This window comes from Artibeus jamaicensis, unplaced genomic scaffold (assembly GCF_021234435.1).
Source record: "Artibeus jamaicensis isolate MK-2021 breed Jamaican fruit bat unplaced genomic scaffold, CSHL_Jam_final contig_233, whole genome shotgun sequence".
Classification (NCBI taxonomy): Eukaryota; Metazoa; Chordata; class Mammalia; order Chiroptera; family Phyllostomidae; genus Artibeus; species Artibeus jamaicensis.
The window spans coordinates 70,420,809-70,492,897 of record NW_026521486.1 but is presented as its reverse complement, the minus strand read 5'-3'; the positions used below and the strand labels follow the sequence as shown (position 1 = coordinate 70,492,897).

Below are 72,089 nucleotides of genomic sequence, written 5' to 3'. Positions count from 1 at the left end.
GTGCATGTTTGGGCATATATTTTACATCATGAACCAAAAGGGAAATTGGTTGTCTACATATAAAATGTTGAGTTGTGGTAATGGTGTGAAGAAAAAGAAAGTGGGGTTAGAGTAGTATTTATAACATTCTTTTTTTATTTAAATTTTATTGATTTTTAGAGAAACATCAATTTTGTTGTTCCCATTTATTTGTGCGCTCATTGGTTGCCTCTTGTGTGTACATTGACTGGGATCTGACCCATACCCATGGCATGTCCAGATGACACTTTAACCAACTGAACCACTGGGCCAGGGCTTCTACAACAATCTTCACTTGAAGGAACCTATTACAGAGGCCAATAATAAGTCCTATTTCATGCTGATTTCATCACAATAAGTTCTTCCCCTGTTGGGCAGAGTCAGGGCTAGAAGGTGAGTGCTGGTGTTTCCACTCATCCTTGTAAATTGTTTAGTGTGTTGAGAGCAGACCACTAGACTGCATTGCTGGGCTTGCCACCCCAGGTAGCCTGTTTACATCTGGTTACCACCTCTACCTTCTACTGCTACATGCTTGTTTAGAAGGTTTGTGTATTTTGATTTTTATTGGGAAAGGGGGCTATAATTTTGAAGTTTATTAGTTTGGATTGTTTTCTAAGGTAAAGAGGGTACAGAAGTAGGTAGAACATAACAGCACTTACTGGTTGATTATGCAGGCAATGTTTTAAATTATTTTACATGTGTAGTAACTAATTTAGTGCTTCTGGAGGTGGGTAGTATGACCATTTTAATGAGGAAATTGAGGTACATTGTAAAGAACTTACCCAGGGATACAAACTGAACAATCATGATTTCTAATGAGGATTTCGTATTGGTTTTAAAGTGATAGTTTCTTTGATTTAAATTGTTATGCTTGTACATCAGTTTGAAATTCAAAAACATATTTATTTATTTATTTTAGATTTTATTTATTTTTAGAGAGGGGGAAAGGAGAGCAATGAGGCCAAGAAACCTTGATGTGCAAAAGCTATTTTGATTAGTTGCTCTCGGCCCCCAAGTGGGGACCTGGCCTGCAACTTCAGCAAGTGCCCTGACTGGGAATTGAACCATTGGCCTTTTGGTTTGCAGGCTGGCACCCAGTCCACTGAGCCACACTAGCCAGGGCTGCAAAATGCTCTTGCTTAGGTGTCACTGTGCTCTAAGGAAAAGCTGCAGCACTTAATGGTTATATAGCTGTCTTTAATGTGTCGTATTTCACGTGAATAAACTTTTTGTTTATGCTTGTGTGTGTTTTCAGTCCAACCCATTGTTTTCTTTGCCATTGAATTAGATAATACCTTAGATAATGAGATCCTGTGAACAAAGGCTTGTGTTCACAAATGGGAGTCCATTTTGCTTGGGACTGACTGAAGTTGTGTTGGAGCCATATCAAGTACTGAGCCCCTGGACCACTGAAAATGTGAATGGAACAGTAATGCTTGAAAGACAGATTTGTTGAAGTGCATTTGGAATGAGATAAGGTCTGAAGTAAAGGGAAATCTTTTCCTTGGCATATTACTGATTCTCTTTATTATTCTTTTGCTTTAAAACATGTAGTTTGTAAGGATTGGCTGTTTAACCATGAATGAGTAATTTTCCATAAAGGAATAGTAACCATTTTGTTATATAATCTGTGGGGCAGTAGGCCGATAGGGAATGCATCTTGGTTTTTGGAGTGGTATGGACTGGGCGTGGGTTTTAGAAGTCAGATTTTAATTCCTAGTTTTTCCCACTTAACCTCTTGTGTGTATCTGAGCAAATTGCATAATGTTTTATGTGCAAATAAGAGGAAACTATGAAATAGTCCACTACAGAGTAGGCTATAAATGTTAGCTTTTTCCCTCATTGAAAGTAAGGAGAACTTAGAATCAGGTTTGCTGTAATGATGAGTTACTTGATAGCTCATGTCTGGACATGTAGCCATTATAAGATCACAAAATAATTAGTTTATGCTTTGATTCAATCACTTTGTTCTCTTTCTTCACTGTAAGGTTTTCTTTGTATTTAAGTTCTTAGGTCAAGATACGCCTTTAGTCATGATGAACCTTGTCTTTTCATTGAGATCTTCTATACATTGCATAGATGAATGAGGTAATGAGTTGAACCTTCACATTTTTATGTCTAGAAATACTTTTCCTTAAAGTCATTGACCTGATATTAATATAGAAAAAGAAACCCGATACCAGTTTTCTTTTGGTCAGGATTGTATTTCACTGACAAATTTAATACAGGCCTTTAGTTGATTTAATGTAATTACTGTGGTGTTTGGTTTAAATCTGATGTTTGTGTGCGTTGTGTGCTTTTTTTGTTGTTCACCCAGTTTTCTTTAGGTTGATGTAAAAATACATATATGTGTATATATAAATTTTTTTCCTCCTGTTTTGGAATGTATATGTCTTTTGAATCTTTTGGAGTGTTCACCCTAGAAATTACAATAAGAACATAACATTATATTATATACATGTATGCACAACATTACAATGCATACATAAGAACATTGGAATACTTGGATCCATTTCTGCTCATAACTGTCACCACTGACTTCATGTTGTGGTGGTGTAAATTTTTTGATACACTACACAGTGGTGATATTCTTTTAAAATATTTATTTATATATATATATATGGATATCTATTTGCTCCTCATTTCTTATATCTTAGACCTTCCATTTTCAGTCACTTGCCCTCTGCCTAAAGAAGGTCCTTTTAGAATTTACTACTGAGAATGTTGGAGCTAAAAGTGTTGGATGTTGTGGTTGTGTATAATATTCTGAAATCCTCCATTGTTTTCAGTATGTTGAGCACAACAGCACATTCTGTTGTCTTTTGATGTTTATTACTAAAAAGAAAAGAACTGTCTTTTGTGCCTTTGAGGTTAATCTGTCTTTTCTCTGTGTGTCTTTAAGGTGACTGTTTTAGTGTCTTGCCTTTTCACTCATATCTCAGATAAGTGTGGGTTTCTTTTTTTATTTGTCCCAATTGGGATTTGTGGGGCTATCATTTATTAGCTCTGAAAAATTCTTTGCTCTTAATTTCATCAAATATTCTTCCCATTTTATTCTTTACTCCTAAAATTTGTGTTAAATCTTCATTGGACTTTATTGTATCCTAAAATGTGTTTTAACTTTAGTATTTTCTGCCTTTTAGTTTCTGTCATATTTTGGAAGATTTCTTTTAAGCTTCCAGCTCACCAAATTCTCCAGCTGTATTTAGTCTACTATTAAACTTGTTTGTTTAATTTGATTTGGTATTTTTATTTGTAGAAGTTCTATTTAGTCCTTTGCCAAATTAGCTATATCACCTTTAATATACTACTGTTCCTTGTGGATATAGCTGCAGGCATTGTATTTTCAAACATAGTTCACATGGTTGTTTTTTTGTCTGTGTTTATAGTTATGTTTATAGCCTTCTTGACAATATTTAAGTCTTTATAGACTGGCTTCTGTTGTCCTTTTTACTCTTGGAAAATTTATGAATTATTTGAGGTCTAGGATGAAGGTACCTTTCACTTATATTTGGATATGCAGGTGCCTAGAAACCCTTGTCAGAGACCACTTTAAGCTCATAGTTTGGATTTTGAAGGGAACATAGATGAGGTTATATTGGGCTTTCGTTCAGGAGAACTGGTTTATTATCCTTGCGAATTTAGCACTTTTAGATTACTGCTTAATTTGGGAGGGTTGCCAAAAAGATTCTTCACCTTGAATAATAGGTCCATAGCTTTTGATTTCACCATACAGTAGTTCAAGTTTGAGGTTGGCAGTTGGCTACATGGCAAAAGTGACTTCCTTATCCTTATCATTTTGCTTTCTCAGGCATGATGGTTCAGAATCTGAGTGTGGAAATCTGTCTTTTTAAAAATGAACTACTTGTAATTTTATATTTATAGAGAAGTTGTAGATAATTTAGATAGTTCCCAATGACTTTTCTCTAATGTTATCATCTTAAATTACTGTGGTATATTTATTTGTCATTCTGTACATTTGTCGGAACTAAAGGAATATTTTACATGAATTTGCTTCTTAATAAGATCAATCTGGCAAATCCAACTTTTGGCCAAGATGGAGGCATAGGTAGACTCACTTCACCTCCTCACACAAAAAAAGGACAGTTAATTTAAAAACAAAAACCAACCAGAACTGCCAGAAAATCAGACTGTGTGGAAGTCTGACAATCAAGGATTTAGAGAAGAAATATTTGTCAAGATGAGTAGGAGGGGTGGAGAGGACACATGTGGTGAGGCAGCAGGAGCTGCCACCGATGGAAAGGGCAGTCCCACATTCATGTGTGGCAGATAAAAACGAGGGACAACTGGGACGCAAGCAATCCCAGTCCCAGGCCAGACTGTGCAGCCTAGGGTTCTAGCACCAGAAAAACAAAGCCTCATGACCTCTGGCTGTAAAAATCAATGGGGGTTAGGATAGCGGAAGAAACTGCTGGTCTCCCAGAAGAGTCCATTTAAAAGGCCCACAGGGTCCTAGAACTTAAGCAAACCCACCCACTATGGGAATCAGCACCAAGGCAGCAGCTAGAAGGGAGCCACTTCCTTACAGGAAATAAAAGTGACTGGAAATGGGGCTAGAGCTGAGCAAGTGGCATTGTTCCCTCTCTGACCCCTCCTAGACATATAGTGCCACAAAGTGGTGAAGTGGGTTGCACCACCCTGGTGAATGCCTAAGACTCCACCTATTACAATGTAACAGGTGTGCTGACACAGGGAGGCTGCCAAATTGAGGTAACAAAGAAATGTGGTCCAAATGAAAGAACAGATCAAAACTCCAGGAAAAGAACTAAGCGAGATGGAGATAACTGACCTATTAGATGCAGAATTCAAAAACACTGGTGATGAGGTTGCCCAGAGAAATGACTCTGTGTGGCCACCAAAATAAAGGAAGAAGTGAAGGCTATGCAAAATGAAATAAAAATATACAGGGAACCAACAGTGAAGGGAAGGAAGCCAGGATTTAAATCAGTGATTGGAACAAAAGGAAGAAACAAAAGTTCAACCAGAACAGAAAGAAGAAACAAGAATTTAAAAAAAAAATGAAGAGAGGCTTAGGAGTCTTTTGGACAACTTTAAACGTACCAACATCCAAATCATAGGGGTACCAGAATGAGAAGAGGGAAGAGCAAGAAGTTGAAAACTTACTGGAAAAAGTAATAAAAGAAAACTTCCCCAGTTTGGTGAAGGAAATAAACATACAAATCTGGAAAGCTCAGAATCCCAAACAAGTTGGACCCAAAGAGGACCAGACAGGACACATCATAATTAAATTACCCATGATTAAAGATAATGAGAGAATCTTAAAAGCAGCAAGAGAAAAGGAGATAGTTATCTACAAAGGAGTCCATAAGACTTATCAGCTGGTTTTCTCAAAAAAATTTTGCAGGCAAGAAGTATTCAAAGAGATGAAAAGCAAGGACAGCAACGAAGATTGCTCTGACTAGCGACCAGCAAAGCTATCATTTAGAATGGAGGGGCAGATAAAGTGCTTACCAGACAAGGTGAAACTAAAGGAGTTCATCAACACTAAGCCCTCATTACGTGAAATGTTAAAGGGACTTATATGAAAAAGGAGATCAAAACTATGAACAGTATAAAATGATAGCAAACTCACAGTTGTAAACAGTGGAGTCTAGGCCCTGCCTGGTGTAGCTCAGTGGATTGAGCACGGGCCTGTGAACCAAAGGATCACAGTTTGATTCCCAGTCAGGGCACATGCCTGGGTTGCAAGCCAGTTCCCAGCAGAGGCCAATTCCCAGCAGGGGACACATGAGAAGCAACCATACATTGATACTTCTCTCCCTCTATCTTTCCCTTCCCTTCTAAAGATAAATAAAATCTAAAAAATAAATAAGTAAAATTAAAAAACAACAACAATGGAGTCTAAAAAAACTAAGCAAACAACTAGAACAGAAATGGGGATCACATGGACGGTTATCAGTGGGAGGGGACAAGGGAGAGAATGGGGGAAATGGTACAGGGAGTAAGAAGCATATTGGTAGGTACAAAATAAACAGGAGGATGATAAGAATAGTATAGGAAATGGAGAAGCCAAAGGACTCATATATCTGTGGACATGATCTAAGGGGGGAATTACTAGAGGTATAGGGGTACTGGATGGAACTGGGCAAAAGGGAGAAGATGGCATAACTGTAATAGAGCATAATCAATAAAATATATTTTAAAAAGATCAATCCAATGAGGAAACTTTTTTCTAACTTTGTAGATGATTAAATAAGGCTAGACTTTTTTTCCTGAGTTAGATAGATTCTTCCAAAGTTGGTATCAACCCAAATGATACGATTTAAAAATTAGGTCTACTTTAAAAAACAAAAAAATGTGTGCAACCAAGAAATCTAATTTGCCTGGAATGGGAATCCGTGAAAAAGTAAAAATTCAATCCTTTTCTGTCTAGAATCCTGTTTAATTAAAGAATCAAAACAATTTTGTCGTAGGAGTTTGAATTTTAAATGTAATGCCACCAAGTGGACACTGAGGGTTGGCAGTGGAGAAGTAATACTCCAAATATTAGCCCTTGACTGCTAAAATCAGTATTTCTCAACATTTTAATTAACAAGCATATATTAAGCATGTTGGTATAAGAAATCATATTGTGTATCATTTTGTAAGTTAAAGACTAAGGTTTTAATTCTTAAAAGATAAAAACTTGATTTTAATGTGGGGTTCTAAGCTTGATTAAAAATTTTTTCTTTTTACTATCTGTCTTACCAGTGGCATTCAGTCATTTTTCTGACTGAATATAACACACTTTACCTTAAGTTTTGGTTTTCTAAAAACAATATTCTAAAGTTAATACTAATTTTACAGTAAGAAAGAACTTCCGATGTACTGTGATTGATTCTAACAGTATTTGGGTCTGCTAACCAAGAGTGCTAACAGTGTACCAACATATGCAGGGTAGGCTCGGGTGTGGTGGTTATCAGTGATGCGGCATGAAGAGACATGAAAGGTTTAGTTGACATAGGTTGGGAAGCAGAGCTTTATAACTGTCATTGAATACAAGTACTATTAAACCTTTTTTACAAAGATCTTCAGGGTTGGGGGCAGGCATGAGTATAGTAGGTGGCAAATTTGGGCTCTTAAACATGAATTTGATAAAAATGAATGCTGTTAAAAATGAGTGGGTTTGTTCTGTCAGGTACTAAGTAGCCTAAAAATTTAAACAAAAATTGACCATTCATGGTTGTTACAGGAATTTGAATAAAGATCCTTTGTATTGTTCCTTTTTTGTGATTCTAACGTACATTAGATTCTTTACTAACGATGCTATAATAAAAGCCCTTATGTGATAGATTCTAAATTGCTACTTAGTAACTTGCTTATTTTAACCATGAAAATCTTTGTTTTGTGGCATTTCTTAACACTGATGCTTTTATTTAATGGGAATATACATTTCTTTTGGGATAGTTTTTAACATAGTATTGATTTACAGGGTTTTGGTTTTAAGGTTTTTATTGGTTTTGAATAAATTTTAAACTTTTTTAACATTGATGTTTCTCTCCATAGATATTTGGAGTTCTTACAACATGGCAGATATTGACAAGTAAGTGGCAAATAGTTGGTTTCTTTTTCAGAGATTTGTACTGTGATGTACTTAATAGTAGTACTGGTTATGTATTATTAAAAAGTACAGTAATGACTAATGTTTAGTACCTACTATTATAGAAGTTACATATTGCATATCCAAGACAAAATATAGCATATATAATCACTCATAAGTATAGTAAGCTATTCGACAAATTCATAGGAAAGTGCTAAGCACAATAATGAATAAGATATTTGCATAACCCATTTTTACCCTATGTGTGTTTCCCAAAGATCTTTACTAACGTTGTAATGTGTCATATATACAAGATAAAAGGTGTAAAAAGTGTATAAAATGTCTATGTAGAGAGTAAAGAAGGATAGGACACTGTATACAAGCTTTTAAAGGGAGACCATTAAATTACTGTTAGAAGCCCTGTGTGCCCCTTCTCCATTGCATCTTCCACCTTTGCTCTTCAGAGGTGTAAGCACTGTCTTGGCTTTTGCTTTTTGTTCGAGTTTCACCACCTACAAGTCCTTAACATTTAATTTTGAAAGTCTGAATAGGAGTCACAAATGTAGATGTATAAAGAAAAAGGCAAAAGGGACTATCTGGGTAATAGTGTGGCTTCAGTTTTACTCCGGCTTTTCAAGGGCTTAATTTGGAGAAGTCTTTGGGCAAGGTCACACACACATCCTGGAAATAGTGTTGGTGAGGTTGGTGTCTGGCACAGTTATAATATGGATAGGTGTCTTGTAGAAATATGATCAGGAAAAATGGGATGGGCTGCGTTATTTGTTTCTTGGAATTTTACTGTAGCCTGCCAACGTAGAGGACAGTTTAGAACAGTGTTTGGGGATGGGGGAGGTATGATATGATTATTGATATAATGATAATATCATATCATTAGCTGTGAAGATTAAAAGCTACACAGCTTTTATAGGCAGCCGAGCATGGAGATGGAAGAGCAGGAAACTTTAGCTTAAGGTTAACACATTCAAGTACTATACATGTAGGAATCTGGCTAATCCTTCCATGAATGCTGTCTTGAGCATAAAAAGAGAGGAGTGGTAGTAGGCATTTTAATGATAAAAAGTATCATCACCTTGATCACATACCTCCAGTTTGGATTCTTAGCCTTAGCTAAGAAATTGTGGATCTGTTTTATTACCTTCCAGGGGTTTTGTTTTTCTTCTCTTGGGTTTGCTCTTTGTTATATCCTGTTTTCTTTTTTGGTTCTTTAGTACCTTTTTAGAAGAGTACATGGGAAGTAAATTATTTTGAGATGGCATAAGTGATAATGACATTTCTACTCTTATGCTTGATTGTATGCAGAATTCTAATTTGGGAATCATTTTTAAGAATTTTGAAGGCATTGCTCTATTGTCACCTGGCTTCCAGTCTTGCTGTGTTGAAAATTCAAGGTCTTTACTATTCTTGATCATTTGTACATGGCACTTTTTTAAACAAATGTACACATAGATCTGTTTATTTCTGGAAACTACTCTCGTTTTGGAGTTCAGAATTTTTTACTTTGTTGGGTCTGTATTTTCACCTCATGTTAACCCATTCAGGGGCAGACCCTTTGAATCTGGCCATTTGATGACTTAGTTCTGGGGAATGTTCTTGATTGTCTTACCTCTGTTTTCTTTTTCTGAATCTCCTGTTACGCTGTGTGTTGGGCTGGCTCTTCTAATTACCTTTACTATTTTCCATCTTTGTGTCTTTGCTCTTTCTAGGAAATGTTGAAGAAACTTCATCTTTCAACTCTTATATTGAGTTTCCACATTTCTACTTTTTAGTTCACCAGCTCTCCTTTGCCATCTGTTTCTGATTTTATAGCATCTTGTTCTTTCATTGATTGTAATATGTTTTCTCTGGATGTTTCTTTCTCCTATATTGTCTTATTTGCTCTTGAATTTTTATTTCTTCTGATTTGGTGTCAATATGAGAAGCCTTCTTCAAAAGGAGGTAGTAACTTGTTTGATTGCTCATGAAGATTGGGGGGAGGAGTGGGGACAGGCAGTTGCAGGATGTTTTTTAAAAGTTGCCTGGAAAATTTGGGTGTTGGGAGGGGGGATGCTTGTCCATTTAAGATTTTAATGTAAGGTCATGAAGGTGGGCATTTACTGTGAGAATTCTCAGCATCAATTGTTTTTTCTTGGCTGGTCAGATATACCTCAGTGAAGAATGGCTGTTCTGGGAGCCAAATGGGGAGGAGACAGTTAGGGAGGGGTCTCTGCTTTGAGTATTGCTGAGTGTATATTGTCATACTTTAGATAGTTGTAACTGTGATCTTCCAGTTCAGCTTCTCAGTTTAGCCCTTTCCAGAGAAGAAACTGCCATATTCTGTTATAGTGAGGGAGAGGAGCTAAGGATTTCACAGCTTTGTCAGGTTTGGCTTTGTCCTCCCTATTTTATCCATATTAAGTTTTCTATTTAAGATTCCGTGTTTCAATTGGCTCTCAGCTTTCCCTACTACTAAGATTTCAGTTCGCAGTGAAGTTGCTGTTCTTTTCTCCTTGTCCTTGGTGTGTGTCTCTTTTAGAAAGCCCCTTTATCAAAATTTTACTAGGGATTCTGTAAGGATTGAGATCAGATGACTATGTGCAGTCTATGATTTTAACCTTCTTTTCATTGTATAAATTTGGGAGGGGATAAATTGTTCCCTCTTTCATTATTTAATTTTGGATGCCTGTGAGCCTTCACAGAGGGAAGGGAAGAGGGGATTCTTGTTTTTTACAGCAGAAGTTAGTGAACTTTTCTCTGTGAAGGACCTGATTGATCTTAAACATTGTAGGCATATTGGGCCATATGTTCTTTTGCAACTACCCAACTCTGCTGTTTTAGTATGAAAGCAGCCATAGACAGTAGATAAATGAATTAACATTGCTGTATTCCAATTTTAAAAAAAAACTTTATTTACAAAAATAAGAGTGGGCTGTATTTGGCCATATAACATAGTTTGTGTAGACCCTTGTTTTAAAGCCTTAAGGTGTAAGTGTTTAATAAATGGTTGAATGAAATAGTGGAGGAAGAGCGGTTCCATGTTGTCTTTACCCTTTACTCTAGTATGCTTAAGTTTATACTGTCTGAGATATTTCAGAAATGATTATTTTGTTTTTGATAGGTAGGTTGATTTTTTTTCCTTAGTTGATTAGTTGACAGGAATGTAAATTTTGCTGGTAGAATACAGTTGACCTTTTCTGTACTTGTCCCCATGTGAAAATGAGATAGTACTTGTCCATATATGAAAATCTTTCAAATGCTGTTTATAAGCAAGTAAAGCAACCAAACCTCTAAACAAAATATTAAAATGTAAAATTGCAAAAGGAATTATATAGTGATTTATACATTGACTTAGCTATTCTTATTTCCCTTTTTATTCCTGGTCATAATTTCATGTATGGAAACTAGGTTTTTAAGATGAAATGAGAAGAATGTTATGTTACTACTTATACATCTTTTTCATTGGTGCCATCCTCCTGGCTTTGCTCTAAGCATGGAATAGTCTCGGTAACTTTTACTATTCTTTCCCATCTGTACTGTGAAGTACTGAGAAAGGAGGAAGGTCCACAAAGGTAAGGAGTACAGGCTGATACTCCTGCTCCACAGCCATCAGGGATACAGGACTCTCCTGTTTTTCCAAACTCTTTCATCCTTAGCTGGTTACTTCCATGATCTAGGTTGCCTCATGATCCAATGTGGCTGCTGGGGCTCTAGCCATGACATCCATACACTAGGGAGGAAACAAGGTCACAAAGGTCTCCCAACTGTTTGCTGTCCTATAAAGAAATCTTCTTCAAAGTTCTATGCTACTACTTTTTCTTTCGCTGCTAAAACAGTCACATAGCCACATCTAAATTAAAGGGTAGTCTGGAAATGTAGATATTTTAGATTTGTGAACTGCCTTCTTGCAAATTAGAGTACTGTTACTAAGAAAAAGCATTAGATATTGGGAGAAAGCACATACTTCCTGTAACTACATTCTCTGAATCAAAACCTGTTAAACCACATTTTTAAAGCTTGAAGAATAAATGTTGTATTTGACCATTTGCTTTAAGTGCAATTTTAAGTATTTGTACTTGCTTACATACAGAGTTAGAAAGAAAACAGTTATCTTTTGAGTTTCCTATTTCATATTTTTGAAAGAGTCATTTCAACTTAGAAAATGAAGTCTTTGTATTTTTTTATTTTTGGTAATTTTGTACATTTGAACTTGGTGTGATACTGTAATATTGTAGCAAAGAACAGTCTGAACTTGATCAAGATTTGGATGATGTTGAAGAAGTAGAAGAAGAAGAAACTGGTGAAGAAACAAAAATCAAAGGTATTTAAATTTTTCAGGATCAGTGATTACTGGCACATGTCTTCTAGAGGGTAGTAATAAGTACCATTCTCTTTTTGATCCTTGTCCGCTTTATCCACTGGCCCATGCCTCATTTCAGTAAGTCCTTGTATGTTGTAGGGGGAGGGATGGAGGCAAGATGGGCTGAAATAGTAGTAATGGAGGAAGGTATGGGTATAGTGATGCCTCAAGTCACTGTGTATACCCTTTACTACTAGAGTGACATGGCATAGCTGTGGCAAACAGTTTAGCTACCATGAGTTTTGCTTCAGTTCAGAAATGTTAAGCCTTGGATGGTGTGACTCAGTGGATTGAGCACTGGCCTGCAAAACAGAAATGTTAGAGGTGGTGGTGGGAGTTGTTTCAGTGGTGATTTTAAACAAATACCACTGGCTTAGGCTTACTTACTTGAAAATGTTTTGTATTCAACACGTAGACAATATAAAGTTGTGTGTACGCGTGTCTTTTTTAATCCATTCCCGTCAAACAACAGACATTGAGGTCCATGGTGGTGGGGAGTTACACTGTTTTAGGTTATATCCTGTAGATACGGGCCAAGAATATTAAGGTATCAGATGACTCAACTTTTAATTTTTAAACCAGAATAAGGTTGTTAAAAGACTCTAGAACTTACAGTTTTAGCTTTTATCTTGCTACATTTTCTTAAAAGATAATGGACGGTCTTTAGTGGTCAATATTGATACTCTTCTAAAGGCATGTTGGTTATCAGAATGGTACGTCATCTGATAACCAAATTAATATTAGAAGTAAATTGAACTCCAAAAATGTAATTGGGAAAATGCAATTTGGGGGAGTGTCTATTGGTGAAGAAAAGATAGCAGAACTTTTTCATAAATCTAGCTTATTTTTGGATCAAGTATAATTTTCAGGTACCATTGATAACCAAATTTTGTTTGGCTTTAGTTACAGCCTTTAACTATCACCTGTTAGCTTTCTCCATTGGGACACACCCAGGCACATTATACAAACAAACATCAAATAAACATTCAGGTCACTCATTCCACTTTCTTACCCAGGCTTTGTAACTGTCACTGTTTGCAGTTTTCTGATGTGTTGTCTGCCTTTGAAGGATTATCAAGAGGGGGGTAGTTAGGCATCTGGATGAAGCTTTGAGCTTCCCAAATTGCACAATGGCTGAAACACAAGATAGTGGGAAGAGAAAGGATACTGTTGATAGTTGTATGAATGGTCTTGAGAAATGGCATGGATTAGAGATCCTTAGGAATCTGAACTTTTCTTACATGCTGCGTTTTCTAGAATGAATTTTCTTTAGCTTGCTGCTTGTCTCTACTCATACCAGCAATCACTGGCTAGTCAGGGAAACCCCATGATTGGATTGTCCTATTAAAATAGCATAATATATTTTCATAAAATCCTTCTTTGATGCCCTTTTTTTTTTAAGCGCGTCAGCTGACTGTTCAGATGATGCAAAATCCTCAGATTCTTGCAGCCCTCCAAGAAAGACTTGATGGTCTGGTAGAAACACCAACAGGATACATTGAAAGGTACAAGTTCTTCTTTTTCATAGTCCTTACTTCTCTTTCTGTAATCAGTATTGCAGGTGTGTCTATTTTTAAGACCATCTGGGACTTAATGTATGTAATAGTGGAAAGCTAATGTTTGTTAATGTCTAGTATAGGATTATTTGGAGTTTGTTTTGCTTAAGTACCACCAATTTAGGGTTGGTCTTTTAAAGTTTATTCTCATCTCCACAGGAACTATACTGATCTTATTCATTTCTGAGATTTGTTTAGAGATTGGTTAGAAATGTACAGAATTAGAAGAAATAACAGATTTTTAATTTATTTTGTTGGTCATATGAATCATTAATAGCCCAAATATCCTATTGTGCTTATAATTTTTTTACATGGCCTTATGATTTTAAGATCCATCTGTGTTGTTGCTCTCTATATGTACTTCTATTATCTTCTGGCCTCTGGATGTTGCCTGTGTCTCATGATGTTTGTCCACCATGTTTTACTATGTTTTTTCTTTGATGGATACCTAGATCACCTCCGAGCTCAATTAGCACAAAGTTTATTGTAATGGTTGTTTTTGTACATGTTCTCTTAAGGAACTATGTAAGAATTTCCTTGTATTTACCAGTGGGATTGCTAGTTAAGAGTTCGCAAGCCTTAAGTTCTTCCCACTTGCTTTCTAGAATGCATGTGTCCAGTGCACTGTCCTTTATATTTGTATCCTTTCCAATATTTGGCATTATTCAGCTTTATAGTTTGTTGTTTTTTTAATTTTATTTTTACCAGTGGAAGAGGTGCAGTCTTACTTGTTTTTGTTTGTTTGTTTTTTGTTTTCCTGACTTTGTCATGAATTTCTCTTCATGATTGTGAGGATCTTTGGTTGCTCATTTGTAACCTTTGCCCTTTTTCCTATTGGGGTTTGCTGTCTTTTTCTTGTTTTGCAGGAGTTTTTAGGTGCGTATTCTAGGTATTAATTCCTTTTCATTTTTAGACTTTGTAAATCTGTTGTGTCATTTTTATTTACATATAGCATCCTTTGTTATACAGAAGTTATAACTTTTTATATTTGTTAATTTTTTTAACTTAATGGTTTGTTCTTTTGAAGTTAAGTCCTTCTGGTTCCTTCTCTATTTCCTATTGACTAGTTTTACTTTTTATCTTTAGATCTTTAATCTCTTTAGAGTATACCTTTGTATCAGGTGTGAATAGGCATCCATTTTTTCTTTTTCTTCTGCCTTTCTTTCTTTCTTTGTTAGTGAGCTAGTTTTTGTAACACTTCAAACAGTTCATTTTCTTTTATTTGTGGTATCACCTTAATAGTATATCACTGTCTTTATAAACACCTGTTTGTCTTTGAGCTGTGTCATTGGTTTTTGTTTTTGTTTTTTTTTTTGGTCATCACTTCTGTCATTGTCACACTGAATTACTATGCCTTTATAGTATGTTTTAATATCTGTCAGGGTGAGTTGCTTTCTTTTACTACCCCTTACCTCACACATACCCCCCGCCTGCCAGGACTGACCTAACAACCATTTATAGACCCTTATGGTATGTATGGTTAACAGGAAGTTTATCAGGGTTCTTTCAAAAGCACACTGAAGTTTTGATAGCAATTTCATTGAATAAACATAGATTAACATGGTAGAGAAAGTTGATTTTTATATCTAGAAATTTTGCTACACTTAATATAGTAATTTGTTCTGTATTTTCTCCCATGGGCAAAAGATCTTATCTGCAAATAATGGCAGTTTACCTCCAACCTTCCATATTACGCTATACTGCATATTTACTTTTCTTTCTTTATAACACTGCCAGGACTTCCAGTATTATGGTAAGCATTAGTGTTAAAATGGGCATCTTTGTCTTCTTTCTACTCTTAACCAGGAGTGAATATAAAATCCCCATTAAATAATTGTGTCTCTGTGATTTTTTATGACCTTTTTTATGTATTACTTTAGATTGTTTTTCGACTTTTTCTTTGAATTTGTTAAGTGCATTATTAAATATATATTTTTTGGAAATACATATTTTGGATATCAAACTAACCTTGCATTCCTGGAATAAACTTAATCATTATGTGTTGTTTCATCATTGAGTTGGATAGTTAATATTTTATTCAGAGTCCTTATTCATTAGTGAAATGAACATAGGAACTTAGATGTGTGCATTTGTGTATATATGTACAATAAAGCTTTCGGGGTGGTAATTGTATCCCCTGGTTTTAGACTGAAGATTTTGATTGCCTGATGAAATGTGGTTGCTTTTACTTTTTTCCTGTTTTCTGGAATCACTTGTACAAGATAGAAATTAACTATTTCTTGAACAGTTGGTAGAACTCCTTTAAAAATGGACTTGGACCGTTGGGATTTGGGAAATAGAGGTCCTGGGGAATGTTTCCCCTTCCCTCCCTCCTTCACTCCTTCCCTTTCTGCTTTCTAATTGACCTCTTCGAGTTCTCGAGCCAGTTTCGAAATGTAAGCATTTCTAAAAATACATGCATTTTACTAGTTTTAAAACTGATTACTGTATATAATTCATGATATTTTTAGGGACCCGATTATTTTTCATTTGTATTCTGTATTTTGAATCTTCACTCGTTTTGCCAGTTGCTTCAGTGTTACTGGTTTTTTAGAACCAGCTTTTGGTTTTTCATTTTCATATTTTTGTTTTTGTTGTTGTTGTTCTTAATTGCTGCTCTTTCTCTGGCTTTAATGTTATTTCCTTGTTTCTAGTTTTCTAGTTCCTCTTTCTAATTTCTTTAGTTAAATGCTTAGTAATTTGATTTTTTAAATGGTTACTTTGTATCATTTTGGCCTTAATATTCTGTTTTTATGAATGTTAAGTATGGAGATATATATGCTGAAATTAATAACCCAAGCTTAATCCTTTTGGTGTTCACATTCTCCTTATCAATTACTTTCTAATTGATACAACAGTCTGGGAAGGATAAGTTAAAAAGCTCTGTGTAATTTACCTGTTTCTCCCTGTAAATCTGTCACTTGTGGGTTGTGTTGTAAATTCTGTTATTTCTGATATTAAGATAGCTTTCTTTTGGGTTTTGTTTACCTGGTATGTCTTTTTTCACCCTTGTATCTTATTCTAATGTGTATGTTTGCTTCTTTATTAGTAATTTCAACTCTTTGCATTTCTTAAAATTGCTAATGCTTTTGGGTTCAATTGCTACTGTCTTTTCCTTATTTTTAAATTGTGTTTGTTTTTTCTTTTCTGCTTTCATTGAATAGAGTTGTCTTTTGCTGGTTCAAAGTTAATGCATTCTTTTTTTGTTGTTACTATGGTAAAGGCTCTAACCTTAATACCTAAATTAATTTTTTTTATTTTTTAAATTTACCTATATCTATATTGTTTATAAATTTACTGATTGATTTAAAAAAATTTACCAGTATCTGTATTTTTTATATGACTTCTAATACTCTTTCAGTTTCTTCAAGGGAACAGTAAAATTTATTAAGGTGTTTGAGCACCCATGCCTTATCTATAGCCTCTCTTGGATTTTTTAACTTAATTAAAAAATTATTTTTAATGATTACAATGAGTATTTGGCATACTTTCTGAAGCCTGATATACCTCATATACTTTTTATTTTGCCTTCATATCTGAATAATAGTTTGGCTATAAAATTGTAAGTTTAAAGGGCTCGGTTATCCTAAAGATTCACTTTATTACTTCTGACATATATACGGTGTTTTCTTTTGAAACCTGATGTCAGTCTGATTTCTTTTGTAGGTTATTTGCTTTCTTCATTGTGAACTCTTAGAATTTTCTTTGTCTTCTGATACATGTCTGGGAGTAGAATAGGATTTTTATATTGCTTTAACTCACTGAGATTCTCATTTCTTTAGATATTCATCTCCCCCTTTTTTTCAGCTATTGTTCAATTTCTCATTCATATCTCACAGCTTTTCTGTCTCTTATCAGGACACCTTTTAAATAAACCTCATGGACTTTTTCTTCAGTTGAGCTTTTCTTGTTTATCCTATTTGTTGGTCATTTTAGTTATTGTATCTTTCATAATATTCCTACTTTGTTTTCGATTTCTTGGTCTTGTCTCATATTGTTAGGATATTCCCTCATCTCTAAGTATATTTATTCTCTCAAAATTCTTACTAATGATGCTGCTTCAGATTTCATTCTTTCATAGAAATTGTATTCAGGTGTCTAGCTTAGGGGTACTGAACTCTAAGCGTTATTCTAATAATGAGTATTGAGGGAGGAATGAAACTCAGACTCTGGTTTGTATTGGTCCTGTGGAGTTTAAGGAGAAGGGGATGGGATGAGCTGAACGAGAGTTCCAGTTGTATCAGATGCAGTTTGCTGACGATTTTGGGCAAGTGTTTTGGCTTCTTTGGGAGGAGGCAGTCTCCTGGTTGTAATCCATTGTACCCAGATTTGAGGGGGTGAAGGAGGCAGTGCTTGTGGGTTCTGAGCCAGAGTCCAAGTAGTGACCAGCAGTCCGCTGACAGAGCAACATTAAGCTTTTTGTTTTTAATTGTTATAAATAAAACATTGATATCTTTTAGGTATTTGTTTTTTACTTTTGATTATCGTAACTAAAGTTGTGGATAGGTAAAATAATTACTTGATACACGACAATCTGTTTTTGGCAGGAAATTCTAACCTAGATTGTGAATCTGTTACACAGACTCCCTGGAGTTAGGTAAATTTTGAGTATGAGCATATTTTGGCAGGTGGGGTGGTTCATAAATAAGTGTAAGCAGTTCTTTGAGGGGCTCACAGACTAGGTGTGTATAACATTTTAAAAATCTGTGTGTCACAGTAAATGTATAATACATGAATGGTATCTCAGTAAAGCTGTTAGTTAAAAAACCCAAGTCTCTTCATCATAAAATAATACATTCTTACTTAATTTCAAATTCCAAATTAAATAGAGGCTAAAATAGAAAATAGTGGTGTAGGCTACTGTCCTTTTTTGCAATATATACATACTCCCTTTCCCCCAATACTGATGTGTACAGGTGAGATACTCGTTTTTCTTTCTTTTTTTTTTTTAAGAAAATTTAGGCTATCATTGTTGTTCTTAGAGTTAGCATTGTCATTTATGACATTTTAACTTTATAAGGTAGACTGTATTTTACAGCTGAGATGCCCTTACTGAAAACAAAACTGAACCATGAGTATGATGAAAGATCTGGGTTGATAATATGATTTACATTTTTCTATCAGTTTACTGTAAGTTCATTTACTTTAAATTAGTATATCTTGGCTTCATATAGGAAATCTATCGTTTACTTTTATGCTTCAGTTTCAGTAAGATAAAAGAAGTGTGACTTGTGTCTTACGGTGAAGCTACGTAACTGATGCTTTCTGTCCTTTCAGCTTGCCTAAGGTAGTTAAAAGACGAGTGAATGCTCTCAAAAACCTTCAGGTTAAATGTGCACAGATAGAAGCCAAGTTCTATGAGGAAGTTCATGACCTTGAAAGAAAGTATGCTGTTCTCTATCAGCCTTTATTTGATAAGGTAATGCTTTTTATTATTTCGTTTTATTTATTTAAATATCAAGAAGGTAATAAAGTTCCGGAAACAATGTAGACCTCTCAGTAAAATAGTTAATACATGTATGAATTTGGGAAGACTATCAGTAATATTTAAGTTGTGGTATACATTAGTTAAATCTATGGGTTCTTTATATATATGTATTTTATAATATTTTATTTTTTATTTTTAGAGAGGGGAAGGGAGGGAGAAAGAGAGGAAGAGAACATTGATGTGTGGTTGCCCCTTGAGCGCTCCGTTACTGGAGACCTGGCCTGCAACCTAGGCATGTACCGTGACTGGGAATTGAACTCACAACCCTTTGGTTCTCAGTACGGCACTCAACCCACTGAGCCACACCAGCCAGGGCTCTTTGGGTTCTTAATGAGAAACATAGTTTTTTGCTTGGGTGTCAGTGTTTTTATGTAACCCATTTTTTTTTTCAATCATTTTAGCGATTTGAGATTATTAATGCAATTTATGAACCTACAGAAGAAGAATGTGAATGGAAACCAGATGAGGAAGATGAAATTTCGGTTGGTACCAACTTTTAATTTAGTATGTCTTGTACCTTGGAAATAACTTTTCCTTTGAACTTGATGACATGCAGAGGATTGTTCACTTTTTTCAAGTGAAGAGATGGAGGCCTCTAAGTGAGTTGCCTACAACTAGTAATGGCAGGGCACAAGTGTCGGTGCTGTTACGTGACCCCGTTTCTCCAGAATTGCTATTTTAATGTTGGTTGATTAAGATAATACAATATTTTGTTGAAAAAACATTGATGAATGATTTAAAAACATTAGGAATTTAAAACATGGGACAAGTTTTATATTTCTTTTGGTTTTCCTGTTTACTATGTTTAAAAGTTACTATTTTATAAAAGTGGGTTTGGTATGGGTAACAGCAGTGTTTACACAATTGGACTAGAACTATTAGGACTGAACATTGTAATTACTAATTGAGGGTTTGTTGGTTTCTATACTTCACCCACTGCATTTAAATTAAGGGAATATATAGTCTAAGAGTCTAATCTAAATATTCAATAGTTACATGCTGTTATTTATCAAGGAGGAACTGCAAGAAAAGGCCAAGATTGAAGATGAGAAAAAGGATGAAGAAAAACAAGACCCCAAGGGAATCCCTGAATTTTGGTTGACTGTTTTTAAGAATGTTGACTTGCTCAGTGATATGGTTCAGGTAATATTCTAAAAAATGGCAGTTTACCTTAGAGAATAAAGCTTTGAAATTTAAATGTCTGATAACTAGTCTCGTCACTGTCGATATTTAAAGAGTGATAGCCTTCTTCGAAAGAGCTGTTATGTGTGGAGGTAGTATTGCAGCTTTGTTTAATATAACCAAATAAATTATGATTCACTTTAAAAAACTAGATAATGAAATGGTCCATTTGATAATTGCCCATTAGTCTCTATTCCTTTCTCGTGGCTTTATACCTTCTGTCTTAGATGCTTAGTGTAACGGCAGGATGTGAAAGACTCAACAGTTTCACTTGTCTTATCCAAAAGATGTTTCAGTCTGAAATTACTATTCCAAGGAACATTTGCATTTAAAAGAATGCTATAAATATCTTTAACTTCTTTATAATTGTCACTTTTTCTGGGAAACATTGCCCCTCCTAATCAGAAACATTTCTTGAGCCCCTACCATCTGTACTGTATTCTTGCCTGATACTGTGATTGTTGGAAATTAATGTCAAGAAAAAGAAACCTCAAAACAATGACTGCTTATTGAATTTCTACCTTAGCCAAGAAGGAAAGCATCAAGCAGATTGAAAGGAACAAAAGCAGCGAAGGGCAGTAGTTACAAAAGCAAACATGCTTATGTTAGACTTGGTTTTTGTATTCTTCATCCCAGTCAGTGTGGGTAATGATGTTGTCATTGCTACATAAAACTTCATTTTAAAATGTTTAACGTCCAGTAACATAACACTAATTTTAAAATGCCACCTTACTTACTTACTTATTTATTTTTAATTTGAAGGAACATGATGAGCCTATTCTGAAGCATTTGAAAGATATTAAAGTGAAGTTCTCAGATGCTGGCCAGCCTATGGTAAAAACTTTGAAATACTTTTAATTTTGTAACATTAGGTGTTTACAAATAACTAAAGGGAATTTTTTTTTTAAAGTAAGCTTTTTAAAAGATTTTTATTTACTTTAGAGGGGAAGGAAAGGAGAGAGGGAGAGGAATATCAACGTATGGTTGCCTCATGCGTACTCTGCTGGGAACTGGCCTGCAACCCAGGCTTGTTCCCTGACTGGGGATTGAACCATGGTCATTTGGTTCCCAGACCTGTACTCAATCCACTGAGCTATACCAGCCAGGGCAAATGGAAATTTTTTTAAAAGACGTGATAAGTTGAGGGGGTGGAAGAAATTCAAAATGATACTTGGTATTCTTAATTATTGGCAAAAAATAAATGTTTTGATGTTGATAACGTGATACAACATTTATTCTTTCTCCTACCTTTTAACTATTTTAAAAATACAGTCTATTCTTGATCCTGGATTAAAAAATGGACTAAAAAATAATACCAAAGGTACATAAATACAAAAATACTTTTTCTGTATTTAAAAGGCATATATCTGGGAATTACATAAAACAAGATGTTAGAAGGTCTCTACTTCCCCATTATGAGAAACCAACCAATAGCTTCTCCCAAAAACCATCAGTGATATTATGTGAAGTATGGGCAAAGTTACTGTAGTTTCTAGATTCTTACATTGGTATGTACGAGGTTGGGGTTTTTCTCTGTCAAGCTCAGGGTCTAGTGTAAGATTTACAAGTCATCTTCGTGGGGACGGAGGGAGAAAGGGGGACTTGGTCAGTTCAAGCTTTATTTACTAAAGCATCGAAAATGATGATGTAGGAATTTAATTAGCTTTTATACTTTTTTTTTTAAGAGCTTTGTTTTAGAATTTCACTTTGAACCCAATGAGTATTTCACAAATGAAGTGTTGACAAAGACATATAGGATGAGGTCAGAACCAGATGATTCTGATCCCTTTTCTTTTGATGGACCAGAAATTATGGGTTGTACAGGGTGAGTTTTAATTTTACTATATTAACAATGCTACATGTTTTTGTTTTACTTATGATTTGTGATACTGGTATTTTCTGGTGTGTGTGCTTGATACATACATACGTAGTTTATTTTCAAACAAATGTTTGAATAAAATGTTTTCTGAGAACTTAACCATTTTCCTAGAATTTTTCTTGGCTTGTGGGCTATTACAGATATTTCTCCAAAGGAAGTGCATGTTTTAATTTATTATATTGTGAATTTGTGGTAATTGTGAATATATTTATTGAAAAAAATTATTTAGAAATAAATTTTTAATACAGAACAGGCTGACAGTGAGCAGAGGGGAGAGGGGAGGGAATTTCAGGGGGAAAGGGGAAGGGTTTGCAGGAACAAGTATAAAGGACACAGGGACAAAAACTAAGGGGGGTGGGGAACACTGGGGGGGTGGGCTGGGATGGGAGTAAAAGAAAACTGTACTTGAACAACAATTAAATATATTAATAAATAAATAAATAAATAAATAAATAAATAAATAAATAAATAAATAAATAAATAAAATTTTCTCTTTACATTGCTACAGAAAACATTTGGACCAGTTTTTCCCTCTAAGATTTTAAGTTAATATACTATTTATTTAGAACAATTTTAGTTCTGCATGCAATTAAAAGTAATGTGTTCATTGTGACAGAAGTTTTTTTCCCCTTTGTTTTGGAAGGTGCCAGATAGATTGGAAAAAAGGGAAGAATGTCACTTTGAAAACCATTAAAAAGAAGCAGAAACACAAGGGACGTGGGACAGTTCGTACTGTGACCAAAACAGTTTCCAATGATTCTTTCTTTAATTTTTTTGCTCCTCCTGAAGGTAAATAGTGTTTTAGTTTGGGTATTTTTAGTTGTTTCATAGTAAGTTTTGTTTAATTTTTAACTCATTTGAATTTCTCTTCTTAATTTTGCAGTTCCTGAGAGTGGCGATCTGGTAAGCTGAATTGTTATTTATTTATTGAATTGTTTCCTGTGTGTGAAATTAAGATTGGTTTTCAAAAGTGCAGAGGGAAGTAGTTGCTCCTAGCATTTTGTCCCAAGCCTTGCAGTGCATAGAGAAGACTATGCATCTGAAAAATTCCATTTAAAATACTCCTGGTGCTTTCACTGAGAAATGCTGAAAAGCTAAGGTTTTTTGTTTTTTGTTTTTTTGGTTTTTTCCTTTTGAGACTTGGCAGATATTGCTGTGAGGGATTCAGGTTTTCAAGACTATATAGTTTCTCTCCTTATTAAAACTGAGATTCCTTCTATTTTTCCACTTGGTGTTTTCAGTAACTAATATTTTAAAAGGAAAAATTTTAGTCATATAACCAAGTTACTTATTTATATTTTACTTTTCAAGCCATAAAAAGTAAGCAATAACCTGCTCTAATTTTTATTTCCCAAAATTTCTCTGAGTATGTACACTTAATTTTTAACAATTTCTTTTTATTAAAAACCTTTAAATAACTGTTTGATAACACCACGTGTAAACTAGTTTAAAATGATGGGAAGTTAAGAGTGAAATTGAGTTTCTTCATGATTTAAACCCAACAGTCTTGCATGTACCAAATTAAATAACAGAGTTACTAAATTTTGTGCTTTCTTTTAAAAATAGGATGATGATGCTGAAGCTATCCTTGCTGCAGACTTTGAAATCGGTCACTTTTTACGTGAGCGTATAATTCCAAGATCAGTGTTGTATTTTACTGGGGAAGCTATTGAAGATGATGATGATGATGTGAGTGAATCTGAATCCTGCAGTAAAATCTTTTGGTGAGGGTATGATAGTCAGAATTGGTGAGGGGTTTAATGAATAGATGTGGTGATTTTTAGAAAGCAAGACAGAATAATGCAATTAGGATAATTACTGATTTCCTATAGATAACTTGACTGAATTGTTTTAAGTAGATCATCTTTGGGTCCATTTGTTGCTTGAAGACCGGCTAGATCAGTGAAAATTATGTTTGCTTAGTATTGTAGAACTATTATGATCTTGTCTAACCAAATAAAACATGGTAGGACTTTTTAAGTGCTTGAGATAATCATATTAGAAAGCATAGAGTTTTTATCCCTAGGGATATTACCTAATGATTAAGGTCAAATTAGGCTACCCTCAAAGGTTTGGGAATCATTGCTAAATGGCAGTATTCAAAAGAACTTTCTATGCAGTGTGTTTCACACATAAGTACAAAAAAGTAGTATTTACAGTAATAGCTGCTTGATCATACTTTATCTGCAATTGGTACTTTGCTCTGATTTTTTCAAATTATCAGATTTCTATGGCACTGGCCCGAGTGATTCCTACAGCTATTGTTCTTGTTTTAATTCATAGTCGGTCACTTCAGGGAAGGTATTTTTCCTCTTTTTAATTATTAATGGATACAGTGATGAATGTGAATAATACTGTTCTCAAAAGTTTGTTAGCTTCATCAAACTTGATTTTTTTTCCTTTTTTTAGTATGATGAAGAAGGTGAAGAAGCGGATGAGGTAATGTTTACCAAATGAGCAGATAATTCTGTTTCAAACACAGAAGGAAATTGAGTGACTTATGTATTCCTTTGCTATATAATCATTATTCTGTGATGTGGGATAAAAACATTTTTGGAAAAATTACAATTTTAGAATCTACAGCCAAACAATGTATGTATGAGGTTTCAATAAATAAATTGCAAAACTCAGAATATTTTTTTTATTTCAAATAATTCTGTTCTGCTGCAGGGTTATCAGCTCTTTGAAGAAGTCAAAAGCTGCAGTAAACTTTTTCAACGTTGGCTGCAGTAAATCTTTTCAATAAAAGCTGTCTGGATGTCTCAAGTTGTGTTGGGAAATTTTTCATATTAGAAGCTTTCAAATTAAATTGCATTGTCACCAAACTTTGTAATCATGAAATTCTGTTGACCTATAGAGTAACTTGTGTTAAATTCTCCCTACGTTATGAGCCGTTTCTTGCTACTGTGTACCTACTTCATGGATGCATTTTGAACTTTAATATAGGAAGGGGAAGAAGAAGATGAGGAAAATGATCCAGACTATGACTCAAAGGTGAGCAAAATTAGTGTTGTTTCTATTAAATTTAATCAGGATAAATAAGAGGTGGTATATCTGAATATATAAAGTTTAATTTGTATATTAAAGTCTAGTCCATTGAGTGTGTGTGTGTGTTTAATGCCACTGGCATTTCAACAGTGCACACATACTTTCAATGCTCCTCTTCTAAGAAACTTTTATTTTTGGTTCTGACTATATTTTCCAGTTTCAGGATAACTTAAGTCCTAGGATTCTATTTTAATGGCATGTTATCATGTACATTTTTAAAAATAGTGTTTTAGAAATATTTTAAATTATAGCTTACAGTTTTAGGTTGTTTCCTTCCAAAGGAAAGCTTATAAACAAAGGTCAGCTTTTAAAGCATCTGCATGCAGGAGTGCTTGCTCAGATTCTTTCAACCACCACTCTGCACCATCTCTGAGTCCCAGTCTTATTCCTGGAATTTGTCCTACCAGGATTAGTAAAGGCCTTTATCTTCCCACAAAATCCATGGTACATTTTACTAGGATTCATTTGTAACTCAGGTTTCTCTTTAGTACATTCATTCATTTGCTAAATGCTATAAAATACCCAGAAAATAACTTTAACCTAGTGAGCAGCTAAGAGGGAATAGTTAAAAATCAAATTAAATATTTTAACAGGTATGAATTACTCCTAACAGCTCAATTGTGAATGGAATGAATATTTTTTTAATAACTAATCTATAAGAAAGCAGAAATATTGGGTACTATGACTAACCTCAATGGCCTAGTTATTTAATTTAATGAGATTATGGCTCAGTATGTCTCAATTTATAGAGTTTATTCTACAGTTTAAAATTTGGATTTATTTTAGCACTTCTGTTTTCTGCTAATGCGTAAGTAAATAAATTTGCCATTGTTGCTATAACCTGTCATTAATTTGGCAAAATTTTTGACAGCAGTGAGATAATGTGAAAATTAAGGTCGTTAATTACTAATGAAAAGTTAACTGAAACAGGTAGAAAAAGATAGATTGACTTCTTGTTTTCCTTTAACAGAAGGATCAAAACCCAGCAGAGTGCAAGCAGCAGTGAAGCAGGATGTGTGTGGCCTTGAGGACAACCTGCACTGTAATAGCCTAAACACAACTGTTACTTACTTACAGCCTTATGTCTCTGTGTTTTCTTGGTAGACTCAGTACTTTTTTTTTTTTAAAGGAAAGGAATTGATATTTTAAAAACAATTTTGTTCTACCTAGCATTTTAACTTTAGTTTTCCTGCCAGGTATATTGAATGCAGAAATTCTCTCACACGTTGTCATTCATTGCTACATAGTTTGGTTCTTCTGGGGTATTTTTTATCATGTAATTATTAGATAACAGCTACAAAAATAAAACAACTATTAAATGAAACAGATTTTTTGTTTTGCCATTTTTTTTCCTTGAAGAACCAAAGTATTTTTTCAGGTGGTAGTTACATGGGTTTAAGTTTGCTTGGACTAGCTTTGCCCTTTATTACTTTGTTAGAGAAATACAGTGCCTATACTAAAACAATTTATTATTAATAAAAAAACTTGTCAAGATAAGGCTGTGGTTAAGAATTTCCAGTAAGAACACACACATTAACCTAGATTATTAATGGATTTTTATATTTTGGGTGATGTAGTTAACTGGAAAGAACCCTAACTCAGTCGTATGGTTATTGGTTACTTTATCGTAGGGAGGTGAATAAAACCTAGTGTTTTCAGAAGTTAAGCTTTATTATTTTAACTGTATTCGTAAACTTAACCTCCATTAACTAAGCATCTTTCCTTTGTGGTAGGGTCTGGTCTACCTTCTGCTTCCCTGGAAAGGATGAATTTTCATCATTTGACAAGTTCATTTCAAGTTTTATGTTGTTTGCTTGCTTGTTTTTGGTTTTGCAGCCTAAAATAAAAATGTCAAATGTAATTTTAGTTCTCACAAATAATGTCTTAATTTTGTACTAATTCAGGCATAAATAGAGCCCTAGCTTGAATTAAACATTGTACTCAGTTTACCAGCATATTGAAGAAAAGGGTGCCAACTTCGGAAGAGGTGTACTGCATCTAATAAGAAAGTGTAAAAGACAAAGACAAATGATGTAATTTTTTAAAAGAAAATTTAAGTTTTATTTCTTTTGGTTGAAACATGAGAGGGCCCCAAGCCTCTATGGTTAATTCCAATTCTTATTGTTTAAAGTATGAGCATGCTATTTACCCATGCTTTTGCTTACTATGTATTAAAATGGGTAGTACTGTTTACTTAACTACCTCATGTGTTAGGCATATTAAATTAAATTATATGAAATGTTTCTCAACCTTATTAAAGCTTAAAAATTTGGACCTGTTTGCACCACAAGTATGATATTCAGCCTTTTATTCTACCACAGTTTGATAAATAAACTAGAAAACAAAAGTTAAGTACCTTATTCTGGGATCTGGTCACACAACGTTCTTTGTGTGGCTCTTATTTTAACAAGTGGATGGATAGCCAGTTATTTGACAAGGTCCAAAGGTTGTTTTTAGTTATTTTAGTTTTGACCATATTGTAGAGATGGTACTAAAATAGAAATAAGACTGTCTGTGGGGGTGGGTGGAACGCCATTACATTTGAGGATTGTAGAGCGACATTTAAAATACCTCAGGCTAATCACTGTTAATTTTGTGTGGTGAACTTAAAGTTTAGCAGTAAGCGTGGACTAATTGGATTGTAATAGTACAACAGCTTACAGTTTCTGCTCATAATAAAACAACATTAGGCTCACTTTTAGAAGTAATAAAGCTTCCATTTTTAGAATGTTGAATGAATACATTTTGTTATTTATATAGTATTATCTGTTTCACTCCTGAGATTTTAATTAACTACTGAAAATCCTTAACCAATTGAAATAGTTTATAGAGGGAAAATGCTATGAAAACACCTTATATTTTTCTTCATTTTCAAAATGATATTGGTTGCTGTGATCAGTCACTCTGTTTTGTGTGGGGGTTTTTTTGTCTTGTTTTGTGAGGGTTTTTTGTTGGTTTTGTTTTGGGGTTTTTTTTGTTTTGTTTTGTTTTTGGGTTTTTTTTTGTACCCATACTTCAGTTGAACACAGCTGAACTTAAAAAATGTTAATCTAAAGATAGGGTCCCATTTTTAATGAGCTTAACAGTAGCAATACCAGGTTGGGTTTAATTTTTTTTCATTCCTTTAGGAAATAGCTATTGCCAAAGTGTGGGAGTAATACCATTTTGTCTCATTAGATAAGGGTGATGTGGTTTACAGAGGATTGTTCTCTTAATGAAGTTGGGGTTTCGAAGGATATCAGTGTTCATCTTTGCCATCTCTCCAGTTCCAAAATGGTTCTACTCCATTTAAGAAATTTGAAATAATGTAATTGGAAATCCTTAATAAAATTTACATTTAATTTTATAAAATGTACTGGTGATGTTTTGGGTGGTTTTTTTTTTTTAAATGAGTTTTTTTGTAAGAACAGAGAGTAGAGATGTTTAGAGTTAGATATTCTATGCTTAGGCCATGGTAGTCTGTAAATTGGCATAATTTCAGAATATGAGCAACTAACCAAACCCTCCTAAGTGGAGTTTGTCATTGGAAAACTAGAAAGGAAGGAATTACACAGTTCAACAGATTTTACTGATTTAACTATAGATATTTTTTGAGGCACTTCAGATTTTTAGTTTATAGTTTTAATGAAAGTAAAATGTATAGAATTTCTCAGAATTCTTATATCTGAAGAAGTATTAGTATTTCTGAGACAGTAATTATATGGAATTGGCGTAGAATAGTAAATACTTAAGAAAAATGGACTTTCAGTTTTTACCTCATTTAACAAGTAGATATGAATAGGAGACCTTAGCTTGAATGGAAATATTTTCATTATTTTGTGAATAGGCTAATGACACTGATTGGTATGTAAGTCCTCTAAGATAGTTGAGTTAAATTTGTATTACTGCTGCTTGTAAGACTGAATTCATGGGTTTGTTTGTGAAAACATTGTACTACGCAGAAACATTAATATTCAGGTATTTGAATGTTTGGTTTCAGGGCTTAGTTTAGGATTTGAGTCCATTGTATTTGTTGGTTAATCTTACAAAAGTTTTAGCCTTTATATTTTTGACTTTGAAGCCAAGCCAGATACTACTACTTTATTTTCATGTATTTTCACAATTTAATCCAATGTAAAATTCAAAACCTACTCAAAGAATTACACAACAAAGATGAAGGGCACTGTTTGGTTTGGGGGCCTCCACATCAGGTTCTGAATAATTTTGCCACCTATTGTAATCCACAAACCCTCAGGCAAGTAATTGATAGTAGATCCCAAAGTAGTTACATTGGGATCACACTCAGTGAAAATAGGGTGCTCCTGATAATAGTGGGGTTACTGGGTGCAAAGTAGGGGACAGAAGGGCATGTGTTACTTTAACTGTCGTAGAAGATATCTCTTGCCAAAATTTCTCTTGGTCATAGCACCTATTGCTTGTAAGTATGCTATAGTGAACCGAAAAGCTCTTAACCACTGACTAGTTCGTGAACTAGGATTCAATTAAGCCTTTGCCACTTCCAATTTGGCTTGGCAGAAACAAACCCCACAGACCTTACCCCCTTCCCATTTAAATACATTATATGGTTCAACGTATATTAATTAGAGCCTTGAAAGATTGGAAGCAATTATATAAAACTTGAAATGATTATTTCCAGTGATGATTTCTTTTAACCAGAGTTTATTTTAAATGGATAGGTTGAAGGAAGCACATGTTCTTCATCATTTAGGTTTTTTTTTAATCTTCATTGATAATTGTAAATGATTTTGTTTTTTGAAAAGACATTCATAATTTAGGTAATGTGCTGCTTAAAGCACTAAGTCTCTATTACCTGAAAATTAAATAGAGAAATTAACTTGAGATTAATTTTTAGCTGTATAATGGTGATTTTTATATTCAGGTTTAAAAATCCAGTTAACCCCATAACTTAGATAAAAGCCAAGTTCTTGGACTGGCCATTCATATTTAATGAATGTGGGAATAAAATAGTTCCCACTTGGATAGTACAGTGGTTAAAAAGCCTTTAGAGTCCATCTCCCACTTTGTTCATTTACGCTCAGTGTTGTGGTAAGTTGTGAAAGATTTGGTTGTGCTGAGAATGTACTACCTGGAGAGTACTTCATCCACAATATACACACAATGAGCAGTCAGGAAATGGGCTTTCTAACATAAAACCTAGAGTTTGTGGTTGGGATCATCCTTTAAATTGACACAGTAAATTTCAGAATTAGTTGGGGAAGGGCCGGGGTGTTGTTTTAAAGGTGAAATTGCTCCTTGCTAAGAGATGCTGTACTTGGTGTGCAGAAGAAAACAAATTAAGGCTGCATAATACACATTTTGTACGTATTTGATAATGTAAAAAAAAGTAAAATAATTTGATGCCCTTAAACTCAGTTTGAGAATTTCATTACTTTTTTAAAAGTACATGTTTTCATAACTGGTTTATTTTGCCTTTGGCTGAACCCAGAATGACTTAGGATAAAAGTAAATGAAGTCATAATTTGTCAGCCTATCCTGTATATCCCTGATACCTTCCTGGAGACCTGGACACTGGGGATGGACCGTGATGGGTGAACGATGAGAGTTTTCTGTCTTTAGGTCGAGTGATTTTCAGCTTGGATCAAGCCAGTCAATACATGCAGTATGTGTTTCAAAACTAAAGGCTGGGATCTGTTCTTTGCTGTTCAGTTGGCCTTGGTGAGTGGACCTAACCTTAAAAGCAAGTTGGACAGCAACAACTCAGCCTCTGTAACCTTACACTTGCACTGTTTTCAGCTCTGCTTGGCTGCCTTTTCATTCACTTCCTGCAATTGATCCTAGATCAAAATAGTCACCTTTTCATTGAATTACTACCCACTTTTTTTGGTTCTTCAGTTAAGAACTGGTAAGTGTATAATAAGTTTTTGCACGTGTAGATTACTTAGGATTTATCTGGACTCCTTCTAATGTACCAGCCATAGTACTGTATGGGGGGCTAAGCAACAAGGTAAGTAATTGATTCTCATTAGTTCAGTTTCCTAGGTCAACCAAGACCCTCTAAGATCCTTTGTAGTAGTCACATCTATACATAAATGAATTGCTTACATCGAGGAAATTGATTAAAATATTGTTCATAAACTCAATGGGACTATGGACAGTTTTTCATCAATAGTTGTTGCAGTTACTTAGCACTGCATAACAAAAGCACTACCAAAACTTAAAAGCATTGACAAGATTCATTTACTCTTTGGATACTTCATTTCTGTTCATTATTGGCAGTGGCCAGCTTTTAAACGAGAGCAAATGGGCTTACCTGAAGACCTCATATACAGGTAGTTGATGAAACAAGCTGGGATGTTAGAGCGCTACCAACCTAGACATTGCCTCACAGGGTGGTTGGTTTCCAAGAGTTGAGAAAGTATCCTATCCTAAGACGTCTTCACTTATGTACTCTGTTAGTTATAGTCAGCCACAACCCACAGGTTTAATTGGAGGGGGACTACATCTTGCTGGAGGACTAAGATTTTGGAAAAGTGAACTGGAATCTTGTAGTGACCACAAGTTCCTTTTTTTTTTTTGAAAATACTACTAGGTACAATAGTGTTGATACAGCAAAAGCTGCAATCGTTTTCCAAAATGACCAGAAACATCAAAAAAGTTTATATATTACATGCCCATTTGGGGAGAAAAAAATGCTGGAATCTTATCATTTGAATTTGTACAAATAATTGCTATGAGTCATAGAAGTCAAGTTTGATTAGTAAACAAACGGTATCAGATGACCATTAAGTACAGAGTTCTTACGGTTGGGTGCAGTATACGGTAAAGTCAAACCTCACTGCTACCCTGGATTTTAACTCAGTGAAACGTTTGCTTATAGCATTATAAATCTTGATTTTTTAAGTGTGTGTAATTTAAGATAGTAGAAGTTGTCCTTTATTTAATGTACGTGTTGTTTAAAGATGGTGATTTCCCCCTCTTTGTAAGGACAAGGCTACAAGTTAATATGTGTTGGTGGCAGTATATGGCCTCCACCTGTTCTGTCCACTCTGAGAGACTCCTGCACCTACTTCCTGTGCACAAGTGTTTAAATACACACTGTAAGGTAAAGATTTTAGAGACCAGAGTTATCTGCGCTTACTGTTAACAAGAAAGGCATCCATCCTCTATTTTGCTGTCTTTGGCATAAGGCTTCCATTGTTAAAGTTGTTCTGTCTGAAATGCAGCAACATGCCCGGTTTAGGCAGCAGGTGGGGCGGAAAGAGGTAAAAGAGTTCTTGTGTCCAAGCATGTTTAAAGAAGACCCTGTGATTAGTGCTTACAGCACTCAAGAGGCTGTAAATGAAGGCGTGGACTTCTAGAGCCAAAACTGAATTTGTTAGGAATTGGAGAATGAAGGTTGGGATGGCAGTCACATTGTCCACATATTGAAGAGCTTCAGGTTTACAAAAGGATGGTTTGGGCAGGGATATCCTAGAACACAGAAGTAACTGCACTTCAGAAATAAGTAGATGGGCCTTAGATAATTAAGGAATACAGCCTAAAGGATGTGTTTTGATGAGTTGGTCTCCACCCAAAACTTACATTTTGTCTTAACATGATACCTTTCCTAGAAGGATACACATGAGGTTGGGACAATGACCTAAGCAATTGTGCAAATGGGACCTCAGGAAAAAAATTCTAGTTTCTCATTACAAGAAACTAACAGTTACAAGATATTACAACATACTAACTACTCAAGTAACAATGCTTTTGTTACCTTTTATACGGGGGGTTTACTTTTTTCCGATTGGTTTAATGGCAATGTGGAATCCTGCCATAAAAAGCTGTCTTGGGTTTTTTTCTTTGATAAAATGTTCCTCTACCTTTCTGAGCCTGGCTACGCCAAAGAATATTCGTCTTTTTTTTTTCTTTTCACCCTCCACTTTTTGGCTTACAAGCCTAAGTTTCTCTACTATGTAAACTGTCATTCACAGCACCCAAGCAAGTTTATCATACCATCCATCTTCCTTTTCCTCGAACTTGGGGAAAGAAACACCTATACTTGCTGCTGCTTTTCTTTCCCTAATGTCCAGAAAAGGGTGTTGCTCACTTACTGATTTTTAAAATTTAATGACCAAATTGAAAGGTTGGTTCTCCCAGGCTATGTATAGTAATAGAAGACTGCAAAAGGAGGGCTCCTGGGAATGTAGTCCCTTAGGGGAAGACATTTGCCTAGGTGGCTATCAGCCGTTTGTCTTGAGTTGCAAACAATGAGCATTTACCTACTCTGAATCAGAGAGGACTTAGGAAAGGATATTGGGTGTTTTGGTGTTCTTGGAGGGCGGCGGCTTGTGTGCTGCTCTTTAGCTGGGGCAATGCTCAAAGTAAGATGAGGTTCGGTGCTGCCACCGTCAGTCACTGGACTATGATGCTTCTCTGCTGCCACCCTTGCAGACTCAGAAGTCAGCATCAATGCTTTTGAGTAATAGTAGTTCTCTGACATACTATTGGTTCTTAGTCTCCACGGGGCTACATTCCTTGTTCAAAGGTAATAACTGCTGAACTTAGGACAAAGCCAAACCTCTGCTCCATTTTATCTACTCATTTTTGTCACCTCACAGCTAATACTACTGTAACAAGTAAGCATCACCAGATCCCTGAATTGTTACTTGTTAACCATCTTCAATAAAATGTTTATTTGGCCTGCCTGCCTGTCCTCCCTGCTTTGAATAACAGCAATATATTTCCAGCCAGAACTAACATTTACTCTCCTTCACCTTAAATGCTGTCAGTACCGAAGCAGCAATCTCCGTCATGATCCACCATGCTAGTAAGCACAATGATGGAAACTTACCCAAGATGTTACCAATCAAATCTGAAGTGGTGAAATATGAATAGGGAGGAGTTAGCCAAAGGAATGTAACAGCGTTTGAGGTGGGCTTTGAAGAACAAAATATTACAGAGGATTTGGGAAAGTTAGATAGGCACAAGTAGTCAGGGTTTTGTGGAAGGAGAGTCCAAATTGTAAAGGCGAGTAGGACTTACTCTTGGATCAGGAGGGCTTCCGTGGCAGGGGAAGGACTCGGAATGTTCTCTACAATGGTAGGCAACAAGTTTTCTATCATTTCAGGACCAGAACTGGTAGCAACACACCATAGGATAGTGTGGATTCCAGTGGTTAGGCTATTATGACAGCATAGGTGGAAAAAAAAAAGGGAACCTGGATTAGGCTATTGGCAGAACAGAAAGGACAGCTAATTGCTTGATCTGCAAACAAGTAATAGTTTAAAAAACACTTGAGTATTAAACACATTCTGGCTTGCTCTAAACTGTTATACAAATTGGTCACTAGGGGGCATCAGTTCAACTAATAAGGCCGAAAGGAAGACTAGTAAGCTAATGCACCAGAGGAGTGGCTAGCTCAGTCAGCATTCATTTGAAGAGAGTCAATATTTAACTTTTTCAGCTTGGAGTTGGGGAAATTAGAATCTTTAAGGTGGGTTTCATTTAAAAATGGAGAGATGAGTAGTAGTCAACATGGGCATCTCTGCGCCAAAGGGTAACTTGATATTTTTGCTGGTTTGACTTTTAACTATTTTTTGAAAGATGCTTTATTTTTGCTATATCCATGTATTTAATAATCTGTCATAAATTTTTATTGTGTATTGCAAATTTGGAATTTTAAAGGTTAAAGTTTTTTTTATCTTGTAATCAAGTTATAAATGAAAGTAACTTCCTAACTTTTAAAGTTCTATTAAATATAATGCCTTTAAGCCAGGATTAATGGATTTTTAAGCAAGTATTTGACCATTTAACTGCTAAGAAAGAGAAACTGCTACCAGTTCAGTTTCATTACTCTTTCTCATCCTTTGGTTACTCTTATTAGAAACAAATAGGATGATAATTTAAATACCTGTTACAGCCACAGAAATGTAAAGTACTGTATAGGAAATGGAGTAGCCAAAGAACACGCACGCATGACCCACAGACATTTACGATGGTGTGGGAGATTGCCTGAGGGACTTGGGGGTGCTAGGTAAAGGGGGTAAAGGGAAAAATTAGGACAACTGTAATAGCATAATGAATAAAAATTTTTAAAGTAAAAAATACCAATATTCAATTGCATGTGGCTTTGAAAAAAGGTTTGCAGGACTTATTTCAGATAGCATCTACAGAATAAGTAGTATGTAAATTCACAGAGGCCTAGCATATGTGGGAGTTAATCCATTTAACTACTAGTCCACTTAAAAAATAATGCCAAATATGTAATGGTATGGCAAGTTTTGGAAGTTTTATCATGAAGTGTTACAGTTTGAAAAAATTTTGAAGTAGGATGTGTTATATAAAAGTCTCAAGAAATGTTTAAACACATTGATTTTCTTTTCATGTCAGGGCTTCTGATTACATTTAAATTTTCTACATATGCTGAGTTCCTACCATGTACCAAGAAGTGTACTAGGTGACTGGGATACATCAAAACAATGATCTTTGCCCTCTCTATGAGGGTACATTCTATAGTACCCTCAGAAATAAGCAAAGGGCATAATAAGTCAGTAGCGTGTTAGGAGGTAACACAAGCCATGGGGGAAATTAAGGAGATTTGGAGGTTTGCAACTTTTAGAATGATGAGGACAGGCTTCCTTGAGAGGACATTTGAGCAAAGACCTGAAGAAAGTGATCAGGATGACCCTGACTGCTGGGTTAAAAATAGATCATAAGACAACAAAGTTAGGAGCTTGTTGCAGTGATTCAGGAGGAGAGAGCGATGGTTTGGATCAGGGTGGTGAAGAAGAAAATAGATGAAATATACATGTAGTTTTCAGATTTAACCAGGATTTTTTGGCAATTTGTGGGTTGAGTATTAAGAGAAATGAGTAAAAGAGCTGCAAGGCAAGTGTGCTCCCAAACAACTGCTATCCAGGGTCAAGAGCACATGGGCATGCATCAATGGTTAATTAAAAGTTTGTTAAATGAAAATACATTCAGTGCTCCTATCTTGGCAAATGCACCTTCATGAGTACCTCTCATGGTTCTTAAATTCCAGTGACAGAACATTATTTGCAAGCAGAGCTGGTCCTCAGCCATGTCCCACCTCCCTTCTCTTCCTGTCCCTGGCTCTGAATTGTGTGGCTCCAGGCCTCCTGCACATTGTGTGGACATCCTGGCCTGCACGTTCAGAATTTACCCTTCTTCTATGGCAGTGCCCACACTGGTGACATAATGCATAGTCTGGAACTGTGGAAGCCATTCAGGCAGGGTATTTGGAGTTCTGAATGAGTGGACTCCAGGTAGGCATGCCATTTTGACTGATCTAAAGCCCAGGGCTCTGGGTAAGGGCCTGTCAGCTTGTTTCAAGGGCAGTATCACCTCCAAGGGTTTTGGCCTGAACCTCTGAACCTCTGTACGGATGGTATTGCCATCAACTGAGAAGGGGGCTGCAGGTGGAGATCAGGGTGAGGAGATAAGCTTGGGAGCACAGATTATTTGTTCTCTATTAGACATCCAAATAGTACTATAGAGAAGGATAAAGGGAAATTTTCAATTTATAGTAATACTGGCCTGGAATATATCAAACAAGACTGAAGGCTGTCTTCACTATAACCACTCCAAAGATGTTTAAAAAACAACACTAACTTGAAGGGATTCCACTCTTAGTGAACGAATTCCATCCAGAAAAATTTGATCCCATCATATATAAACTGATGGACTCCATCTTATCTGGAGCATTATTTTTCTTTAACTTTTTAAATTAGCAAACGCTCTGAACCCTGCTTTCTATGAATTCCCTCAGACATTTTCTCCTAGTGATCTACTCAGTGAATGTCTCCACTAGTATGTTTTTTCTTGCTGGAGTGTTAGTATCAGGTTTTGTTCTTTTTTTTTTTTTAACTTTGGTGCTCTTTGTTTTATTCTTTGGCCGCAAGCAGATATTAATTTGGAAGCCTTTGGCATACAGATGTCATTGAAAATGATGAGACTAGACAAGATCAGTAAAGGAGTGAGTATAGGTGAATAGGGATAGAGAAACAAGGACTGAGCTCAGGGAGTACTCTAAAAGACTGGGAGGAAGAAAAGGATCCTGTAGACGTGACTGAGACAGGGACCAGGGAAGTGGAAGGAAAACTCAGGGTAATGTCCTTGAAGCCAAATGAAGAACTGTATACAAGAGGAGAAAGAAAAGCATCAACTGTGCCAAATGCTACCTATGGTACAGATAGGCAACTTGGTACAGCCAGCTGTAATATATAATTTGAATTAGCTATTTCAAATTTGTTTACCAAGGCAATGATTTTGTTAGCTAGCTTTCTAAATTTTAGTAACTTTTAAGTGAGTTTTGTAGAATTTCATATGTGCAGCTGAACTTGTAGTGTGTCTTTGGAAATGGTTATTTCCTATAATTCTTTAAAAAATATATTGCATTGATTATGCTGTTACAGTTGTCCCATTCCCCCCCATTCACTCCCCTCCACCCTGCACACCCTTTCCCACCTGCATTCCCCTCTTTAGTTCTTTTTTTTTTTTAAATATTTTATTATTTATTTATCTTCAGAGGGGAAGGGGGGAAGGAGAGAGGGAGAGAAACATCAATGTATGGTTGCCTTTTGTGCGTCCCCTGCTGGGAACTGGCCTGCAGGGAACCGGCCTGCAACCCTGGTATGTGCCCTGACTGGGAATCAAACCGCGATCGCGTGGTTCGCAGGCCCGCGCTCAATCCACTGAGCTACACCAGCCAGGGCTCCCTCTTTAGTTCTTTCATGAGTTGGAATACTTCTTCTCTGTGTGGATTTATTTCATTGCCAATACGACCTTTTTTTTTGTGAGTTGGTGGTGACTGTTGAAATAAAAACTCTCATCGATCTATAAGATTCCTATAACCTGAGATCCTGATCCAATAATCAAAGCACTGTGGTCAGGAAGAACACATTGTACTTCTGAGCTGGTAACAAAGTCACCAAATCATGAAATACCCAACAGGAAATTCTGAGTTTTAAAGTCTCTAGTTAAAATAAGTGCTTTTGAAAATTGTACTTGTTCAAACATTCTGAAGTAATTCATATAGAACACATTTGTTGAATTTTGGTAAACTGCAGGTCAGATAACACTAAATATATTGAGTTTCTCCTAAGAAAAGGGCTTGGGCTTCCAGATTACATCTTATTTTTTATGCAGTCGAGCTTGTGTTGTATCATTTTTCCATATGAAATGACTTTCCCAAATACACCTGCCCTCAGGAACTCTGAATTACACACTTAAAGGAAGTATCAGTTGCAAATGAGTTGAATGGCATTCTGTTAAGAAGATGAACAGCTGGTCATGTAGACATTCTCTGGAATGCCCACTTGTCCTACAAAGGCAAGGAAAGAACGGAGATGTGAGGAATAGTGTTTGTTATTGGTATACAGAATGGTTTGTATTTTTTGCACATAAACTTACTAAAATACTCATGTAATTCTAATAATTGCCTTTTTCTTTAAATGACTGCTAATTCATTAACAACGTGAAGGTCCTGACAAGACGCCAAATACAACCCAGTGGGACTCAGGATCGTGCTGGAATTGTCCCATTTGCTAAAACATTGTTTCTTAGATTAAGATTCAGAATCCTTGTTTTAAAATTATACTTTAAGCCTGTCCTCTTAGCTCAGTGGGCAGTGTGTCAGTGTCATAATCAGAATAAAATTATACTTTGTTCTCGATTACCTTGAGATTAAGTCCGAATTTCTTATCATAGTACAAAGGATTCGACTCTTGCTCAGCTCTCCAAGGTCATCTTTCACTTCTTCCCGTATTGAGTTCTTTGTTCCAGGGGCAAGAAATTTGCAGGTGAACTAAACTCTCCTTTCGTGGCACAGGCGGCACGCAGCCTTTCTTCTTTCTTACCTTGTCCAGCTCTGACTTGTCCACACCCCTGGTTTATTTCTTCTTCGTGTGATTCTTCCTCATACCCTCAAAGTCGGTACATAGTTGGGGTCCTCTGTTTACTTAGTGGACGAATTTCCCCACCAGCACGTTTGATTTCAGGTTATGCTCTTTACTGCTTATGCTCAGAATTTCTATAGAAACTGAATGTGGGAGGAGGAGAGAGCTAGGGGCAAGTTCAGCGTTACCTTTCCCACGTCACAGATAAATAAGATTACAAACTAGAGATCTGGCCCAGTAGGCATTTTTAAATAGAGTGACCCACGGAGCCCAAACTGCCCTTTGAAGGGCTAAGGAAACTATGCCTTGAGTGGGGATTCTCTCAGCACAGGACACCCTGGATTTGTAGTTCGAGTTAATTTTCTGTTGTGAGATGTTGCAGACTCTACTGATGGATCTAGGGGGAGGCAGGAGAGCTTGTGCGAAGATAGTGCCTGCGCTCCGGGTCGAGAGAAGGTGCACCTGAAGTGGGTCACCTTCCTCTACCCCTTCCAAACGGGACAGACGGGAGCGCTATTGCCTTAACAATCGCCCTTTCCGTTCCAAGAAGACCCAGTCAAGGACCCTGAGCGCAGACGAGTGTCAAGACACCGAATCCTCGTGGCCTTTATGCACCGAGGTGTTTACACAGCATCCGGGGAGGGCACACTTCCGCGGGACTCCACGGGCCACCAGCCTCATCCCCAGCCTCCTCGCGCGCCCAGGTCAGGGCACTGGCGCTGCGGGATTCGCAAGCGCAGCGCGAGTCCCCTGGGTTGGTTCCCGAGGGCGGAGAGGGAGGGAGCGTTCGTGCACAGTCCGGTAGCAGCGCCCACCTCGCGGCCCCATCTTCATTTTCTGAGGCTGCGAGCCGACTGCCCCGCCGCCGGGGAGAGCCGGGGCGGTGGGGACAGCCACTCCGCGCCCTCTGGGCGTCAGCACTGGTCGTTGGGCAGCTAGGACATCCTCACTTATCGCCCCTGGCGGAGGAGAGAAGTTTCCAGCGCTCACATCTCCGCAGCCGTCCCCGGACGGAGCGCAGGAGGCTGTGGGCGGCGGGAGGCGGAGCGAGCGACGCTGGGGGCGGGGACGCGGCCGGCTTCGGAAAGGCCCCAAGTTAATGAGGCGTGCGCCGGCGGCGGAGCGCCTCTCGGAGTTGGGCTTTTCCCCGCGGTGCGGGCGCCAAGAGCCGCCTTTTCCGCTGGGTGTCACTCGGGGGTGGAGGGGATGGCCCATTCAAAAGCGTCGTGAGGGGGCCCGGCCAGTGCCCTTCAGTGAGCGCTCGCAAGAGGACGGCAAAGGCCCGGAGGCTCGCAGCTCCCGGACCTGGTGGCGCATCAGGACGCGGCTGCCCCTCTGCCCGGGCCCCGAGGCGCCGCCGCTCTGCTTCCTGCGTGTCAGCCTGCTCTGCGCTCTCCGGGCGGGCGGCTGCGGAAACCGCTGGGGCGAGGACGGAGCGCATCTGCTGCTGCTGCCCCCAGCCCGGGCGGCTGGAAGTGGAGAGGCCGAGCCGAGCGGCGTCTCCCCCTATGCCGGAAAGATGTTGGAAAGCAGCGGTTGCAAGGCGCTGAAAGAGGGTGTGTTGGAGAAGCGAAGCGATGGGTTGCTGCAGCTCTGGAAGAAAAAGTGCTGCATCCTCACTGAGGAGGGGCTGTTGCTCATTCCGCCCAAGCAGCTTCAACACCAACACCACCAGCCACAGCAACAGCCTGGGCAGGGGCCAGCGGAACAGTCCCAACCCGGAGGCCCTGCCGTGGCCGGCCTGGAGCCGCCGGTCAAGCTCAAGGAATTACACTTTTCCAACATGAAGACCGTGGACTGCGTAGAGCGCAAGGGCAAGTATATGTACTTCACTGTGGTGATGGCCGAGGGCAAGGAGATCGACTTTCGGTGCCCGCAGGACCAGGGCTGGAACGCCGAGATCACGCTGCAGATGGTGCAGTACAAGAATCGTCAGGCAATCCTGGCGGTCAAGTCCACGCGGCAGAAGCAGCAGCACCTTGTCCAGCAGCAGCCCCCGCAGCCACAGCTTCAGCCCCAACCCCAGCCCCAGCCCCAGCCGCAGCCCCAACCCCAGCCCCAGCCCCAGCCGCAGCCCCAACCCAAGCCTCAGCCGCTCCACCCGTATGCGCATCCACACTCTCACCCGCATCCGCACCCGCATCCGCACCCGCATCAACTACCGCACCCACACCAACAACCGCTCTCGCAGCCTCACGGCCACCGACTTCTCCGCAGCACCTCCAACTCTGCCTGAAGGGGGCAGCACCCGGGCAAGAAAAGATGACAAGGTAAGGTCCCGTCGCCTCTGGCTACCGAGGGCCACTCGAGCATTGGGGCGGATTGGGGCTTGGGGCTGTTAGGAGTAGGAAGCTTGTTCACCGGTTTGACTCTTGGGTGGAAAAAAATGAGAAGTTATAACAAGTTTCTGGGTAGGTGAAAAGAGGAGAAGCAAGCCGGAGCCAGGAGATGCCGGGCAGAGCGGGGAGGGTGGGGAACTCGGGCCAGGCTGGGGGGCCTCGCGCACTGCCACCCCGCCCACCCTGGCCCCCCCGTGTTCGGTGGTGTGCACCCGCTGGTCCTTTCGGTGTCTGAGCACTTGAGAGAGTGACCTCAGTGTCTTAACGAGCACGCTTTGTCTGACTGACTGGCCCGAAGAGAACTGGGTCTTGGAGGCATCTGAGCCACCTACTTCATTTCGTGCCCTTTCTTTCCAGGTTTTGAGGACTTGAGGAAGTGAGACGAGCACCTTTCCATTGTCTCCACTTGGATCGAAAACAAATCTCTCTGCTCCGCACCAGATCAAGTAGTTTGGACATTACCAGACTGATAACTTGGGATTCCTCTTCAGTTTTCTGCATACTCTTCTTCATCACAATGCAGGAAATGATTTCAAGTCCAGAAGGCTTTATTTATGAACCTTTGAAAGGATATTCCACTATGGTGGACCTTCTAGGAGTAATGATGTACTGTAATTTTATTTTAATGTATTTTGATTTATGATTATTTATTAGTTTTTTAAAAAATACTTGTTCTAAGACATTTCTGAATGTAGGCCATTTCCCCAAAAAGGAATTTTATTTTCAAAAACCTATTCCCTAGTAAGTTCTAATCTTGGAAAAGAAGAAAGGGCGGAGTAGGGGAAAACACTAAGAATTCATTAATTCATTATTCCTAGGGCATTTTCAGAGCGTCTGACACTTCTATTGTTATGCCAGGTGGTTGAAATTAAACTCTGTGATATAACCTTTTTTGAGATTTCTTCCCCTTAGATGTATCTGTTGTGTAGAAGTTTAAAGAAGATAAATGTTCAAAATTGTGTAATTATGAAAATCTAAATGTTTTTCTAAAAAAAAAAAATGAGTAGTAATGATGTCTAATTCGAAATACTTAAAACATAACCCAACTGATGACAAGGTGATCTTGAACGTGTGGTAGGGCTGGGTCTATTGTAGGGACAGAACCTCACTTACATTATCTGTGAAGGGTTTAATAAGGACGTTTCTTTGGTTGCTGAGTATAAATGCATTTGGTGTTTCATTTCAAAAAGCATAATGAAGGAAAAGGGAATCATTCACCTTGTTTGAGAGAACATTTTTGTGTTCTGTCCACAGTAGAGATTACCCTTCTTCAAGGACTGTGTGCACTTTACTGGAACCGCATTTTCATACTTTATTCTAGAAGCACACCCTAGAATCTTAGAGTTTAAAATGACAGTTTGTACTTATTTCAAAGGACTAAGAGTCATAACTTTTTGTTTTCTTACTGAAAATAATGTTGATCAGAGAAACCAACTGTTTTACTTTCTATTGCTCTGTGGAAAAATTGGTTATGTGTTTTGTAGTTAGGTTAACTAAACTCAGAAATTGAAAAAGAAAGGAGTGGATAAACACTGGATTTTCAGTAGGGCAACAACCCCAGTCTTGTTTTAGCAGCCACTTGTTCAAGAGGCGTTGGGCATGGGGGGATGTGCCTTTAAAGGTAAAACAAACCCTCTTCTGTGTTAAGTCAAAAGGATGGTCAACATCCACAAGGGCAGATGCTACTTGAGTTTAAAATGTGCTGTAGATGATACAAAATCCACCAGGGGCTGAAAATCACTTCCTGTCTGCACGGCTTTACTCATGGGTCCCTGTTTTCCATGATCTTTTTCACGAAATCTGGATCAGTAATTTTTCAGCATCCATATTGGGCAGGTCAGTGTTAGGCCCATGCTAAGTTAATGTAGTCAAGAAATGAAAACAGAATTTTATGTTAGAGCTACTCCTTCATCTGGAAAAGGGGTATTGGGGTCAAATTATTTTTTAGTGCAATGATGACATTTTGAGCTCATAACTAATCCAAAAAGTGGCAAGGGCCCATGAAAACTTGAGAAAATGACAAGCAGAACTTAAGTGGACTTCTCCTTCCAGTGGCTATTTAGGTTATGGTTGTGAACACATGCTGCAAAGATTTCGAAAAATCACATATGTATGTGTGTATGTAAATAGGATAGGCAGCTTAGCCAAATCTGCAGCGCTGAGGCAAGTTTGGTTCAGCTTCTTTGGAACCACCGCTGTACTTTTTAGATAATGCCTCACTGTGCTCAAGGTTTCATATGTGTAGGATATACAACCCCCATTAAGCCATGGCTTTTTTCCAGATAGAAGGATTTTTCTTTCAAATTCATTGCTATAAAAAAGGTAAAACTTACACCAAGTACTTTTAAAATTAAGGTTCTTGTAGGTTGTTAGCTTATACATAGGCTAAGTACTGGCTGGTGGAAGTTTTTTTTCCCCACAATGTCTGTGCTTCTTAGTGGGGTCACCAGAATCATGGTCCCTTGTTCTGTCTCTCCACAGTCTTGGTCTACTGCGGTATTTATGTTGAATTGACCCTGTTAGTGGGCTCTCTAGTTTGAAGGTCTCTTAGCTTTTAATTGTGAAACCTTAGAAATGAGAAAGGAGAGGAATGGGATGGTTCCTGTGTTTTGACAACTTTGAAATTATTATGGTTGAATAATTCTTCCAGAACAAGGAAACAATACACGCAACAAAATACAAATGGATATCATTTAATGTGTCAGTGGTTCTATTTTACCCATAAAAAAATGGTATACGCCACCTAAGGTATTAGAAATCCTAACCAATCACCTCCATGAAAAAAGATAAAAGCACTTCTTTCAACTCAAGAAAAAGAAGGAAAGGGCAGGTCCAACAGAAAACCCACTCCTTAAATAAACACAAAATGTAAAAAGTTGGAAAATTAAAAGGAATGTGCCACCTGAACTTTTGTCCTTGAACTTATGTTGGCACCAAGCTTTGTATACAGTGAGCTCAATTAACTATTTGTTGGGACAAATGAATGAAAGAGGAAACCATGTGTGACTTCCCAGCGCCCAGGAGGTGGTTTCTCTTGCCTCACACTGTACTTCTTTTGCCTTCCTGTCGTTCCCTGAGAACAGCTATTACTGGGAAGGGCTTCCCAGCATGACACACCTCCGTACTTTCTTAGCGGAAATCACACATCTGCATAGGCCCTGCAGGGAGTGCTGAGGTCAGAAACTAAATGGCTATAAAGGGCCCTTTCAAACATTGCCCTCATAGAGGAAGCTGGATTTCGCTCAGAGAGAAATCAAACCAACTTTATAATTTCACTTGATGTTTTTTTCACTTGGAGGTAGAAAACCCAACTTGCTGCTTAAAAGAGTTTCCCTCTTGTGTAAACACTGTTAGGAAGTCTGGTTAAGTTCAAAGGTCTCTTATTTAACTCTTTGTCTGCCCTCGTCTACCTATTTCTCTTAAAGATTTCTCATTTTAAATCTGACACTACAAATTTGTTGTTGCCAGTGTGGAAGTTCAAACACATCACTTGTTTTCTTTCTGGCTTGTCTCCAAGTGTTTACAATGTCATGTTCTATGGTAGGTTTAGAAGAGGGTCTAAGACTGGAGTGGAACTAAAAAAAATCCCCTCAAACACAGAGTTTTGTAGGTGAGGAAGGGCTTGTGAGCATTATTCTTCTCTTTTTCCTTAAACAAACTTTTTTTTGCTCTACCAATAAAATGCTCTCAGCAGAATGAACTTTCAATTTGAAAATGATAGAGCTTGGCATTGAAGCCATCAGGGATTCTTTCTAGAGAAATATTCCAATTTACCAAAAGCAAACTAAGATATACTAATTGTGAATTTGTGTTGGGTGGGTTTTTAAGAACTACTTTCTAAAACTTAGACATAATTTGAAGGGTGACTTTTTTGATCCGCATTTTATATAGCCCATTGAGATGTGCAGAGCATTGGATGACAGCAGGGTACCTGCCAAACAGAGTATAGGACCCAAAAGGGTTTTCTTTGAAAGGGCATTACTGTCCGGTGAAGGAAGCAGGACTCTGAATCTGTGGAAGCATCTCTGTAAGAAGAGCTAGAGAGGCCTGCTCGCCTGCTCCTTTCTGCTCTGAAGCTGGGTCTGCTAGGGATCAGCTGAATAGTGAGGAAGAGGATCTTAATAATAGGTGGTTCTCCCAAATTACTGTATTAATTTTGAGAAGAAAGATAAAATGATTGTTACATTGCACTGTCAGCTTTCTGCTTAGTTTCAGAATATTCGAATGCCAGCTTCTGAAAGACAAGTATCACCATGTACCAAATACTTTACTATCACATTGGTGGACTTAACGTGTGGTCATGATTTGTGTAAATATGCCTCTTAGATGATTTGGATAGCTGTGATATATTTTTCATATTTTAAAAATGCATTCCATTTCCAATAAAGTACCGACTGAGATGACCGATCTGCGGACCTTGTGAAAGCCTTGTCCCCGGGCAGGGGCACCAGCGGCCGGTGGGAGAGAGGGTTCTGGAGGGTTTCTCTCTTGTAAGGCCTGTGGCCATTCTGGGAAAAAAAAAACATAATTTTTGAGGTTGGAAATTTATTTTTAAAAACATTACCTGGGCCTCTTGAATATGGCATAAAAAATTCACTCAGATCTTTTGGTGAAATAATTACCTCATGCTAATGAATTTGAGCTGAATTTTCTACGATGCCCCAGAGCATGAGAAATGGTGTTTAGTAACTGGCGTGAAGGCAACTCCCTCTTGAGTCCCAGCAGAGCCTCCGCCAGGGGCATCGGACTCATTTTCACCGGGGGCCACGTCAGCCTCACGGGTGCCTTCAAAGGGCCGAATGTTATTGTAGGACTGTATAAATGTAACTACTCTTTAACAGTTGCCCCGGGGTAGAAATAAGGGTAAAACAAGGTGGAGAGCAGGATTTGGCCTGTGGGACTTATGTTCCCCACCTGTGGTCTAGTCCTTCTGGGTCTCTTGAGAGGGTAAAGCCTTGACTTTAAGAGAATCATTCTTAAAGCAGATATTTCTAAAGCTTCCTGTTTTATGTTGAGAGCAAAAGAGAGACTTGATCCTTTAAAGGAAAATAGCATACCTTTTAAAATCTCCATTGGCATTAAAAACCTTTAAATCTCAAAAAAAAAGCCTTTAAATCTCAAAAGGTTTAAAATAGAAAATTCAAAGGCAGTTTTTTATCCCTTAGCATAGTCTTACATTGTCAGCTTTATTACTCTACTGTTTTAGGCAATATCTTTGTTTTTTTTAAAGAAGAAATGAAATCTGAGAAGACAGATTACTGCCATTGTGAGGGGACTTCAGGGGTCCAGTGCCACGTGAGGTTTGCAGCAGGTGACAAAGCGCGGAGGGTGACAGCCAGGATCTGAGCCTGAGAGGACATGGGTTCAGGCTCCAGGTCCATCCCTCACCAGCCATGCAGATATTAAGTTACATAACCTTGTGGAAATTCAATTTTCTTCTCCATAAAATGTAGTTGATGACAGTATCTACCTTAGGGTCATTGAGAAGATTTAATAAGTTAGTACATAATATAAGAGTGCTTGGAAGTCCTGTGTTTTAGGGCACATAAAATGGCTTGGCCACACGAATATGTAATATATGGTGTTTTAAAGCTATGAGTTGTATTTTCTGAGATCTCAGCCCTTCTTTAAATGGTCAGAGCAGTATGATAGCAACATCCTTGCATTCAACTTTGAAAAAGATAAAAAAAAATGATTTATAGTGTTACTCTTTCATTTGCTTATTAATTTCCAGTCTTAGTTCATATGCTTATGCATTTTGAGTTATAATGAAATAATAAGTATTTTGATTGTTTCATCATAAACTTATTTTACACACACACACACACACACACACACACATTTTATTTCTTAATAGAGCGGAGGCACTCTGTCCGTAGGTGTGGTATTGCTGGTGGCTGTCCTGCTCTCAGTGAGTCCTTTTCTCAGAATTGTCCTCAGTCTTGTCTCAGGGAGAATCATATTGCCCTAGGACGCACCCCCTTCCTGGTAATCCACGTCCAGTGATTGGTCTGGATCCATCTGGGGCGTGGTTAAAGACCAGGCCCCTCCGTTAGGACCACTGTAAAGGGCCATCCCAGCTCCCGAGCTCCCTGCAGAACAGGCTGGGGCCTGTCTCAATAATGGGCTGGCCTTGCAGCCGTCCCTCTGCCCAGGTCTGCTTCCCTTGCTTCCTCACAGGTGAGGCTCTCAAGAACACTGCCCTCTCTCACCCTCTTCCCACCTAAACTTTCTACAATCAAAGCCCGGAGTCTCAGATCTTGTTTCTTGGAGAATTCTGTCTATGACTAGGTCGGTACGAAAAAAAAAATGTTTCTGTGGGAAGGCTGGTGGTGTTGGAAGGAGGTGATAGGACAGTGATGAAGTCTATGCTTTAGAGTATGGCTCTCAGCCTGGAACACTCGCGTCCCTCAGGAGACATTTGATAAGTTGGAGACATTTTTCATTTTCACAGCTAGTGATATAGGTCAGAGATGCTGCTAAATATCCTACAAATCACAGGACAGTCCCTTACATCAAAGAATTATTCAGCCCCAAATGTTAATAGTGCTGAGATTGAGAAATCTGATTAGAGTCAGATAAGCTTGTTCTTTTTAGCTGAGTTCTCTTGGGCACACGATTTAATCTATTTTAGCTTTGGTTTTCACGTGCCATACGCAGACAACGATGGCAACTGTCTCGTGGAGTTGTGAACTCAAAATCGGTTCATGTAAAGAGGCTCTTGCTCTTCCTGTCACAAGTAAGCATTCAATACACTGTAGCTATCACCTTTGTGATTACTATCTAAAGTCATAATTTTAATGAAAGCACAATAGCCTACTGAGTCGATATATTCATTCCTTCATCTATTGTCATCCAGTGAGTTTCTGTGTTTATGCTCTTATCAATACTGCTGCAGTAATTCATGCATACACTATATTGGAAACAGCAAGGATGGGCTTAGACTCTGCTTCTGACTCTGATTAGTCTTGTGATAGCAGGCAGTCTGTTCACTGTCTGTGAGCCTCGGTCTACTCACTTGTGAGTGGGACTGAGAGCCCCACCAGGCCCGAGGAGCTAGCGTGGGTGCACCGGGAAGCGGTGTGAAATCTGCAGGAGGGTGAGCCCCAGAGCCACTGCTCAGCCACTTCACTTCTAGTGAAGCACTGTGCAAATGAAAATACTATTATTCTCTAGAGACAATTTTAAGAGGGATTAGATATTTATATTTCCATAATACCTATACAGATATAGATATTACACATTCATATAGTACATATAATGTGTGTTTCAATTCAAATTATTTGGATTTAAGAACAGGGTATTTTTGCAACTGAAAATAACAGTAAGTAATTCCTAGTTTTTTTGTCAAACTGATGCCACATTTATATTTATATTAAAGTGGAAGGAATCCTAGGAACACAGCATTGCAATTGTCTAGCCTAATTGGCATAGGAAAACCTGAAAAATGAACTCACGGATCACATGAATCTGTCAATCAAGGTGTTCTTCCCTGCTTTGTTTCTTTCTGAAATGCCTTGTTGGAAACCCTCAGCACACAGGCACATGGACACCGTGGGGTGGGGGTTCTAGAGCCCTGGTCTTTCTCGCGTACACAGTGAGTCTGGTTATGAAAGAGAGTAGGTGGGGTCAGAGGACTTCAGAGAGCGGAGTGCACTGCTGATGCAGGCACAGCTCCTTGGTCTGAGAGTTCCCTGAATCTCACTTTATCTTTTATCTTGCGGTGATTTTTAGAACCTGAGGCCAGAGAGCTGCACTTTGCTACACCTCAAGGCAGAGTCAGAATTAACTGCTGAGACACGGTGGTTGTGGGAGTGATTGCTCCCTGCCTGGGCATTCACCTGAAGCATTTGATGTTCAGCTGGACTCTGGAAATGAAAACCTGAAAAAAGAGTCAGTTAGTCATGTTGCAGACCCTCGAACCCTGCCAAAGTCGTTCACAGCAGAGTGAGCAAACGTGAGCAATCTGGTCCTGTAAGACCAGACATCCCAAACTTCCCAAGTAACTGAAAAAAAAAAAAAAAAATGAGTATTTAGCTATTGTATAGAAAGAAACAGGAAATGACTCTTGCGGAGTTTCGAAGTTTTAATTAAGTCATGTTCCTTCACTGGCTTTCTCTCGAAGCTGACAGCTCATGTACAGTTCAGTTCCTCCTGAAGCCAACAGTTCAGTTATTTTGCAAGTATTTGGTACTTGGCTGGAGCAAATTTTACTGAGCGGCGTGGCTCACTCTGTCAGGGCTGACTCATCACCTCAAAAGAGCAGCCTGGCTTTGTGACTAATCACAGTTAAAGGAGCCAAACTGGAAAGAGTTTTAGGCATATTCTCTTTCTACTATTTAGCTGTGGAAAAAAAATGTCTACTTCTACAAAGCTTGGCTACAGTTTGTAAACATCCTGCCATTAATGATCCTTCTAAGTAATCCTCAATACGTCCATCTGTGTGTGCGCATTTATATATTCACTTTTCTTGCTAGTACCTTTCATGGCTGGTGAAGGTGAATTGGCCAGTTTTTGTTGCAGAGCCTGACATCTGAAGGGTTTGAAACAGCCCAGGGCAGAGCGGGCTTCCCCAGAGCTGTGAGCATCCTGCTTTGAGGGTTGGCCCCAGCCTGCTAAACCCCTGTTACAAAGGAGTGGTCTGTGGTTGTGCCAAGTCCCTTTGTAATGGCCTGTTGCCCTGTTTCAACACCACCACTGGAGGCAATGGCTCCAGTCTCAGTGGCAGAATAATTTATGAATTTCCTCTTTTAGTTTCTGACAGCAAAGGAGACTCTTAAGGTACCTACTAGTACCTGAGTTGTGGTTGAAGATACGAGGGTGAATCTGACCCTTGCCACAATGCCCTGGCTCACAATGGAATAATTGTAATTATTGCAAGAAATTTTAATTAAACATCGGAAGCCTATAAAAAGCACCAGGTAGCTACTAGAAGACCTGACCTGTGTTGCATGGCTGTCTCCCACGGGTGGACCCAAGTTTGTGCGTGCCTTGTGTAAAAGAGTAGGCAAAAATACTGCTCCTCTGTCTGCGTAAATGGTGAGTGTGAAACCAGAGTGCAAATGGTATTTTAGAAGTTTAGACAAAGTCTCATTCATCCCTCCTCTTTTTGCAGAGGAAGAAAATGAACCCAGGAGGGGCCAGTAAGCCACCCATGGTCACGGCCAATTAGTCAAAGACAGGATGTTAAACCTAACCCAGCCTCCTTGATTGTTAATTAGCACTCTATCCATTGAGCCACTAGTTTTACAGCTTGGGAGATAATTTATGTAAACTCAAGGTGCTGTCAGTCTGGCAAATAATCACCTGAAGCTTTCAGTCGTCACACCCTGCCCCCTGCCAAAAGGATAAATTTTATTTAAATTATGTAAGCTGCCTTAAGGGGTTTATACATATTAAAAGTAAACTTGAATTCTACAGTTTTGAAAAGTGAGTTCTCACTTAGACTTTCCAAATATCATCCATGCGGTTTCACAAAAACTTAAGTGAGCAGAAAATTCACAAATGAAAGCAGGTATGTATTTTGAAAAAAAGCATATTTTCAAATGTGGTCTTTAGAATATGTCCTTTTCAAAAATTAATTGAATTATTTATTTGGGAACTGGATTAAAAAGCTGTTTGGAATTTATTGTATCACATGACTCCTAAAATACTCATGGAATGTATCCGGTGTTACCAGCTACCCCCCACCTCAACCCCATGGTCTTGAAATTATCTCTGGAGCTGAAAAAATGTTGAAGTGATTCGAATGTTTGTACAGTTGTTGGAGGAGGTAGCTGACGGCCTTTTCTCACCTCTCTGGGTAGGTGCCGGGAGAAGTATTCCCTGAGGAAGGGGTGTGCAGTGGACGACCACGGGGTTGGAAGGTGGCCCAACTTCTTGCTTCCCCTCCAGGAAACTAGGTGAAGCTAATCCACAAAGCTCAAAATTCAATAGTAAGTATCAGTTTATAACCTCTGTGGGACATGCAATAACCACAGCTTGGAGGAGATTTCAGAACTCGTAGCTTTTCCTGAGAGGAGAGGGGAGAAAAGAGAGGGGGGTCCCTCCCTGGTAAGTACATGTACTCCAGCATCCTGGAGACAGGTTTTTCATTCAAAATTATGTATGCCCCCTGAGTGACGCCATTATTTCCTCTTACATAAAATGACCTTTTACAGGGCTTCATTCACAGCACTTGGCTCCCTCCAGAGTCACAGTGCTTGTCACAAGGCAGCGGGTCGCCTGCTTGTTCTTATGCAAGTGGTGACGGGGAGCGCTTGATAGGGGGTGAAGCTGACGGCCTCTCTCCGACAGCAGATTGTCAGCATTCTTGACCCGGGCACTCCAAGAGCCTGGGAAAACACTTTGATTTCAATGTGGCTTTAAAAAACAATCCCTGGTTGAACCAAATGAGTTCGTAGAATAGGTCCACAGAGCAGCTCTTGTGGAATTAGCTGGTTCTCACTACTCCTAAACAAATGAATGGCAAGGTCGGGGAGCTAAAGCAGGGCTCCCTCTTATTTCTATGAGTTTAACTTGACATAAAAAAACCAGTAGTCTTCCTTCAAACTTATTGCACAGGAATCAACATACAGAACGAGGATGAGAGACAAAGCATTTATGAATTAGAAATACGGGAAGAATCAGGTATGAAATATGAGTGTGGGTTAAGAGGGTGGGTAAGAGGGTTTCATACTGATAGGTGGGCTGGGAAGGCCAGGCAGGTCTAGGAAGTGAAGATCCTGTAAAAAAATATATAAAGAGAGGGGGAGGGGGAGGAAGGGAAGTATTTTTAAATTTCATTTTGAAAGGTATTTTTTAAAAGACTTTCTCAATTCAAACTTGGTTTGTTTCTAACTGGTGATCAAGAACATAATTTTTTTTAAATGGAGGTTACTTCAGAGGAAAAGAGAAATGAATAATTACGCTTTCTTCTCTCTTTTTACGACTTTGTTTATCCTCTAAATGAGTCTTTGAAAAAAATAAACCTAGGATAAAACAAAACTGTGAGCTTTCTATAGGATCAAATATCTTAAGAAACATTTTCTGTAATTTGGCTTGAGCTTGAAAAACTAACGCTCATTAGAAAATTTCTTTCTAGATCCTAAGTCTACAAAAAGTGGTGGAGGTAGCAGTAGCTCTCCCACAAGACTGATGTTAGCGACTAATTCAGGCCAGGTAGGTTTCCCTACTATGAGGCAGGCACAGCGGGAGCCCAGATGATGGCGTAGAAAGAGAGGAGTCTTAGCCTGGGGGGAGGATCAGGTGGATAAGGGACGCAGGACCTTGGAAGACACAGGAAATTGACTGGTTTGTGGCAGGGTCCAGCACAAACCTACAAAGGACTGAAGAAGATATTGTTCAGTTTGAAAACTCAGGATAACATAGTCAAAGCTTCACAAAGGCATTTTTCTAGGGAAGCGTTTTTTTGTTTGTGTGTGTTTTCTGTTCCTTCCACGTTCTTTTCTGGGAGCCACGCAGGCCCACGCACTGCTCCCAGAGTAGGCCCCAGGCGTGAGCCCGGGTACAGCAGCGCAGCACCAGCCAGGAACAGAGACTAAGCTAGTCGGATGGGGACTAGGCTTTGGCGTGGACTAAACTAGGCTTTGGCGTGGACTAAACTGGAGGATCTGGACTCCAGCCCTTCTGGGCTTGGTGATGAAAGGCTGGACATCTCCTACCGTGGGTTGGAGCAGAACCACCTGGCGTGGATGAGACACAGACACCAGGCACCTGGGACAGTCCCTTTGTATTTGCTCCAGCTTCATGCTCCGGCCTCAATGAAATGTTACCGCTACACCTCATCCTCCCACACGTGGGTCCGGGGAATGCTTTTCTCCTGACCCTGTGGACGTACCCCATTTCCATCAGCAACAAAAGTGCTTAGCCTGGTACCCAGTTCATAGTAAGTACTCAATAAAGGATAGGCCCAATAATAAATTTAATAATAATAAGATGAGACGCCTAAAGGTTGGTGATAGGGCGTGGCAGGTGGTTTTTCGGCCCAGTGCCAGGCTTTCCATGGTTTTTTGCACATTTTTTCCTGTAAAAAAGATAAAGTTTTATTAACAATACACCTTTATAAAACTGGTTGCTAACTCACAACATAAGTAACATAATACATACTTTAAAACAAGAATTAGCAAATACAAAATCTATGTAAAAATTGGTTTTATTATGAATGATTTATGAGATCTGTCCAGAAAAAGTCCAGCCATTGTTAATACAATGATAATAGTTTGCTCGATGTCAGTGTAACCTGGCAGCCAAGGAGAGTGGACTGGAATGTGCGTGTGTGAACAGTGACGACTTCACTGTACTAGTCAGTGGGGCAGCAGATGCTGTTCAGTGAGGATGTGTACTGTGTGGCTGTCTCATTCAAAATGACTGAACGAGCACAGCAACGAATCTGCATCCGATTTTGCATTAAGCTTGAACATTCCTCCACAGAAACTATTTCCATGATTCAGAAGGCTTTCACGAAAAACGCAATGAGTGCAGCGCAAATAAAAATGTGGCACAAACGCTTCAAAATGGTTGAGAATCTGTTGAAAGTGATCCCTGTTCTGAAAGGCCTGGAACAAGCGGAGCACCCGAGAATGTTGAACATGCATCGTCTGCAGTCAACAAAGACCTGAGAACTGTGTGAGGTCCCAAGGTGCCAGCTATGAAGGGGACTGAGGTGTCATTGTCCTATGTACAATGTTTCTTGTATCTTGTATCTTCTTCAGTAAATGTCTCTATTTTTCATAGTAGTCAGCTGGATACCTTCTGTATAGACCTTTGTATAAACTTGGTTCTACTTAGCAGATTTAACTAAAAAAACTTAAAATTACTTTTCCTTTAAGTAGAAGATACCCTTAGAAAATTATGTGCAGGGCACAGTGGCAGGCCTACAAACAGTAGTAAAATACATGGTCTGCTCTCAAGGAACTTTCATGGGAAGCATGGGGAAGATAAGGCATGAAACTATTGGTGTAGTACTAATCATAGAAGTTAACAGTACTAATAATAGCAGTAGCAGCAACTAAAAGGTATTGAGTACTTTCTAAATGCCAGGTCCTACAGGTTTTATATGAGTTATCTTATTGACTTATTATAAGATTGTTGATGTTGATACTTCAATCGGCATTAGATTTGACTGTATATGATAGTTGCTTCTAAATATTTCAAATACATTAAAACAAACACTTACTTTTCCTCTATGTAAGAGAAACCCAGAGGTGGGTGCCAACCCATGGGGCTGGCATGGTGTCGTTTGGACATCAATGACCCAGGCTCCTTTTGTCCTTCGCCCCTCTCCCCTTTTCTGCAGGGCTTGGATTCTTGTGGTCCAAGGTGGCTGCCAGAGTTCCAGATGCCTTACCTGAGTTCTAGACAGAAAAAAATGAGGAATTGAGGGTACAGGGAAAGGGAACACCTTTCAGATAAGTAATTCTGTTTTAGAGGAATTTCGGAACCTTGACGTGATGACTTCCACCTACATCTCATTTTCTATTCAAAGTAGCAAGGAAGACCAGACATAAACTCCTTCAGCAGATGTGTTGACGTTCCAAATAAAATCAGGATCTATTGGCCTGAGCATGGTAATTGGGAAGAGAACTAGTAGTCTCTTTCATAATTCTTACCACCCTCCAATTAGTAGATGAAAAGTTGAGGATTAGGAGTTGAAGAAATTTGCCAGCAAATGGTGGGTCCAGGGTTAGGCATCTAACTCCACTGCCTTTGACTCTCACCCCGATGCAAATTATGCCCAGGAGCTGGCATGGAAATGCAAGACAAAGCTCTCACAGAGACGGGAATGTGTGTAGAAACATTAACACAGAGTTTTTTAAAATGTATTTTCACAATTCTTACCGACACCTTAACACTTTCTTTTCAAATATGGTACTGTTGCAGTGATGTTCAATTGGTTCTTTCTCATATTTGAACAATTTAAATAGAACACAACTGATTTTTAAAACAGAGATATGTAGTTGCTTCCCATGCCCTCATGTGAGAGTCCTACTGACACAGGAGAGGTGTGAGTCAGGTCTGATGCTCCCAGAGGAATCCGGAGCTCGGAGACCAGAGTCTCCATCAATTGTTCTTGGTGCATTTATAGCAGCCAGTCCTTTTAGAAACATCATGTCCATCACCACTGATACATTTCATGACAAGATCCAAGTCAGAGAAATAAAGGAAAAAATAAATGCTTTACTTTCATGTTGAACAAGAGGAGCACCTTAGTGTTTATTCTGAGAACTTATTCTTCAGGGTCAGCAAGGAATAGTGGAAAGAATCCTGGATTCTACACTTGGCTTTGCTGCTAATGAGGTGTGTGATCTTAAGCAAATGATTTTGCCTCTCTGGACTTCAGTTTCCTCCTTTTTATTTTTTATTTTATATTTTTCTCCAGATGATTTATTTTGGGGGAAGGAATGAATTTTGAGGAGTAAAAGCATGGGGCAGAGAGATAGGGAATAGAAGATAAATACAAATGTAAGCTGTTTTGCTAATTGTGGTATAACCCCAAGTGAGTACAGAGAATGCCCTGTACAAAACAACACAGTGAAAGTTCAAGATCAAGGTGTTCCTCTAGGCAAGGCTGAAGATTTCAGTCTCTGGTATTTGGGATTTAGGCTGCAGTCTTCATTTTTGGATGCATCACTGGGTATGCAGTACAGTCCCTGCTTTTAGCGAGATTTGAACAGAAGAATGGCCACTTGGCCAAGGTAGAAGTAGAGAAAGTGGTTTCATGTGTCATGTAACTACCGAAGTTCCTCCCCATGATGTGTTGTCAAGGTAGGGTTGTACTTCTCGTCAAATTCCTTCACATAGGCCACTGCGTCCTTCTCTATGTTATGCATCTCCAAAGCCCGAGTAGCACATTTCATGCAGTCCTGTTGCACTCCTCCCACATATTAGCATTTCCCCTCCCACGTATTAACATTTCTCCTCCCACAAACACGCATTTCTGGTCAGAGTAGCAGAGGTTAGCCAACCGCAGAGATCTCCTTGGGGCGGGGCTGGCGAGGCTCAGACCCAGTGGGGAAGTGTCACTATACAAGCTGTGGTGTAATTTCTCCTTCTCTTTAAAGTAAGATATGTCTCCAATTGCTCCCTTTCAATTACAATATTTTATGAGTATTAGCTGTTCTAGATTCAGTGGACTTTCTTTGGAAAGAGTACAGGCTTTGAATTTAGAGAATCTCAGTTCAATTCAGCTCTGTCTTGCATAAGCTGTGTGACTTTGCACAATTCACCTAACTTTTTGATCTTTAGTTTTCTTATGTGTCAAATGGGAATTTAAAAATATGTCCCACAGAGCAATCGTGATGATTAAAATAAGTAATATATGTGTGAGCTCTTTGTATAGCAGTAGATAATCAATAAAGGTGATCAGTAAATGTCATTAACCTGACCTACCACTTCCTTTTAGTATTTAATGCCTAATAGGTACTTTATATCCAGATGGGAAAGAGAGAGAGTAGGACAGAGGAGGGAGAGAGAGTTTTTATGTTATTTCTCTCTGCATTTGGGATTGACGAGAAGACAAGAAAGAAGGGGTTTACAAGCTTATCTTAAAAAATGTCTCTACTTCATCTAGCAAGTGTAGACACAACACCAAAGACCTCTTTCCCTGCGGGAAAGCCTGTGCCTACTCAGGCAAAAAAGTCTAGGGAGAGCTAGTCTCAGTGTCTGCTAAGGGGCATCCCCATCTCACAGCCTCTTTATCTCAATCCACTGGAGCTGCAGACAGGAAACCATCAGCTTTCAAAACCATCCGTTTTCATTCTGTGCTCTGCTCCACCTCCTTCCTTTAGGAAAAAGAAGGCAACTACAGGAAGACATGCTGCTTTGTACAGTTTGTATTTGTTTTTATCGTTCTGACAATATGCCTTCAGCTCAACTGCCTGCAACTCCTGTCCAGTTGAAAAGCCAACTACACAATGAGAAGGACTGACCAGAGCGATGAAAGGTGCTAAATGATCCAGGTGTCTGATTCCTCTCGAAAGTTCAACTACATTCTAACATGATCTAGAATTGTTTTCTACACCATGGCCAGAACTGAAGATGGGTGCTTCTGGAAGACTTATATTGATATTAAGCCGAAAGTTTATTTAAGCTAAATCCTCTCTTACAGGAACACTCCAATGAGCAGTGTTTTACTTTAATAATAACAAAAACTTAACCGTAATAGTTACGATTGTTTTTGAGCATTTCCTTAACGACAGGTCCTTTATTTTAACAGTGCTACGAGGTAGGTATTGTTATCTCCCTTTTTCTCAGGTGAAAGGAGAAGCGTACAGAAGTTAAAGAGTCCCCAAGAGCAGAAGGCAATCAGGAAGGTCTGGGAGCCCCCTGAGGCCCTGCTCCTTCCACAGTCTCCTGGAGTTGGCAGGAATGGGGGAGACCAGGCACAGCTGGACTCAGCTTCCTCCTCATCTAGCATCCCGGCAGAGGGCAGCTGGGCAGCCAGTGTGACTTTCCAGAGAAGACTGTGGAGTCGTAGGCCACCACACAGCCTGTGGATTGTCTCCCCGGACCACCCTGCAAAGCACTCTGTGTACTTTGAGGACCTCATTTTATTTATGGAATAATGGGGTGCAGATCAAGGGGGAAAACATAAAGGCTAGTTTTATTTAGCATTTATTCAAGAAAAACACATGACTTTATAAGGAATGGAATGGGAGACTTGTCTCCCAACTGCAGTGAGAAGCATCATTTCCTAGGAAATTAATTGAGAACATCTTGTCATCCCAGAGACCCCCCACGTTGCCAAGGCTGAACCCTTGGCTTCAACCAAGGAAAACACTTGAATCATGGTGAATTCGAAGGCTTGATGGAGGACTGTTTATCCAGTGGAGTGAGGGCACCTGCCCAGAACGTGAGCAGAGAGGAGCTAAAATCTAGGCAGGCAGATGAAGACTCAAGAGAGGACCTACTCACCAGTCTGCCTTCACCCTGTTCTCACCATCCCTCCATTTTATTTATTTTCCGTAACTTATTAAAGCCCCTCTGGCCCTCTTGCTTTTCTCCTTTTTTAAAAAAGAGCATTTTAAGGGTGCGTGTGGTCTGGCAGAAGAGACTCTGCCCCGATGCCCACCTGCAGCCCTCCCTCCCTTGGCTCCCTCATTTGACTGTGTCCCAGTTCCAGATGGGTGCATCAGTGGCAATGATGTCACTGTGACGCTCTGTGGTAAGTCAGTTTCCTCCACTTGGTCATCTTCCTTGAAGATTTTTGTGTTCCAGCCTAATCCTTGGGGGCCCAGGAAGTGAAGGCAGTGCTCCCATTAGGTCAGGAAGCGAGCCGAGGCTCTGTGTGGGAGCACGGGTCCTTCCCCTCCCAGCTGGGGTTTCAGTGGCTTTGGAGACTCTGCAGAAACAGACTCTTGAAACAGAGCTGCCTTTCAAGGCTACAGTGTGGAGGCTGAGGTTAGGCTGCAGAACTCAGGGTGCTCCTTAGGTGTGAGAGGTTCCTCCTTGTCATCAGGAGCTCGTCCATCTCCCATCGGGAGGAGGCGGGGAGTTTTCAAGTGTGAGATGTCGGTGAAATGGCAGGTTGAGGTGTATGTGTGTGTGTAAGACATTTTCCTAGGAGGACCAGTTTTCTAAGGGATGTAAAAGTTATAGAGAGGGTACAGATATAAAAAGCAGGATAGAATTTTCCAGGAAACAGAGAGGGGAGAGCTTGTGAGTGTAGATACAAACCCCAGCTCTTACAAAGAGAAGATCAAGGGCAAATAGCCTTGGAGGGCACTGAGGAAGCTGTCACACTTTTGTTTAGTTCTCTCTGTGCCTTACAGAGTAGGTACTGATGTTGCCCGGCAGTGAACACCTCTCCACGAGGAGCATCCCTGTCCTTCTCCACACCACCCCCACCTTGCTCTGCCTGCAGCTGCATCTCTCCCAGGCCCTTGTACTGGACAGGCGGACACTCTGCCCACTATGTGGAAGGTGCCTTCGTCTTTGACTCCCACCCACGGTCTGTGCATCCCCCTGCCCACCCCCGCCCCACAGGATGAGCTCTCAGTGCATGTCTGACTACTTAACATGACAGTGTTCACAGGTGCTTTCTAGAAGGAGGTTCCTCGCATGGGTGCCCGGCACACGAGAGCATTGGGATTCCAGGAGTGGAGCCACTTTAACTTCCTTGGTAGTTAGTGAGCCTGCAGAGTCAGAGTGTGACAGCACTTGTCCAGCAAAGGAGCAAAGCTGCAGATGGAAATGGGGTTCAGTGGAGAAGCAGACTGACAAGTGTCTGGGAAAAGGCTTAGGCCTTGTGTGAACCTGCAAGAAGGAGCAGGCACAGGCGGTAGAAAGGGGAAAGTGGCTGATTCAGTCTGTGTTAGGAACCTAGTGTTGCTAAGAAATCCGAATGCCCCCAGACCCCCGCTCATGGAGATTACTGTAGCTTGGGCACCAAGGACAGTAGTTTTCGGTTTGAGCCCTCCACCCTTCACATTTGCCTCCTCACCTCCTTTCCTACAAGGTTTAGACAGCTCATTGGTTGCTTGGAGTCCAGTGTAAACTGAAAAAGCTAGACTCAAAAGCCTGGCTCTTAAAAGGTCCTGGAGGGACGAATTGAGATGGCTGTGACAGAGGACAGGCAGCAGCCATGGCTGAGAGTGGCTTTGACTAAAGGGTCAACACTAAGCATCTAACAAGCTGTCTAGACCTTGTAGGAAAGGAGGATGACAATGCAGACTGAAAAACCAAGACTCAACTCTGGGGTCTCAGAGAGCCCTGTTGGCCACTGAGGAGCTTCAAAAGGCTCCCCAGGGCCCAGGCTGGGTGTCATTTGAGATCCCAGCGTGCACGATATTCGAACATGTCCATCAGTGTGGGGCTCCACATGACCTGTCTCTAGCTGCCTTTCCCTTGGTGGTCCCTGATAATCAGCTCATCTTTCTTACCTCTTCCTCTGCTCTCCCAGGGAAATTGTGGCAGCGTTTCCCTGGAAGGAAATTCCCAGGAGGAAATTTGTCTCCTCTCCTCACCTGGCAGTGCTAATCCCAGTGTCCCAGGGGTCTGACTGTTAAGACCCAAGTCCCATTGCTGTTTCTTCTGGAAGGCTCAGGGGGTCCTCACACAGACAGAGAAATCCTAGTAACCTGTCCCATTTCCCAGAGCTGCCAACATAAGCATAGGGATTAGTACTCTACAGTGACATGTAATTTGAAAAGTAAGTAGCAAAATCATTCTTTACGGGTGACTTGCAGAGACTAGGCCAGACTTGTGTTTTTAAGCAAAAACAGGGACTATTTCAAAAAGGTCTCATTAAGCCCTGAGCTATTTTTGAGGTCGAGTGCTGGGAATCCTTTTGAGCAACACAAGACAGAGTCCCTTTGGGCACAATGGACCACCCCCAGAGTTACAAAGGGGATTGCAGAGGCATTCCAAAGTGAGGCTGGGAAAAACCTGACAGGAAGTATTCCCAGAACACTCTACTCCCAAAGTTCCTGTTGACTAATGACTAGGGGATAACCGTAAACAAAGCAGAAGAACTTCAAAGAATAGCGACCTATGTACAGCAGCATCAGCCATTCAGCAAACAGAAGCCTGTCCACTTGGCTTTGTCAGCTCATAGCCCCCTCTGTGCCAGGCTTTGACCAAGCACACAGACATGATCTATTCCCTGGGGCCATGTCCAAAGCCCTCCTCCAGCTCCCACAATGCTCCTCCCTTGTGGGTTTTATCTTTTAGCCAGATTTTCCTGGGGCTGGGGAGAAAACAGATGGCAGGGACCTAAAGAAAAGGGAATGAGGAGGCCAAGATAGCCTGGCTACTGGATCTCCTTTGAAGTCACACAGGGTAGGTTTCTGGTGGTCATTGTCTTGACACAGCCTTGCTAATTGCCCAGTTAATCCTGCTTAGCACAGCCTGGTCTGGCAGGGCAAGCCACATGTGGGCTTTGGAACTGGACAATTCTTGAGCCAATACTTGGCTCTACCACACAGCAGACTTGATACATTACCAAACATGTTTTCTCCTCTGTAAAATGATAACTCCTGCTTCATGGATAGGCCTTATTCTGAAATTATAAATGCATGTAAATGAATTTATTTTAGTGCCTGGTATGTAGGAGATAGATACCACTTGTAGTACTTCTGCAATTATTGTAAAGTAGCAACTGCTGAGTGCTTACCGTATGCTGGGTGCTGAGTTAAATACTATGAATACGCACATGTTGTGGTCATCATTCTATTAGTAGACTTTTTAAAAACAACATAATTTTTTAATGTTGGGGAGTGCTGCTGTGTATCAATTTAGTTAAATATGAATTTCAGCCAGGGAAGGGAAGTTTGAAGAGACTGACATTCCTGTTTGCATTTGCTTACCTGGAACTCACTCATTCTATTTCACAAGCAATCTGTACTGTACTGCAGCCAAGAAACAGTATCCTATTTCAGCAGGTGTTAGTCCTGACTGTTTCTCAACTTCTGCATGACATTAGGGATTGAGACAGTAGGCTCTATAGTCTTGAATAGAAACTTAAGGAAAAAGAACAACAACCCAAAACAAAACAAAACAAAGCAAAACAAAAAACCAACTTTTAGGTAAACAGTTAAGTAATTGAAACCCAAGTATTAAGTATCATCTGTTCTAAATATTCTTCTGTGGGACATAATCTTTCTTAACCCTGTTTCTGTACAGATATAAGTCTTATGCCACCTTATATTTACCCAAAATTCCCGGGCTCTTTAATACAGTACACAGAAAGCAAACATTTGCTGTTCTAGATCATAGCTTTAAGGAATCTAAAATCATTTTCAGGCTGGGCTTGGGATAGATTTTATTTTCAAATAATTTCTTAAATATTATAATTTTTGCTAATATTGTTTTTTAATTTTTAGTATTTTTAGCTGTATAAAAATGTGCATAACATGAAATTTACCATTTTAACCACCTTTTAAGTGTATAGTTCACTAGCATTAAGTGCATTGCAGTTGTCTTGCAACCATTGCCACTGTCCATCTCCAGAACTCTTCTCGTCTTCCAAAACTGGAACTCTATGCTTTTTAAAGCATATTTTGTCTGATATTAATATTGCTAACACCACTTTTATTCCCATTTCCAATTGCATAAAATATTTTTTCTGCCTCATTACTTTCAGTCTGTGAGTGTCTTTTGTTCTGAGGGGGGTTCTCTGTAGGCAACATCTATGGGTCTTGTTTTCTTATAATTCAGCTGCCCTCTGCCTTTTGAATGGAGCATTTAAGCCATTTACACTTACAGTGTGAAATCATTAGCTTTTAATATATCTTGCATCAATCTGTTTTGCTGGAGGAATTAGTAGTTTGAATGGTTCTCACACAGAATGTTTCTACTTCATCTGCAAAGTGTAGGGGTGCCCAGATGCACGGTGCCCAGCACAGTGGGCTGTGTCTGGGAAGGACACACCATGGCTCTCTCCCTGCTTTTCTGCAGCGTGTCTGGCACAGACTATCTGCCCTGTGCTTTCCCATGGGTAGCAAATTTAGTTTTAGTTTTATTTTTTATTTAGTTTTATTTTTTAAAACATATCATCTTTATTATATTTTTTCCATTACCCTTTAGTCCCTTATACTGCCCTCCCCCCACCCCAAGCAGTCTATGTTTTTGAATTATTCTATCTGGCAACAGCTTGAGGTGATCTGCTTTTCATGGGATACAGAGGATTTAACACATGTCTTGTCTGACATCATCATTGGATAAGGGCTGCAAGCACTGAGGTGGGAAAAATGAGAGATATTATTGATCCATTCCTGGTACCAGACACTATGGTAAGAAGCTTCATGTGTCTTTCTTCGTTTAATTCCCATAGTAAATCTATAGATTAGTTTTGTTATCTGAAGTTTATAGATGAGGAAACAGAGAGGTCAAGGAACTTGCCCCGAACACATGGTGACTCAATCAAAATCCAAGCCAGGATCTTTCTAATATTCTCTCTGCTGCCCCAGATAATTGGTCTGTTCACAATGCCTGGTATATTGGAAGTAAGAACGTTTGGTTTGTTTTCAAATTTCATGGATTACAGTCCCACTTTCCCCCTTGTGTGACTGAGGGCATTGTAATACCACCAAGACTCAGTTTCTCTTATCTACTAAAAAAGGGATGGTAATAATAATAATAATAATAATATCTATCTCAAAGAATTGTTGAGAGGATTAACAAAAAGGTGCTTATAAAGCCTCCTCACCTAGTAAAAGCTTAAAACACACCACCTATTGCTCTTTGTATATTTATGTGTGACATCATTAGTTTTATTGTGAAGGCTACCGCAGAGTGTTTGTATGACATCTTGGTAGAGATTCCATTACCAGAGATGAAGACAAGAGAGGAGGGAGTGGTATGGTGTTTAATTAAGTATGACAAAAGTGAGGGTTAGCAAGACTTCCAGTGCTAGCTGAAAGGAATTTAAGTGCAGTAAAAATCTATGCCTGAGAGTCTTGAGCAGCAGGAGGGCTGGAACTGCCTTGAGGCTCAGGGAAGTGCAGGAAAAAGCCCTGCTCTGCTCCTAACCATGGGGGCAGGTGACGGGAGGATTCCAGTTCTGGTTGCCTCTGAAAGAATTTAGTGACAAGGACTAGTGACTCTTGATACTACTTATCCCAAGGAGTGGTCCTTTGTAATTATTCTTCAGCCAATTTTAGAAAACTGTATGTCTAGTGATGTGTGTGCACATGCATGTGCATGTGGTGTTTGTGTGTATTTGGGTATGTACATGTGTGTATTTGAGGGAACTTGAGGGACAAGAAACCACTGTTGTGTGGTTCTAGTTCATCATCTATCTACTCTTCATTTATTTATTCAATACATATTAAATAACAATTATTCAATATTTCATTATTTTATTTATTCAACAAACATTTATTGAATATTTTGTACTTGCAAGAACTTTGATAAGGTCTGTGATAAACACGAGTAACACACAGTCTCTGTTCCAAATGAACTCACTCACTCAGCGCAATGAGAAATATTTTTCTTGTAACCATCCAGGATGTTTCTAGATTGGAGGTGGGGCTTTTCTTTACAAAGTCAATGAAGGTCTTCAGTAGACAGGGGTTCTAACATCTTTAACACATAACTTTCAAGGTTCTCATAAGGGTGCCATATAAGTCAGCTAGAAGAGGAAAAGTGCAAGGAAGAATATGTTTACAAGGTTTTCATGAGCTAAGTCTTGGAGTGGAAAACATTATTTTCAACCTTGTTTTGTTGGCTGGTTCTCAATCACATAGCCAGACCTAGCTGCAAGGGAGTCTGGGAATGTGGTCCAACTGTGTCCAAGGAGATGAGGAAACCATTAAGTTGGGAGAAGAGCTGGTAGCCCCTGCCACACCAGCTCAAACACCGACAACAAGTTCTACTGCCTTCATGATGAACTATAGACCACTCTGCCTGGCTCCTTGAACCTCACGGTACAGCCTAACAAAAATCCTTCACTTTTACTGGCCCAGTCTCTTTGCTGCCAAATAAAAGTGCCTTGTTCACAGACTCATATTACTCCCTACCAGACTTTACATAATTGTATTCAGATTCAAATTCAACTAATACTGGTAAGCCTACTGTGTGCCAGGTAGTTTTATAATTGCATTTGCAATAACCCTATGTGTTCAGCAGTATTGTATCCATTTATATTCTCTGAGGAGAATATAAATTCTCTGTGGAACCCAGAGAGGTGATGTCATTGACTTACAGTCATAACTTGCTCACTACTCCTCTTTCTTCCAATCCCATAGCATTAGAATCTTCACCAAATCAGTTAGTACTTAATCCTTCCTGATAGCATAATAACATCTAGCTTCCCCAACAAAAATGGAACTAAAACTTCTAGGTCAAGTGTGGGGACACTATGCATTTTTCAGATCCCTTGAAGGTTCCTAGACAGGATGGGGAACATCAGGATTACTTGAACCTGAGCTTAACAAAAACTCTTATTGATGAATGTACTAATTTATCTTTATAACTCAGGTATTAGCCTTTATTTGGGCCAAACCCAAGATTTTTCAGACCTTACGTTACCTACAAACTCCTTCCTTCTTCTTCCCCTTGGTGCATGTTGAAAGAACTGCTGTCTCCTGAGGAAGTGTGTGTATACTGTGCCTGAAGCTTTCCCACCCCACTCCCCCAGCCCTCATATTACATGGTACATTAGTTTTGCTCTTGAAAAATGAACCTTAAGCAAAAAATTCCCAGCTGTGATTTTTCTTCTCCAACTTCCCATGTTTGACATGAGGTGTGTAGGCTGGAAATGCTAGCTCCTTGAGCGCCAGAAGGTACTTGAAGTCTCTCCTTTGTGATTTTTTTTTAGTGACCAAAAGATTCCATATTCTCAGAGACAGAGGCTCAAGAGAGAAAACCAAGTGGGCCTCAGATGAAAATTATCCAAGTGGCTGGTGAAGAGCAAAGAAAAGCCAGTGGTGAAGTTTGTTGTGCTTCCCCCCTCTTGTGGGATTTTTATTATGATTATTCAAAGATACTTATAATAAAATAAGCAGCTACAACTGTTAGGGAGATTGTATTGCATGGGGTTTCTCTTTGGCTCATGCTCTGTCTCTCACAGCTGCAAGTCTTGCCTCCTACATGTTATTAATTTAGAGGTAATCAGGTTTGCATTTGCAGCTGTGCAGCATATGTTTTACTAAAACAGTCATGGCCATGGGCACCAGAACAATTAAGACTGGAAAAGAAATGCCAGCATTTTTTTCCTTCTCTGATGAACAGATAACGTTTTCTTATTTATTTATTTTTAGTTCTTGGTGTTGTCATTAAAGAGAGTATACCATAATCATTTTTGAGCACCTATTATGTATCTAAGCTAGTTACTTTTGTATATGTTATTGCATTTAGATAGATCTTCTTGATTTTTTAAATTGTTCTAATTTTATTAGTGGAGAAAGAGGGTAAGGCCAGACATGCTTCATGGTAGGAGACAATCCTGTGAAATCAGACACAGTAGGACACATACAAGGCTATAATTGGAGTGCTACATCAAGGAAAAAGCTGATTGGATATTGCCAGTTGGAAGTTGCTATTTCTTTCCCCATTGCCATTGAATTCTAAATTGTTCTTTGGTTACTTTGACAGAAAAGCCCATATTGCTATAACCTAATTTTGAACTCAAACACAAAAATTGTCTGTACTTTTTGGATAATCTTGTAGAATTTAACAGTTGTCAGATTTGTTGGAAGTATATTTTAACTGAGTTACGGTATACAGGTGATAGATAAACCAGAAACAAGGCTTATGTCTATGGGGGCTAGAAAAATACTTATCCTTTCATCTTCTGATTTCTTCTAGCTGGAATAATAATCGAATTAACACTCCCTGGCTGGCATGGCTGAGTGGATTGGGCACTGGCTTGAGGACCACAGGGTCACCAGTTCGATTCCCACTCAAGATCCATGCCTGGGTTGCTGGCTAGGTCCCCAGTTGGGGGCGTGAGAGAGGCAACCGATTGCTGTTTCTCTAGCACATCCTATTTCTCTCCCTCTCTTTCTCCCTCCCTACCTCTGTCTCTAAAAATAAATAAATAAAATATCTTAAAAAACAAATTAACAGAAATTAACAGAGTCGGATTAACAGGAGAAAATGTCCAAAGTTGATTACATAAATACACATTTGGTGGTGCCATATAAAAATGAGACCCAAATCGCTTTGGATAGTTGAGGTTCATGTGCCACGATGGGCAGAGGAGAAAGGAGAGAGACAGGTCTGAGATTATAAAGGAAATAGGCCATTTACAGGGAGTCGGGGAAGAGCGGGACACGCATGGCAGGCCCATTCTAGTAGGCACCCCAGAAACAATGGCCAGAGTGGGGAGATCCAGTTAAGAGGCCCCTGCTTGAAGCCTTCCTTTTTACCTATAGGAAGGGAAGAGGCCTTTACTTCGGCAGGAAAGGTGGAGAGTTAACAGTATTTTCTGAGTCTTTCGTTTCTTAATAGCCAGCTCAGAATCAACATCCCAAAAGGCAGTTTCAGGGTGGCAAAACTTTGGTCCCCTTCCTGTCTGAGAAACTCCTGAACTTCTGGGTGTTTTTTGGTGTCTAAGCACCCCTGTTTCTTTCTCTATTCATGCAGCCTGCTCATTTTTCTGCATGAAAAATATCAATATAAATACAATTCACTTGAAGATTTACCTGTATCAAATTGTGCTTGTTCAGTAAACATGCAGTTTCACTTCCTTTTATTTTTATTGGCTTTGCATTAGATTTCTGAACATTAGTGAGCATGCTGACATGCTGAAAGATAATCTGGGGGTTGGCAGACTACAGCCCTGGATCCCATCCGGCTGCCACCTGCCCATTCATTCACTTGCCACCGACGGCTGCTTCTGAGCGGGTATGGCAGAGCTCCATAGATGCAGAGTGGAATCGTTGTCACAGACAGTGCTCCTCTGGCTTCACAGGCATGCAACTTGTGCAGTGGCACAGGGTCCCAGGCTGAGAAGGGTCCTGGGCTTGGTTTAGTGCTTGCCACAGCCGTCCTGAAGGCATGGATAATTTTGAACTAGGGGCCCCGCATTTTCAGTTTTCCCTGGGCCCTGAAACTCATGGAGGTGCCTGAGATGACAAGGTTGTGTGGTCTTCAAAGCCTAAAGTGTTTACTGTCTGGCTCTTTACAGAACAAGTTTGCAGAGCCCTGATTTAATCGATCTTCTGTTTTCCTATATTTGGGACTATTTAAATCATTTAACGTGTATAATTTCCTGGATAACATGTTTAAAATGTAAATACTTGGGCCCATACTCAGAGATTCTTTTTATTTTCTTATTTTTTTATTTTTTAACTTTTTTTATTGATTATGCCATTACATTTGCTCTATTCTCCCCCTCCATTCCCCTCCACCCTGCACACCCCTCCCCCACCATTTCCCCCTTTAGTTCATGAACACGTGTCTCAAATTCTTTTGATTCTGTATTTCCCCTGCTATTCTTACCCTCCCCCCTATCTATTTTCTATCTACTGTCTATGCTACTTATTTTCTGTACCTTCTCCCCCCTTCCCCTTCTCCCACTCCCCTGTTGCTAACCCTCCATGAGATCTTCATTTCTATGGTTCTGCTCCTGATCTAGCTGTCCTCTTAGTTTGCTTTTGTTTTAGGTATGGTTCTTAATAACTGTGAGTTTGCTGTCCTTTCACTGTTCATCTTTTTTATCTTCTTTTTCTTAGGTAAGTCCCTTTAACATTTCATATAATAAGGGCTTGGTGATGATGAATTCCTTGAATTTGGTCTTATCTGAGAAGCACTTTATCAGTCCTTCCATTCTAAACGAAAACTTTGCTCGGTAGAGCAATCTTGGTTGTAGATCTTTGGTTTTCATGACTTGGAATACCTCTTTCCAGCCCCTTCTTGCCTGTAAGGTCTCTTTTGAGAAATCAGCTGACAGTCTGATGGGAACTCCTTTGTAGGTGACTGTCCCCTTAGCTCTTGCTGCTTCTAGGATTCTCTCCTTCATTTTAATCTTGGCTAATGTAATGATGATGTGCCTTGGTGTGTCCCTTCTTGGGTCCAACTTCTTTGGGACTCTCTGAGCTTCCTGGATTTCTTGGAAGTCTATTTCCTTTGCCAGTTTGGGGGAAATTCTTCCTTTATTATTTGTTCAAATAAGTTTTCCACTGGTGGCTGTGCCTTTCCCCCTTCTGGTACCCCTATAATTTGAATGTTGGAACGTTTAAAGATGTCCTGGAGGTTCCTAAGCTTCTCTTCATTTTTTCTGAAATCTTATTTCTTCATTCTTTTGTGTTTGATCATTTTTTTCTTCCTTTTGGTCCACTCCCTCGGTTTGAGTCCCAATTTTCTTTCCATTACTATTGGTTTCCTTTGTATTACCATTCATTTCAATTAGTTTAGCTTCCATATGTTTCTCTAATTTGTGACTAAAATCAACCAGTTCTGTAAGGATCCTGATAACCAGTGTTTTGAACTGTGCATCTGAAAGACTGGCTATTTCTTCATCGCTTAGATCTATCGGTTCTGGGGCTCTGAGTTGTCCTAGAGCCATTTTTGGTCTATTCGTGCTGTTAAGTAAGCGGAGCGGAAGCCTTAGTTGTTTACCAGGACGGGGCGACCCAGGTCGCTGGTTTGTGACGCTGTGTGTGGGGGCGTGGTCAGAGAGGGAGCAATGGCGGTCCTGTCCGCTAGCCCAGCCCGTCCAGTCACACTACACGCCTCGGGCTTGTTTATCCGATCGGAATTGTGCGAGGCTGCTGCCCCGCGCAGGCTTCCCTTCTCACTGGTTTCTCCGCACGCAGATTCGCGACCGACCGCAGACAGCCCGCCGCGCCTCTTCTCTGTGCGCTCCCGTAGCTAGTTCGCATCAGCGCCTTCGGCTGCTCGTGCACCGCGCACCACCCGGGGATTTTTTCTTGCTAACCTGTTCCGCTGCTGGCTTCGCTCCTCATACCGGTCCAGCTGAGTATCTAGTTGTCCTTTGGACTCCGTATTGTCGATTTTCCGTGTGGCTTGGTTGTGACTGCTGTTAAAAATAGTTGTTCTTAGATTTGGTTGTGCACAGAGGCAAGGTGGTTCCTCCACCTACGTCTCCATCTTGGCGGAAGTCCACTCAGAGATTCTGATTGAACAGAAGTCCCTTGTGTGGCAGGTATCCTTCTGATGTGGCTGCTCCTTGCACCAGTGAAGAAAACCTTGGGGGCCTCCTCAGTTTGTGTTTGGGCTTCTCATTAGGTATGGCCTGATTGACTCGTTCCTCTTTTTTCTGATCCATTTTTTGTACTATGGTCAGGTTAATCCCCCCAAACACTGCTTTTGCCGTCTTACTTCCCTGCTCAAGATCTTTTAGTAGTTACCCGACCCCTGCAGAATAGATCCCTAACTCATCAGCTTCTCATTCAAAAGGCTCTCACACTGGTATCCCCAAAGTCCCTTTTCACGTGTTTCTCACCCTAGTCCTGAACAAAGGCAACAAGCGACAGACTCCTCTCTGTCAAGCTGCTATTCTCACATCTACCCTCCTTATGAGCCTCAGAATCTTCACCTCGAAGACTGAAACTGTGATGAAGAAGAGGGTCATGGCAGCATAGCAGCAATACGCTAGCTCCAAATGTACAGTCATGAGAAAACATCAACCAAACTCAAACTGAGAAGCAGTCTTCAACATAACTGACAAGTACTCTTCAGAAGTGCCCAGGTCGTGAATGATAGGGGAGATCGAGGAGCAGTGATAAGAAGAGACCAAAGAGACGTGACCATGAAATGCAAGCTCTCATCCTGGGTTGATCCTGGACCAGAAAAGGAGACATCCGTAGAAAAGGTGGTGAAATTTGCATAAGGTATGTTTTTTAGTTATTAATATTGTACCCATGTTAATTTCCCATTTTTACTAGTCATACTGTGGTTCTGTAAGATGTTAACATTAGGAGAAGCAGGCTGAGAGGGATATAAGGAAATTCTCTATACCTTTCTTATGACTTCTATGTAAGTCAAATTTAGTTCAAAATAAAAAGTTGAAATAATAATATCTATAGAGATGTAAGAAATTCTAAAAGGAGAGCTAACATTCTGAGGGCATTTACTAAGTGGCAGCCACAAGGAACTTTACATACATTCAATCACTATAGCGACCTGTGTGGTAGGTATGCTTTTCTCAGGTATAGTACCTGGCAGTGAAGTAAGAACTCCCAGCCAGCAAACTTTTTTTCTCTTCACTGCCTTCCAAACGTGTTTGTTTTTAGAGTTTTTATAAAGCACATTGGGGCCCTATTGGTTCTCTGGACTTCTGGAACTCCTATTGCCTGCAGTACTCATTTAGCACTAATTTTGTGCAACTTGGCATTGTTTTCTTTTTATGTCTTGTTATCCCAGCTAGAAATAGACTTTTCTTTTTTAAATTGTAAGTTTATTGGTTAACAAAATTATATAGGTTTCATGGGTTCAATTCTATAATACGTCACCTGTATATTGCATTGTGTGCCCACCACCCAAAGTCAAATCTCCTTCCATCACCATGTACCTGGCCCCCTTTACCCTTTATTACATCTCTCTCCCTTTCCCTCTGCCAACCACCATACTGTTGTCTGTGTCTAAGAGTTTTTGTTTGTCTTGTTTGTTCACTTATTGCTTTCAGTTTTATATCCCACATTTGGGTGAAATCATACAACTCTTAAATTTTTTATATGACTTATTTCCCTTAGCATGATAGTCTCGAGATCTATCCATGTCACTGCAAATGGTGGTGTTTCATCTTTTCTTATGGCTGAGTAGTGTTCCATTGTATATATGTGTATGTACCACATCTTTATCCAATCATCTATCAAAGGACATTTTTGTTGTTTCTGTGTCTTGGACACTGTGAATAATGCTACAATGTCATAAGGGTTGATATGTCTTTACAAATAAATGTTCTGAAAATTTGGGGGTAGATACCCAGAACAGGGGTTCTTAGGTTATACGGTAACTCTTTTCTTAATTTTTTGAGGAAAGGCCATATTGCTTAGAAATAAAAGCAGAGGATTTGGATATCTCACAATGCTTCATACCAAGAATCTTGCAGATCACACATTGCTTGCACCAGTAATTTTGGGTATCCCATGGTGTCTTGTACTAGGAACATTGAGTATCCCACCATGCTTTGCACCAAGCACCTCATCATTTTCAGATCTCTAAAAATAGCTCATCTTGGCTGGGCCTAGACAGGATTTCTGGTCTTGCTAGAGTTGGAGACATTTATCTCTCATATAGGATGAAATATTAGCAATTGACTTCTTGGATGATTTCCTGGAAAATTGTGCTTTGTGATCTGACTGCAAGAGAGACATTCAGCTACCTGTTGGGGACCACCCTGCCTGGTTTCAGGAACTGTAAACCGTCTCCCATGTCTAAGGCTGTGAACGATCTT

General features: G+C 39.2%; 2 protein-coding genes and 1 long non-coding RNA gene across 8 annotated transcripts in view; all 3 read left to right on the top strand.

Annotated features, from left to right (window-relative positions):
- NAP1L1 (nucleosome assembly protein 1 like 1) overlaps positions 1–26,947 on the top strand; it is a 30,052-nt gene extending 3,105 nt beyond the window's left edge. For 2 of the 6 annotated variants that reach the window (XM_037144714.2, XM_053661904.1), the window contains exons 2-15: positions 7,546–7,582; positions 11,809–11,894; positions 13,336–13,438; positions 18,767–18,908; positions 19,379–19,459; positions 19,992–20,120; positions 20,922–20,993; positions 21,845–21,984; positions 22,682–22,827; positions 22,922–22,941; positions 23,605–23,727; positions 24,448–24,477; positions 24,985–25,032; positions 26,057–26,410. In XM_037144714.2, the coding sequence (XP_037000609.1) occupies positions 7,566–7,582; positions 11,809–11,894; positions 13,336–13,438; positions 18,767–18,908; positions 19,379–19,459; positions 19,992–20,120; positions 20,922–20,993; positions 21,845–21,984; positions 22,682–22,827; positions 22,922–22,941; positions 23,605–23,727; positions 24,448–24,477; positions 24,985–25,032; positions 26,057–26,092 (1,173 nt within the window). In that variant the 5' untranslated portion in view covers positions 7,546–7,565 and the 3' untranslated portion in view covers positions 26,093–26,410. The other 4 variants (XM_037144715.2, XM_037144716.2, XM_053661903.1 and 1 more) reach the window with 4 other exon arrangements.
- A 13,097-nt stretch (positions 26,948–40,044) lies between these two features.
- On the top strand, positions 40,045–45,687 carry PHLDA1 (pleckstrin homology like domain family A member 1). Its single transcript, XM_037144713.2, has 2 exons — positions 40,045–41,215; positions 41,642–45,687. Exon 1 carries the CDS (start codon positions 40,045–40,047, stop codon positions 41,179–41,181), a length of 1,137 nt encoding a protein of 378 aa, XP_037000608.2. The 3' UTR covers positions 41,182–41,215; positions 41,642–45,687.
- Positions 45,688–51,701: 6,014 nt separating this feature from the next.
- LOC128626889 (uncharacterized) lies at positions 51,702–54,021 on the top strand. Its single transcript, XR_008391000.1, has 2 exons — positions 51,702–51,913; positions 53,717–54,021. It is a non-coding gene; the product is annotated as an uncharacterized LOC128626889 (long non-coding RNA).
- Positions 54,022–72,089: the final 18,068 nt, after the last annotated feature.

Excerpts from the sequence above, each read along its gene's own strand:
- PHLDA1 (XM_037144713.2), top strand. The coding sequence starts at position 40,045 with ATGAGGCGTGCGCCGGCGGCGGAGCGCCTCTCGGAGTTGGGCTTTTCC.